The sequence below is a fragment of the Sminthopsis crassicaudata genome, chromosome 5 (assembly GCF_048593235.1).
Source record: "Sminthopsis crassicaudata isolate SCR6 chromosome 5, ASM4859323v1, whole genome shotgun sequence".
In the NCBI taxonomy this organism is placed as follows: Eukaryota; Metazoa; Chordata; class Mammalia; order Dasyuromorphia; family Dasyuridae; genus Sminthopsis; species Sminthopsis crassicaudata.
Window position 1 is genome coordinate 91,525,591 of NC_133621.1, and position 53,242 is coordinate 91,578,832.

Genomic DNA, 53,242 nt, shown 5'->3' on the forward strand with positions numbered 1-53,242 from the left:
AGGAAGAATGTCAGACACTTAATTTAGTAATTGGAATTGGTAAATATATTATCTCCCTGACATTCTTCTGGGAGGGGTAGGAGTAAAATTTGATTCCTCAGACAGCTCCACATTAAATAGACCCTTACAAACTGTAAATAAGTCTCTTACAGTCTGAGATTCTGTAATTTCATTGAGTGGACTTTGTGAGTCAATAAGAGTAACGGATCAATCCCAGCAACCCTTCAAATATTCCAATAATAGGAAATATCATTATGAATTAGTATTGCTAAAAAAGCCCCTTACCAAGGATTAAAGCTTCATCTGTAGTAAAGGACGTCTTCACTGGGTCATTCACATCACTGCTATAACCAGTCCAGCCATCATCATACACAGCAGAAACTCGGAATCTGTACACAGTCCCAGGAGTCAATCCATCAATGTCCCAACAGTTCATATTACATCCTGTTCTGTGTTCATACCATTTTCCTTGCCCCTCTTCATCCACAGCCTCAGTTTCCTTTTTGTATTCTATTTTATATTCCTTGATCTTGTCGTGCACTCCACAGAAATCTGGACACTGCCAGTCTAGGATTACATACTCTGGTATTATGAAAACAACTTTTGGCTTCCCAGGAGGGCAAGTGGGAGGACGTGTCCTCACAGTAATGCTCACATCACTTTCACTGAGCCCCAGCTCACAAACCTCAGCAAACTTGAACAGATAATCTGTGCTAGGCTCAAGGCCACTTACTTTGAAGACGTCTGGTTTTCCAGACACAGGGATGACAGTCCAGGCTTCTTCCCCTACAACCTGGTACTCTACCTGACAGCCAATGATCTTCTCCTCCCTAGCACTAGCTGGGGTCAGTATGATCTAAACACTGGCTTGTGCAATCTCAACTATCTGCAGAGGAGGAGGTTTAAGTGGCAATTCAAAATTGGAGCTGACCAGCAGTCCCTTTTCATAAAGATAAATGGAGACCCCCTGCTTCTCCTGCTCTGGGACAGATGCCACAATGAACTGAGTCTTCTCAGTGGAATGATTGGCCCTGGCAAATGCTGAAAAGGATTCTGCCAGTTGTATGGCTTTTCTCCTTGTCTCTGTGTCATTGATCCAAGAGGAATATGTCTTTTGCTCACAGCCAGAACTTAATGGTGCTGGATCCCGAAGCCACTGTTTCCAATCTGCTAAGTAGGATTCCTCCTGCAAGGAGGTGAATGCAAACACCAGGATAAATCTGTGGGGAGAGCCCAATATCACACTGTCCAACTCATTCTGGTCAGCTACGACCTGCAGCTCCTTCAGAAGGGCGAGGTAGGACTTTATCACCTTCATCTCAAAGAGCTTCTCAGCTAGAAATTCAGAGAGCCTCCTGGTGCTGAATGGGGACTGGCTTTCCCTAGATAAAACACTAGTTAGCTCATCTTCCTCTGCTCTGCCCTCCCAGATGAGGGGTAAGGTCTTGGCTATTTCCTTCTGTAAAAGCTGTCTGTGCTGCCTATTTAACTCCTGGAAAAGCCTGATCTTTTCCTTAGTTGCCAAAAAGACTGAGAGATCTGGTGCCTCCAGCATGTCATTGCACTTCTTATCACACTCACATAACTTCTCCAGAGTGTCCTGGGCTTCCCATACCAAGTTCATGCTGATCCCTCGAGCCAGCCTGGCAGCCTTGGAGCTCAGCTTCTCCAGAGGGTACAACCAGACTTGGAGGGGCACCCCACAGCCCTTAAGCAGCTTAGGAAGGGAGGCATAGACTTGTACTGCATCTTCATAAGTCACTGGATTGGTCTCAAGGACAAAATCCCCATAAAATTTACACCTGAATTCCTTAGTTGATGTTACTTGACTGTCCTCCATTTTTACCTCTCCCCAAACTTTTCCTGATACTTTGGGAATCTTTTCTACATTAGCCTTCAATATTCCTTCTATATCCTTGATGTTTTTATCCATGGAACCTTTCTAATCAAACACAAAGAAAGCCTGGGCCCCATAGAGCACTGCAGTGACCACGTGGGTGGCAGTTCCATTATCAAACACATCATGGTAAGAAATATTCTCATCCCCCAGGTGGCTCATGGTTGGGTGGCAATACTGGGTAGTCGTACTGTACTTGAGAGTGACCCGAGCTTGCTGTTGGGAGGTCTTGATGTCACATAAATATTTGGCAGAGCCTCCTACTTTAACCAGGTCCCCAAGGATACTTGCTTTCAGCTCTCCAGTGATGTTCATGGCATTGGTCTTTTCCTCCATGGAGTCAGAGGTGATGATGTCAAACTCAGTCTTATATTGATCTTCTATGGTCACATTTCTCTCTAGAGTCTCCTTGTTCCATAAAGTGACACCTAGAATGGGACAGAGACATTAGGGAGGAAATGGCAGATTGCAGGGGACCACAGCCTCCTCACTGAAAAGGCAATAAATTATATATAATTTATATATGTGCAGTCATAAAAACATATTCAATGTGTCATGTTGTATATTCCACACTGCAAGCCTCAGGCTTATCAAGGGAAAGTGATAAGACTGCCTACCCAAACACATTCCCCTTAATTCCTCATTCTGCACCATCATGTTTTCCTTTCTCCTTCAAGGCTACTCTTCAACTTTATATTAAGCAGACTGGTTAGCATGGAAAATGCCTTGGATGTGTGTGTGTGTGTGTGTGTGTGTGTGTGTGTGTGTGTGTGTGTGTGTGTGTGTGTGATAATTTGCACCATCATCTCCCACACAGTATGTCTAACTCACCTATGTCTCCGACCTTCTCTCTGAGTAAAAGGCTTTTTCCAAAGCTCAGTATTCTCCTTCTTGGAGCTTGCAAAATTGCTTCTCTTTTTGATCTTTCCCTTCTGAGGTTGAATCAGCCCCTCCTCTCCCTGCCCTCTTCAGATATCCCCAATCCTTCCTGGTTCGGATTTCCATTCCCCTGCATCTCCCTTCAGAACAACATGATCTCAGAGGGTTCTAACTCTGAGACATGATAATCACTTTGCTGGTCTCTGAATCTGACTTTCTGATTGATAATTTTTCACCAGAAGAACTCTTGCCCAATGCTGCCCTCTCCTGATATCTGGAACAAGGCTGTTCATTGAAGAGAGTAATTACCTGGGACGAGGGTATCCTGGCGACAATCATATAGGGACGACCAAGAGCTGGGATCTCCATTGGGCTCTTCCAGGTCAGGCTGGTGGAAGCTTGTTTCTGTGCCGTTTATCTAATGAAAGAAAATTGAGGTCTAGGGCAATCATCAGGGAAGTCACTCTCTTGCAGGATCCAAAGAGAAATGCCTCATTCTTCAGTGACCAAGCTCTCCCACTTCCTGTTAGATAGAAACCCAGCAGGGAGATAGTGACTGTTCTGAGAGAGAAAAACATCAGTCTTGTATGGAACTCACAAAGGAGCCAGACACGATAGGGTGAGTGCTCAGTTAAGAGAAAATTATAGAAACTGAAGTTCTGGCTTTACTTCATCTTCCATCCCACCTGGATAGGCAAATTGCTAAGTTGGATAGACAGTTGGCTGGGCAGAGTAGGGGTTGGGTTCAAGATTTCCACCCCCTGACACTTGCCACCTTATTCACGTCATGTGCTGACCTCATTCCCTTCTCTCATCTGCACCTGCTCAAGGGTCAGAAGTTTATTACAAAGAACCACTGCTGAACCTCTGGCCAGCCCTGAGTGCCCTGACTCTGGTTCTCCTCATCCCAAATCTAGAAGAAGGGGATGAGACTTTCAAACCCCCAGGACTTTGGCTCTTTGTTTACCTCTGTCAGAGAAAAAGAGTTCTAGATCTGTAATTATTGTTCATCCTTCCTTCTCAAAGAGGAACAATGATGTCACGAGATGAGGATGTCAGACATCTCTACACAGTCTTGAGATTGTCTGCCACTTCCCACCTTGCCCTTAAACATTTTTCCACAGGATATTCATGGTTTTCATAGGAGTAGGGAATTCCTGCTGAGGAAACTCCTACTAGTACAAGTCAACTCACATCCTGCAGTCCCCAGCTTTAGTAAATTTGCTGCAGCAATGAGAAGTTAAGGGATTTGTCCAGGTTACATAGCATATGTCAGAGATGGGTCTGGTGTCCTCCTGCCAGAATTCTTTGTTTCCTTGTTCCCCTGTTCCCTAGCTCTGAGGCCAGCTCTACCCACTGCCCCACAGTGCTTTTCATTTCCCTGCTTTGGATAAGGCTGATTATAAAATGACACCCATCATTTATACTTAGTGTGATGTTCAAAGACCAAAACACACAGATTTGTGACTGATGATTATGATCAACTTTTTTTAAATTGCAGGAAGTATGGGATTGGGGATCTATCTTCTCTTTAAATGTTATGGCCCAAGAGGAAGGTACCAGAATGTAATATGTAAAAATATTCTTTCTGTGTCAGTCTAGTACCTATGAGAGACTTTGTAAAAATTTTAATTAGGATTCAGATACTCTTTGAGGACTAAACCTATTCTGGAACATAATAATAAAACCCGGGTTTTTCCATCTGCAATTTCTATATTGTGTTTATTATGGAGGTGAAGCATTAGCCACAGTAGGAACTCAGAAATTTCTCCCATAAGATATCACAATCCTAAGAAGACTTTATGAAGTCAAAAGCATATTTGCAATGCCATGTTGAAATATCACTGACTTTTGTGTATATGTGCAAACAATCTGCAGCAAATGGCATCTGGAAATGAGCCTTGCTCATATATCCTGTCAACTTGTACCAAAAAAAAAAAATCAGAGCAGCTTTGTGATCAGTGAATAAAGTGAGGCATGTTATTTAGGGTCAAGAAATGACAACCAGGCTGACCTATTCTCCTAAAATATCTTCCTTCCTCTTCCAGAAATTCCCTTCTTGGTGGGTCCATATTGTGGGTTCAGTATTGCCTCCTCCCTCAACTACTTTTTAAGAAGACAAATAGATAATGCGTAGGATAATAAGACACTGTCACAGCAACACTTCTGTAGACCTTTCCTGAGAATATCTTAGATGACTTTAGTCTCTGACAGGAGAAATGGGGCAGCACTGAGACTTATGCCTCCCTGTTCCCTTCCTAAGGACCCAAGCTTTAACTGAGTAATGAGCCAGACCTGACTCTATAGGCAGGAGATGGGTTTGTTCCTTCCTTCAGATTTCCTGATTAAGGGCAATTTTCCCCTCTCACCCACCACCCCTCCAGAACAGCTCTCACTCCCAGAGCTGGCAAAGTGTGACAGGACAAACATCCACCTGAGAAGGACTTGTCCTCTAGGAGTCAAACCTGGTGCCTTGTGGGGAGTGAGGAGCAGTCATCACACATTTATTTCCCCCTTACTCAACCCCCAACTCAAGCCTTAAGCAAGCAGAGAAACAAAGCAGACTGCCTGAGAAAGGCATTTCTGGGGCTAGGACAGAAGAGGTAGCTTCCCACCAAAAAGTGCCAGCAACCCCTCACCTGATCAATCTGAACAGTAAGGCTGGACGAAAATGCACAGGCTTCTGCCCCACAGAGCTAACCTTTCCTTTCAGTGTTGGTGTAGAATGTGTGAGAGCTGCAAAAGGCAGACTAAGAAGAAAGAGAAATAGGTGAAAATGAAAGTTATTTGAACTAAAGATGCTTCATTTCCTGAAAAAGGAGAAAGAGCTTTGTACTATGTACACTACACTCTTCTGACTCACATATAAACAGTTCTTAATTATTTAATTTATGGAATAACTAGACCTTTGCTCCCTTACTGTCTCCATATCTCTCAGTACCTCCCTCCCTTTGCCCCATTTTCCTACTTGCTCTGCAGGCCATCATTTTCAAGCTGCCCGTTTCATATAGAGCATTTATGTGATGAAAAAGAAAGAAAAGAAACGGTTGTGTAAAAATGAAGATTTAACTTGAGGAACTTAAGATGTGGAACTATTCACAAATGTAACTTTGGATGCTCAAAAGGAATGTGAAGAGAATTAAAAAAAAAAAAAAAACCTATAGAATGTAGGTGTGTGGAGAAGCAGCTTTCATGTGGAATTTTGGCAGTTTCAAATAGAAAGTTGACTTTGTCTTTAACATAAATGATCCTATCATCCCAACGAGCTCGCTGATTGAGAGAGCATAGTTTGAGACTGTTGCAGAGTAATGGTTCATGGGAAGAAATCATGACAGAAGCATTGGCCACGGTTCACAAACATTTGCCATTTGTCATGGGAAATAGCTCAGGGGCACAACCAAATATGCCTAAGAGAGGCACAATCAGACATGAGAAGCAGTGTTCTTCAGGATTCAGGTGCATGTCCTGGTTAGCTTTCTGGAGGTCTCAGGACCAGCCTTGTTTTCAGCAGAATAAGCACCACAAAAATAGCCAGAGATAAAGTCCAAAAGTCTTTGTTGTCTCCTTCATAGTCTGTCTCCTTGCCTGGCACTTGCCTAGCTTTCTGGAGGCCTTCAGATGGAAGAAATACAGGAGGTTAGGCCAGCCACGAAGATGGTGTGAGATGGAATGGATGTCTCTCCTTGGCTCTGAGACCTTGAACTGCAGCCTCCAGTCCCCTGTCTTCTCTGAGTCTGTCTCTGAGTCCTCCCCAGGTCTGTCTCTGACCTCTTAAATACTCTATTACAATTAAATCCACTCATCATACTGAGTATAAGCCAATCATTATATCACTGGGGAATCATTATTTGTTGTAAGATTAATTCAATCATATTTAACTAGAGAACTATTAAGTACCATGCTAAATTAGATAACCATTGTTTCATCAATTCCACTGAGTTAACACCTTGTAAGAATCTTTGTTTCAAGTACAGATTTCTGGCCCATTACATTCAGGTATCTCTAGCCTCATGGTGGATGAAAAGCAGACAGGGTCTAAAGAATAAGGGAAGGAAGTAGGGAGAATTTGAGGAGAGACCAAGAAGGGATCAAGGAAGAGCCAGGTGGAGTCTGTCTGACTGGTCAAGCCCCAGACTTCTCTAAAGATTTGCTCATCAAGACAGTCTCAGAGCTTGAAGAAAGGATGGATGGATTAGGGTTACTAACAATGGAGGATAGATGAGTTGATGAGGAGTTCAGGCTTCATGTAAATCTCAAAGTATGAATGTCCAGGTCATACTGCTGTTTTTAAAAATATAGACAGGGGGCAGCTAGGTAGTGCAGTGGATAGAGCACCAGCCTTGAATTCAGGAGGACCAGAGTTCAAATCTGGTCTCAGACACTTAACACTTCCTAGCTGTGTGACCCTGGGCAAGTCACTTAACCCCAGCCTCAAAAACAAACAAAAAAGATAAAAAATAAAAGTATAGACAGTTCCCACTTTATATAAATTTGCTTCACTTTTATTTTGAAAATTCTGAAAATAATTTGCATTCCTATTTCAATTTTAAAATCATGCAAGATTTCATCACATGCACATGTCAGGAGAGGCTACTAGTACAGATACTTAAACAGCAAAGAAATTCTAGAATTCCTGCCAAAATTAATTAATGAAAGGCTCTACACACGGAACTGGCCTATTTTGTCAAAGAAAACCATCTCTATCCTATACCGGTGTCAAGAAAAAAACTGCGGAGGCATAGAGTGTTCACAAAGAGACTTTCTACTGCTATGAGGGAATGCACCCAAAATTGCAAATTAAAACCTGTTCTTGAAACCACTTGGGAAATCCCAGAGCATTGAAAGGAATCAGCAAGGCATTCCTGTGCATTCAGATTTTAAAGCCTACCAATTGTACATAATTCTGATTTAAATACAACCAATCTAAACCATAAAAGGATGAGTAAGGAACCTAATCCAATACTATAAAGTTTGCTCCTGGTTCTGTATTCAGTGTGTCCTTCTTGAGAGTAACTCAGTTCTAAATAAAATCAATTAAAGGATTCTTCTTTCACTCTGGGACTACACACTACTCCTGGACCAGCTTGCAACTGGTGAAGCCATGGGCAACATGAACTCCTCCCATGCTTACTCCCCCAATCCTGAACAGGATATTTTGATCCCAACAAGGAGAAATCAAAGCTATCAACATTCATATAAAAATATGCTAAATCACTAATAATTAGAGAACAGTAAAGCAAAGGACTATTGCTGGGCCATTGCATACCTTTCAGATTACTTAACATGACAAAAGAGAAAAATGACAAATGTTGGACAGGATGGTGGTGAAAAGTTGGGATACTAATGCTCTGGGGTTTGGGGTTTTTTTAATTAATTGTTTTATTTTTTCTGGTCATACATAGGTATTGATTTTTAATATATATTTCTTTATGAATAATTTTGGGAGAGAAAAATCAGAACAAAAGGGGAAAACCATAACAGAGAAAACAAAAAGAAAAAAAATGAACATAGCATGTGCTGATTTACATTCAATCTCCATAGTTCTCTTTCTGGATGCCGGTGGCATTTTCTGTCCCAAGTTTATTGGGCTTATCTGGAGTCACTGAACTACTGAGAAGAGACAAGTGTTTCATAGTTGATCATCACACAATATTGCTGTTACTATATACAATATGTTACTGGCTCTACTTGTTTCATTCAGCACCACTTGGTGTAAAAGATTTACAAAAGATTCTAAAATCAACTTGTTCATCATTTTTTATAGAATGTTACATTACTTTCATATACCATAATTTATTTAGCCATTCCCTAATTGTTGGGTATATACTCATTTTTCAATTCTTCACTAGCAAAAGAGAGAGAGAAGAGAGAGAGAGAGAGAGAGAGAGAGAGAGAGAGAGAGAGAGAGAGAGAGAGAAAGAGAAAGAGCTGCTACAAATATTTTTGCACATGTGGGTCCTTTTCCCTTCTTTATGATTTTCTTGGGTTACAGACCAACTACACTAATGTACTATTGATGAATTGTAAATTCGTCCTATCATTCTAGAGAATAATTAAGAAGGATATGAAAAGAGGAGGGAGATGGTTTCAGAAGAACTTGGGAAGACTTATCTGAATTGATGTATAATGAAGTGGACCTCATCATAAGAACACTGTCCACAATAATATCAAGACTGCAGTGCTGATCAATGGTGATAGACTCAGCTACTTTCACCAATCCAACGATCCATGACAATTCCAAAGACCTCCTCATGAAAAATGTTACCCTCTCTAGAAAAAGAACTAATGAACCCTGAGTGCAGATAGAAGTATATTTTTTCACTTTCATTCCATATCTTATCTAGATTCATATGTAGAATCCCAGAAATAAATTAGTACTTCTATAAATCTTGATTTCTTCTCAGAATTTAGGAATTAGAGGCTTACAATGATCATGGTTTGTTTTTTGTTTTTTCTGGGATTTACATATGAATGCCTTAGAATCTGGATGAGATAGTAAATAAACTCTTGTTTTCCACTTTATTGTATTTTTATTTGTTTTATTAAATTTTTCTTATTATATCATTTGTCTTTTTAAATTCATTTTTAAATTTTGAGTTCCAAATTTTTTCCTTATTCAAACTCTTAACTTACATTTTAGAAGATAAGCAATATGATGCCCAATGTACATTTGAAATAACATAAATAATGCATCCATACTATCCATGTTGCAACCAAAATCAAGAACAAGAACAATAACCAGAAAAAGGAAGAAATATTTTAGAAAGTGAAAAAACATATATTCTTCTGCACGCAGAGTTTGTCATTCCTTATTCATTGAACAGCACTGTAACTTTTTAAAAACTTTACAACCAACATGCTTCTAGAGTCAAAAAAGAATCCTTTATTTTAGAAGCATGTAGTCCCAAGGAGGACATAGAATGCAGAATCAGAAGCAAGCTTTACACTGTTAGGTTATGGTACAAATTATGTTCCTTACTCTTTCCCTCAAGGTCTGGCTTGGTTGGATTTCTGCTCAGTTATTTACTACTGGTAGGCTTTACAACCAAATGCACAGTCAGTGTTGCCTTTCTGATTCCTTTCAATGCTCTGGGATTTTCTGAGTAGCATACAAGAGCAGGTTTTAACTTGCTATTCTGGACACATACCCTTCAAGCAATAAAGTTATTCTCTTTGTGGAAGCTCCTTGCCCCACCAGTTTTTTCCCTCTGTACAGATGTGAGCTTCAGATTTGATCAAATAGGCCAGTTCCACAGGTAGGGATATTCATCAATTATTTTGGGTAGGAACATTGGGAATTTCTGCACTAGTGTCTGTACTAGCAGTTTCTCCAGATACTTACTTGCACATTATGGAATTCTGCAGAATGTTTAAAGTGGAATGGGAATACAGATTGTTTTCAGAATTTAAAAATAAAAGTAAGGCAAATTTGCATAAAGTGAGAATTGTCTATACTTTTAAAAGCAGCAGTATGAACTAGACATTCACAATTTCAGATTCATATGGAGCCTGAACTCCTTCTCAGTTCATCTATCTAGCTGTTTGTAATCTTAATCCATCCATCCTGGCTTTAACTTCTGATACTGTCTTGATGAACATATCTTCAGAGCAATGCTCTTTGATCCCTCCCTGGCCTCTCCCCAGCTTCTCCCTGGTTCCTTCCCTTATTCCCTAGACCTTGCCCTTGTTCCTCCACCACCTGGAAATTAGAAGTTCCTGAACCCTGAAGAGCCTTGTTGTCATCTCTGATTCTGCCTTGCTTAGGCATATTTGCTCAAGCTTGTGAGCTAGTTCCCGTATCAAATGGCAAATCTTTGTGACCTGTGGGAGATGTCCCTGTCACTACTGTTTCCCTCTTTCGGAAAAACCTAATTATAAAACGACACCCATCATGTATATTAAGTGTGGTGCTCATAGATTTAAACACGCAGATTTGTGAAAAGGAATTAATTATGATCAATTTTTTAATCATTGCAGGAAGTATGGGATCTTATTCATTGTATGGCCTAAGAGGAAGGTACCAAGATGCAATGTGTAAAAGTCCTTTTTCTCTGTCAGTTTGGTGTAAATTTATCTATAAGAAGCTTTTTAAGAATCCAAATTAGGGTTCAAATATTCTTTGAGGCCTAAGCCTATGCTGAAGCATAATAATAGTACCTAGGTTTTCCCCTCTATAATCTCTATATATAATAACTATGGATGTAAAGCATTAGCCATGATGGGAACTCATAGAGAAATTTCTCCCATAAGAGATCACAATCCTAGAAAGACTTTATGAATTTAAAAGCAGATTTGCAATGCCATGTTGAAACATCACTGACTTTTGGGTACGTGCACAACTACCCTGCTATGTTTACATTCAAAAGAAATCAAATTTCAGAAAGGCCTAGAGAGACTTACATGAACTGATGCTGAGTGAAATGAGCAGGACCAGGAAATCGTTGTATACTTCAACAATAATACTATATGATGATCAGTTCTGATGGATGTGGCTATTTCCAACAACGAGATGAACCAAATCAGTTCCAATAGAGAAGTAATGAACTGAACCAGCTACACCCAGAGAAAGAACTCTGGGAGATGACTATGAACCACTACATAGAATTCCCAATCCCTCTATTTTTGTCTGCCTACATTTTTTATTTCCTTCACAGGCTAATTGTACATTATTTCTTAGTCCAATTCTTTTTGTACAGCAAAATAACTGTTTGGACATGTATACATATATTGTATTTAATTTATACTTTAACATATTTAACATGTATTGGTCAATCTGCTATCTAGGGGAAGGGATGGGAGGAAGGAGGGGGAAAGTTGGAACAAAATGTTTTGCAATTGTCAATGCTGTAAAATTACCCATGCATAATATTTTTGTAAATAAATAAATATCAAAAACAAGAAAGAAAAGAAAGGATATCCTAACAATCAGAGCTGTGCTTCTCCCCTCCCCTGGTGGAATGGGCTGCAACAGTGTGAGCTCACCGTCACAGGAGGTGACCACACTTGTTAGAGATATTATAAGAGTGATTTATTCTGCAGTTGGGATGTTGGGCTCTAAAGTTGCATCCTGTGTTTCTCTAAAGGCCTCAACTTAAAATGGGACCAACCACAGTTATAGACTATTAGAAATTTTTGCTTTCCTGTCAGGAGGAAGCCTGACCACAAATGTTCGTGACAGGAAAGGAGAATTGAGAAGTTGTACTGCTTTTGCAAAGTGCTTTACAAATATCTCAGTGGATCCTCACAGCCATTCTAGAAGGTCAGTGTTAATTATTTTCTCAATTTTACAGATGAAGGAAAGAAGGCTGGCAGAGAGATTAAATAATTTGCCCAGGGTCATACAGATAATAAGGCTCTGAAACTAGATTTCAAGCTATATTTTCACCTCAGGGTTCAGCTCTCTACCCGTTGCTAAGCCCAGCTGCCTCCATGAAAGGCCTGTCAGGGTGTCTGAGCCCTGTGCATAGGACAGAGGAATATTTTGATAGGAGTATTTTTGTTGTCCCTAAAATACTATCCCTCCATGTGGAGAAGAGATAGATTTCTCAGCCTCCAAGAGAAGACATTGCCTTTTTTTCCTGAGGCAATTGGGGGGCAAGTGACTTGCCCAGAGTCACAGTTAGGAAATATTAAGTGTCTGAGAACAAATTTGAACTCAGATCCTTCCAACTTCAGGGCTGATGCTCTAGCCACTGCACCACCAAGCTCCCCCCACAAGAAGACATTACATGGAAGATGTATTAAGCAGTTAGGAGTCAGAAGAGTGCCATGCTATAATGCTCAGTTTCTTTTGTTAAAGAGCATCTAGAATTTCTCACATCAGGGAATTTTAGCAGACTATTTGTATTTACCTGGAATAAAAAACATTGCTCAGAAAAAATTGAGGAAGAGCTGCCAACTGGCAATGATTTTCAATAATAAGAATTTCAGGCACAAATTAAGTGCCTGAAATTCGGCAATTGGTAGTAGATAATTAGTAGATATCTACCTGACATTCTCCTGAGAGAGGTAGGAGTGAAATTTGTCTACTCAGAGATGCCTTGGAAGATCCCCTTCCACATGAAATGAAACCTGCAAAAGTCTCTCAGAGTGTAACCTTCAAATTACATTGAGTAGAAAAAGAAGTTCAATGAGAGTGTCCCGATCAACCCCTCAAATATTCCAGTAATAATGAACATCCTAATGTAATTTCTTTACTAAAAGCCCCTTACCAAAAATTAATCTTCCTCTGTGCTAAAGAGCCTTCACTGGGAAACTCTGGTCACTGGTGTCATTGTTCCAACCACCATCATACACAGCAGAAACTCTGAACCTGTACACAGTTCCAGATGTCAGCCCATCAATGACACAAGAATTCTCATTATTTCCTGTTCTCTGTTCATACCATTTCCCTCCTTATATTCTATTTTATATTCCTTGATCTTGTCACATGCTCCAAAAGCATCTGGACCTTCCCAGTGCAGGATTACATATTTTGGTCCCACAATGACAATCTTTGGCTTCTCAGGATGGCAGGTTGAAGGAAGTGTCTTCACAGCAATTCTCACATCACTGTTCTCACTGAGCCTCAGCTCACAAACCTCAGCAAACTTGAACAGATAATCTGTGCTAGGCTCAAGGCCACTCACTTTGAAGACGTTTAGCTTTCCAGACACAGGGATGACAGTCCAGTCTTCTTCCCCTACAACCTGGTACTCTATTTGATAGCCAGTGATCTCCTCGCTCTCATGTGCTGGGGTTAGTGTGAGCTCAACACTGTGTTCTGTGATCTTAGCTATCTGGGGAGGAGGAGGTTTGACTGGGAGCTCAAAGTCGGAGCTGACCAGCAGTCCCTTTTCATAAAGATAAATGGAGACCCCCTGCTTCTCCTGCTCTGGGACAGATGCCACAATGAACTGAGTCTTCTCAGTGGAATGATTGGCCCTGGCAAATGCTGAAAAGGATTCTGCCAATTGTGTGGCTTTTCTCCTTATCTCCATATCCTTGACCCAGGAGGAATATGTCTTTTGCTCACAGTCAGGATTAATGGTACTTAATTCCAAAGCCACTGTTTCCAATCTGCTAAGTAGGATTCCTGCTGCAAGGAGGTGAATGCAAACACCAGGACAAATCTGTGGGGAGAGCCCAATATCACACTGTCCAACTCATTCTGGTCAGCTACGACCTGCAGGTCCTTCAGAAGGGTGAGGTAGGACTTTATCACCTTCATCTCAAAGAGCTTCTCAGCTAGAAATTCAAAGAGCCTCCTGGTGCTGAATGGGGACTGGCTTTCCCTGGATAAAATATTGCTTAGCTCATCTTCCTCTGCTCTGCCCGCCCGGATCAGGGGTAAGGTCTTGGCTATTTCCTTCTGTAAAAGCTGTCTGTGCTGCCTATTTAACTCTTGGAATAGCCTGGTCTTTTCCTTGGTTGCAGAAAAGACTGAGAGATCTGGTGCCTCCAGCATGTCACTGCACCTCTTGTCACACTCACATAACTTGTCCTGGACTTCCCATACCAAGCTCATACTGATCCCTCGAATCAGCCTGGCAGCCTTGCAGCTCAGCTTCTCCAGAGGGTACAACCAGACTTGGAGGGGTACCCCATGGCCCCTAAGCAGCTTTGGAAGGGAGGCATAGACTTGTACTGCATCTTCATAAGTCACTGGATTGGTCTCAAGAACAAAATCCCCATAAAATTTACACCTGAATTCCTTAGATGATTTTATCTGTCTTCCATTTTTATCTCTCCCCCTATTTTTCCTGATACTTTGGGAATCTTGTTTGCTACAATCATCAACTTTCCTTGTACATGTTTACAACGTTTTTATGATATTTTCATTGGTGGAAACTTTGTGATCAAACACAAAGAAAGACTGGGCTCCATAGAGCACTGCAGTGACCACGTGGGTGGCTGATCCATCAGCAAAGACATAATAGTAAGAAATATTCTCATCTCCCGGGTGGTTCATAATGTGCAGAGTTTTGTAATTCATATGATTGTTATGGAATAATACTGTACTATAAGAAATGACTAGCAGAATATTTTCAGAGAAACTGGGAAAGACTTACAGGAACCAATGCAAACTGAAGTGAGTGGAATCAAGAGAACATTGTTCACAGTAACAGAAATATTGTACAATAATCGCCTGGGAATAATTGCACTATAGTTAACTATGCAATGATCTAAGACAATTTTGAAGGACTTTAAATGAAATAAACTATCCAACTCCAGAGAAAGAACTTATGGAATATATATTCAAAGAATTTTTTGTTTTTTGTTTTTTTAAATGTTAGTGGGTACATTTTAGTCTGATTCCTTTCACAAAATGATAATAAGGAATATGTTTTGCATGACTACACATATATAATCTCTGAATGATTTTTTGCCTTTTCAATGAAGAGGGCTAAGAAAGAGCAAGAGAATGTAAAACTCAATTTCTTTATAATATTGGCTTTTCTAAGGATTATGTCTTGTTGTAGAGCAGTTGGATTCACGGCTTACTTCATGATGTTTGCCAACAAGCCCCAACTCATTTCCTGGTGATACTGAAGAAACTTGCTACCCAAATTTCTGTAGCAGAAGAGAATGGTAAAAATCTGCTCAGGTATTTAATGATTGTTGGCAAGAAATGTGCAGCTGACCTAGAACCGAAGAGAGGATGCTGTGTGGTAATCAATAAAGGTGCAGATGAGGAGCAATCACATCCATCTGCATACCCTTTGAGGACATCAAATGAAATGGCCTACTTAATCAATTGTTGGAATAATTTATTTTATTTAGGGAGGAAGGCAGGTTCATAACATATATGTTGAGTATAATGATTTATGTGAAAAAAGAAATTGGGAAATCACTTCAAAATGTTCACAATAAAAGACAGTTACCTGCTTTAAAAAATAATAAATTTTAAATGAATGTTAAAAATTGTTTTAAATGAATATTTAACATATAATTAGAAAAGTAAAATTTTAAATATTAAATAAATCAATATTTTGCAAATACTTTGCAGATATAATCTCATTTGATTCTCAGAACAATCCTGGAATGCAGGAGCTATTATTAGCATCCCCATTTCATGGATGAAGGAGGAAACTAGGGCAGACAGGGTTAAATGGCTTGCTCAGGATTTCACAAGTAGGATGTGCTAAACCCTGAATTTGGAGTCAAGGTTTGCTCATTTTGGGTCCAGTCCATTAGGGTCCACTCATTGTATCACCCATATTATTAGCTGAATACACAAATGTGCTTCAAGAAGGCAGTAACTAGGATAAAATTAAGTGACTTTTACATAATTTTTGTTTAGTAGTTTCTGGCTCTTCCTGACACCATGGACCATATCAGTGAATATAATTTTCTTGGAAAACAAACAGGAGTGATGGCCATTTCCATTTCTAATGGATCCTTTTGTCCTTCAATCAGAGGTTAAGTGACTTTCCGAGGGACACACAGCTAGGAAGTGTTTGAGGCTACATTTTGAACTTGGAGCTCTCTGAATCCCAGTTTTGTGCTATATGCATTAAGGCATCAGCTGCCTCTCTTCTAGATGGTGTTAAAGTAAGTTGAGTTTCAAATTCTCTTACTTGTTCTCTCCTCATTGAAATGACAAAAAATGGATATAGGTTATATGTGTGCAGTCATGAACAACATATTTCCTCATTAAACAAACCACAAGCTTCATCCATATCCAAGGAAAGAAATGGGACTGCCTACCCATTCACATTCCCCTTAATCCCTCATTCTGCATCATCAGGTTTTCCTTTTTCCTTCAAGGCTGCTCTTCAACTTTATTTAACCAAACTGGTTAACTTGTAAAATGCCTTGTGTATGTGTGTATGTGTGTGTAACAATTTGTACCACCATCCTCCAACACAGTACCTCTGACTCACCTATGGCTCTAACCCTTTCTCTGAATAATTTTTTTTTCTGAAGCCTCGTCTTCTTTTTCTTAGGTTATCTAAAAGATTGCTTCTCTTTTTGATCTTTGACTTCTGAGGGTACATAAGTCCCTCCTCTCCTTGCTCTCTTCAAACAACGCTCATCGTTCCTGGCTTGGATTGGCCAACACATTGCATCTTCCATCAGAACAATGTGATCTAGAAAGATTCTAATGGGCAGAAATAAGATGAGACACTAATCACCATAACATTCTCTGAGTCTGACTTTCTGACACTGATCATTTTTCATTGGAAAGAACTTCTTTCCCAACCCTGCTCTCTCCTGATGTCTGGAGCAAGGCTTTGGATTCAAGAGAGTAATTACCAGGACAAGGGTATCCAAGCAATAGTCATAGTGTCCCTAGATGTAAGGGTCAGCCAAGGGTTAGGATCTCCATTATTCTCTTCAAGGTCAGGCTGGTGAGAGCTTCTTTCTCTGACTTCTCCCTGATAAAAGAAAATTGAGGTCTAGGGCAGTTACCTGGGAACTCACTTTCTAGCAGGCTCAAAATATTAACACCCATTTCTCAGTGACCAAGGTTTCCCTGTTAGCAGGAAATGCTGCAGAAAGACAGTGAATGTTCTGAGATGGAGAAACAGCAGGCTTGTATGGAACTCACAAAGGAGCCAGACACCATAGGGCAAGGTGCTCAGCTCAGAAAGAATCATAGGAAGTGAATCTCCTTCCCTTACATCTACAAAACTCAACCTGGATAGACAGATTGCTAAGGTGGATAGAGAGTTGGTTGAGAAGAAAGCTGAGGTTGGGTACAAGTGCTAACATTTGCCACTTGTTCTAGTCTCATTCCTTTCTCTCATCTGCACCTGTTCAACTTATCTACCAAGAGCAGCTGCTAAGTCTCTGTCCAGCCTTGAACTTTCTTCTTATTCAAAGGGCCAGGGTGTTTTGGGAAAACACTTAGATGACCATTTTCTCTAATTAAGAGAAGCTGGCTTCTCTTTTTTGGGGTCATGTCTTTGCCTATGGGTCCTTATTTCCTTCCTAGTGAACAAAACCACAACTCAGTAATGACCCGGACCTGACTCTACAGGTAGGAGATTGGTTTGTTCCTTCCTTCAGATTTTCTGATCAAGGACAGCTTTCCTCTCTGACCTATCACTCCTCCAGAACAGCCCTCACTCCCAAATTTGGCAAAGTGTGACAGGACAAGCATGTACCTGAGAAGGGCTTGTCAAATACCTAGTAAGTATCTCAAGCAAGATTTGACACCAAAGCCAGTACTCTATGCACTGTCTACCATGGACTTCTTTTTAGAAAGCAAACTCCAGGCTGAAAGGAGAGGATTCCCAATCTGTGGAAGGAACAAAGGGGCTCAAATTAAGAAAATTTTAGTGGGGTCCTAGATAGGAAAAAATGAGGATCCAGATTTAGGGTTCCGAATTAAAACAGACTTTGTAAAGGTTTTCCATATCAGTTATAGAGGGTTCAGTAGAGCAAGGGACCTTCAAAGACCTAGAGAAGTTTCTTCTAGGCTGGGAACAGTATTTTCTCTTCCTATGTGCTTTTTGCCCTGCTTATACTCCTTCCAGATGCTGCCTCCTAGGTCCATTTGTCCCTGCTAGAAAGGACACCCTAACAAGCTGTGGACCATCTATAATCTGCCATTTTCTCCCTAATGTTTCTGTCCCATTCTGGGCATCACTTTATAGGACAGGGACACCCTTGTGAAAAATGTGACAACAGAAGATCAATATAAAACTGACTTTGAAATTATCACTTCTGATTCTATTCATGAAAAAACCAAAACCATGAATTTAGGCCCTGTAAACCTGAAAGCAAATATTCTGGGGGGAGCCTGCCAAATATTTATCTGACACCAAGACCTCCCAACAGCAAGCTCGGGTCTCTCTCAAGTACAGTACGATTACCCAGTATTCCCATCTAACTATGAACCACCTGGGAGATGAGAATATTTCTTACCATGATGTGTTTAATAATGAAACAACCACTAACAAGGTCACTGCAGTGCTCTATGGGGCCCAGGCTTTCTTTGTGTTTGATCAGAAAGTTTCTAATAATGAAAATGTTAAAGATATAGTAGGAACATTGAAAGCTGTAATAATAAAAAAAAATTCCTAGTGTAGCAGGAAATGGAAGTGGAGAAAACTATATAATAAAATCAACTAAGGAATTCAGGTGTAAATTTTATGGGGATTTTGTTCTTGATACTAATCCAGTGACTTATGAAGATGCCTCCCTTCCTAAGCTGCTTAAGGGCCTTGGTATGCCCCTCCAAGTCTGGTTGTACCCTCTGGAGAAGCTGAGCTGCAAGGCTGCCAGGCTGATTCGAGGGATGAGTATGAGCTTGGTATGGGAAGCCCAGAACTTTCTGGAGAAGTTATGTGAGTGTGACAAGAGGTGCAATGACATGCTAGAGGCACCAGATCTCTCAGTCTTTTCTGCAACCAAGGAAAAAATCAGGAGTTAAATAGGCAGCACAGACAGCTTTTACAGAAGGAACCAGCCAAGGTACTACCCCTGATCCAGGCGGGCAGAGCAGAGGAAGATGAGCTAACCAGTGTTTTATCTAGGGAAAGCCAGTCCCCATTCAGCACCAGGAGGCTCTCAGAATTTCTAGCTGAGAAGCTCTTTGAGATGAAGGTGATAAAGTCCTACCTCACCGTTCTGAAGGAGCTGCAGGTCTTATCTGACTAGAATGAGTTGGACAATGTGGTATTGGGCTCTCCCCACAGATTTGTCCTGGTGTTTGCATTCACCTCCTTACAGCAGCAATCCTACTTAGCAGATTGGAAACAGTGGCTTTGGGATCCAGCACCATTGACTCCTGACTGTGAGCAAAAAATTTATTCCTCATGGATCAAGGACACAGAGATAAGGAGAAAAACCACACAATTGGCAAACTCCTTTTTAGCATTTGCCAGGATCAATCGTTCCACTGAGAAGACTCAGTTCATTGTGGCATCTGTCCCAGACCAGGAGAAGCATTTATCTTTATGAAAAGGGACTGCTGGTCCACTCCAACTTTGAGCTTCCAATCAAACCTCCTCCTCCTCCCCAGATAGCAGAGATCACAGAAGACAGTGTTGAGCTCACACTAACCCCAGCATGTGAGAGCAAGAAGATCACTGGCTATCAGGTAAAGTACCAGGTTGTAGGGGAAGAGGATTAGACTATCATCCCTGTATTTGGAAAGCCAGAGATCTTCAAAGTGAATGGCCTTGAGCCTTGCACAGATTATGTGTTTAAGATTTGCAAAGATTTGTGAGCAGGGGCTCAGTGAGAGCAGTGATATGAGCACTACTATGAAAACACTTCCCTCAACCTGTCTTCCTGGGAACCCAAAAGTTGATGTGATGGGACCTCAGTTTGTTACCTTTCACTGGCAGCATCCAAGTGTTGGAACAGGAATCAAGATCAAAAATATAGAATAGAGTACAGAGAGGAGACCAAATCTGTGGGTGTGGATGGGAAAACAGAATGGCAAGAACATAGAACAAAAAATAAGACGAACTATGACATTTTGATGGACTGAAATCTCAGACTGCATATAGGTTCTGAATTTCTGCTGTGTATGATGGTGGCTGGACTAGTGACAGCAGTGGCAAGAGTGACCCAGTGACCCTCTGTCTCACAGAGATTTTGTTGTCCTCAGTTAATAAGTTGACTAAAAGCATATTCCCCAAAATCTTTTAAGATTTTCAGACAACAAAAATCCTGTCATAGCTAGTTGCCATTTTGGGTTGCATTAATAAAGACATGCAGTTCTTGAAAGATGAAGGGAAGCTTTTCACAAACATTTATTCTTAACCAGTACTTTTCTAATCATATCCCAAATCTCCATCATATTAGGATTACTCCATCATACACCCAACTCCAATCAAGTAGTTTGTTGGAAGGAAAGAAATAAGACATGAGAATTTAAAATTTCCTAGAAGGAGCAGAGGAGATGAAAGATTACCTATGTTGATGGTAGAGGGGAAGGGAAGAGGAAGAAAGGCAAGGGGGGAGTTTTAATAGAAATTTTGAAAAGTTTCAAATATAAGCCACTCCTTATTTGTAAAACTTCCTTTATATGTCTAGAGTCTGTTACTTTGGGAACATAAAAAATGCATTGTGTTTATATCAGTTTATGCCCTGAACAATTATATTTGATATACTTGTAAAAGTGAAAGCCTAAAAGCAAAGTAGAAAAATTTAGGAAACTAAAAACCTTGCTTGTCCCCATGAGGAAAAATGAAGGGAAACCTTTACCTCTCTTTTCTCCTGCCTTTTTCTTTTCTATACCTCTTTAGGAAAGTTTTAACATTGCTCTCTCCTAACCTTCTTTTATAAAATAAAAGGGATTATCTCCTTCATAGAAGGTATTTATAATGTTATTTTGTCACACACATTCTCCCTGGCTCCAGTCAATAAAGATCAGTGGTTCCTTATTGCACCCAGGATCCAGTATAATCTCCTCTGTTTAGCTGTTAAAGCTTTTGCTAACATAGCTCCTTCCTGTCCTCCACCAGAGTACTCTCCATGTCTTCAATAATCCAATGACCCTGACCTTCTTCCTGTTCCTAGTTATTTCATTGGATTTCCTTCATGGCTGGAATTCTCTCCTTGAGTATTTCAGCCTCCAGACTTTCCTGGCTTCTTCCCAATTCCTTCCAAGATGTTAAAATGGCCCCTTTTGTAAGAAGCCTTTCCCTCTCACCCTTAATTATGGTGCCTTCCCTCGGTGATTATCTCCACTTTATCCTGAGTAAATCCTGTTGCTTCCCACATTAGATTATAAACTCCTCAGGAGCAGGGATTATCGTTTGCCTTCTTTTATGTCCCCTGTGGTTAGCACAGTGCTTGGCACAAAGCAGGGTCCTAATAAATGTTTCATGATTTGACTATTTTGTCCTGTGGTTTCATTTTCACATGACTGCTCCAATCCAGTTATAACTGATTAAATAATAGGACGTTTCACGTAATCGCCTCCTGATTAATAGCTGCTGACAGGAAGCAAATCCTGGTCACTAGAGGGGTTGGAGATTGGGAGTGGGGGAATGGAGTAAGAATCATAATTATTTCATTACCTCAACCATTAACCACAATATTATCTATAGGTAAAAAGGCCCCAACTACTCTGAAAGGGAAATCAAATTTAACAAACTCTGGATTAGAGGTCCTGCAGTTTTGTCTAAAAGGACTTTCTGTCCATGGGACTGTAGTACAAAAGTGTAGTACAATACCCTTTCAAAAATTGTAAAAATATAGAGATCAAATCTCCTTGTCTCCAGTCCTTGAATCAGAAATGTCTCCTCATTCAGATAAGCCTTGCTAGCTGAAATATTCCCCAATAATCTTTCTTTGTTCTTTTGAATGATTGGTCTTTTCTCTGTTTCCCCCTGCCCCTTCCCTGTGGGAATTTTAAGAAGCTGTCAAAGAAAGAAAAAAAAATCCTAGAGAGAGAAGGGAGCCAGGTGGGCTTCCTGGTCACTTCCCCTACAACTTTTCCGCACCTCCCACATCAGCAGTTGCCCTACTCAAGCCTGTCCCTTGTCTTTGAAACTCTGGAGAAGTGAAATAGGAAGTGGAAAAAGGAACGTTCTAAGAATGGCTCTTTTGAGTTGTGTTGTTTGTGATCAGTGTTTGCTCAAAGGTCTGTACCACACACTATACTTCTATACTACACCCCAATGGCAGAACTATTGCAAACTGGGGCTTCTTAATCTACTTCATCTAATTGTTTTGATTTGTATTTCTCTGGAACATTTTTCCCATTTGGTTATGACTTCTTTACAATTCTTCTCTGTCACATTTTTTGACCATTTATATATTGTAATATAATATTGTATTATATATGTGTGTATGTATACACATACAACAACATACTTCCATTTATATGTTCATCATTTACATATCATGATTACAAAAATCTTAACAGAGAAAATTAATTCAAACGTTTTTTTTTTCCCATTTAACCCATCTATCCTATATGAGAAGCCTTCCAGTATCAAATCTTCAAAGTTATCTGTTTTAACTTTTATAGTTTATGAAATTAAAGAACCAAATTAGCTCAGAGGATGCTAGTGTGAGCAGAGAGTAATCAAAAAAACTAGTTTACATGTTTCAGTATCATCCAAATTACTGGAAGTAGATTCTTTGATATGTATATCTACCAGACTCATGTGTTATTTCTGAATTTACATTTTCTTTTCACCTGTTGATAAATATTCTTATTTAAATCTAAGATGGAATAAGACAAGGGAGATGAGAGAGAGGTCAAATTTGCAAAATATGAAAGAAAAGGTAATGAAAGATAAAGACTGAACTTTCTCTAACCCAAGAAATAGAGTAAGCTCAGGAACCAAGAAGTTCAGAAAGTCTGATGTTTTCTTTGACTTGGACTTTGGAGATCAGCAAAACTTTAGCATTTGAAAATACAACAAAGTTCTGTGACCAGAGGTAAAGTCTCCAGGTTGACCTCAAATATAAAATTACTTGGCTTTTAAGCCTTTTATAACCTGGCAATTAAATGTTTCAGTCTCTTACACCTGATTTTCTTTTATGTACAACTCAGTAAATAATAACAGTAGCAATTATACACTCCATTAAGGTTTACAAAGCATTTTTTGCTAAATCTATTTTATCCTCAAGACCAATACAATACATGACAATTCCAAAGGACTGATGATGAAAAATTCTTTCCAGTCACAGAAAGAGAAAGGAAGAGCTCTGAGTAAAGATTGAAACATATTTCTTCACTTTTTTTCCTTGCTTTTTTTTGCAATATGACTAATATCAAAATACATTTTACATGATGTCACATAGATAATGGACATCCTGCTGCTTGCCTCTCAATAGGTGAGGTAAGAAATGGAGGAAAGGACAGAATTTGGAACTCAAAAAAAATTTAATTAATGTTAAACATTTTTAAATATCTAAAAAATGGGGGGGACTATCCTAGAACATTCTTTGAGAAGGCAACTTGTCCCTAGTCAGCTGGTACCAGAAGTAAGAATTGAATCCAAACCTTTCTAGCTTTGAGTTTTGATCTCTATTATACCACACTGCCTTTCTATTCTACGTCCCATTTAAGTATTTATATACATACTATAGCTTCATGTAGAATGCGAGCTCTTTGAGGTCAGGGCATGGTTTTGCTTTTCTTCATGTCCCCAATATCTGTCACATAATAAGCACTTGTAAATTTGGCCAATAGGACAGAGTTCTGAATAACAGCAGCACAAAGTCATACTTCCCAGAGAACAAACACATCCCTCCCTTTAGCAGGGCCAAAGGGTATAGATTAGACAAAATCACTATAATCAATAGGTTTCATTTCACTGTTTTCTTTGCTCCAAAGGAGTACTTCGTGGTGGGAGATGGGATAATCCAGAATGTGATGTAAAAAACAACAACAACCACAAAAGATGATTTGTGCCCAGATTTATTGAACATTCATAATATTCATTGCACTAAGAATCACTGATCTCTACCACATACAAGAGAGCCAAGGAGGCGCAGAAATGATCAAAGTTCTGTCTGAGCACACCCTTCCAACTCTCTCTGCTCCTGACCTCTGCTTGAAACTGCTGGAGAGGAGAAGGGAGAACTGAATCTGCCAGGAGAGGAGAGTCAAGATTTTCCCCTTAAGGCCAGATGTGGGGCCACTGGGAAACTGCTATCAACCAGCTGCTGTTCCCCCCACTCATCTCTCCTCTACTCCAGGGCTGCAGTATGAATCCTCAGGTCCAGCTCCTAAGCTATTTCCCTTCTCAGCCCATACCAAAAATTTGGGGAGTGAGCAGGAGCCAGAAGAGCAAGCAGAGGTTGGGAAACTACCATCAAACACCTTGGTTTGTTCACCAATCCTAGATCATGAAACAAAAGGGGAACTGAATGCAGTTGGGACAAACACAGACCCAGAGAATCTGAGAACAGACAGATGTTCCTGGTTTGTAGATGTATATGGGGGTGAGAGAGGAGAAGGAGGAGGTAGGAGAAGCTGGTCAACCAGAACCAGAAAATGTGAACAAGAATAGTTCTTTTTACATATCTCATAAGTGTCTTATAAGTGGCAAATAATTAATGTCAAATAAATTAATTAGCAAACAAATAAGAGAACCACACTTCTTTAAGAATCAGTTTGGTTAGGAGAAAAAAATCAGCCTGGAGAGCTGGGTGCTCGGGGTCCTAGCAGCAGAACTGCCATATACTGGATTTTAGTCTTTGGACAATCCTAACCTCTTATTTTCAAATGAGGAAGTGGGCCTAGAGAATGGCTAAGGGCCATCTCAATTCTATTATCCTTACAATACAAAGCTCTAACATTAATTATCCCTTTGGGAAGCTTGATGCTGCCCTAGCTAACGATTGCTCAGAACATAAGACACTATGACCATCCACAGTAAGCAGAAATTACTTGGGCAGAGAAAAAGAACTTCTTGCCTAGAGGGGTGTATGTGCTTTCTCAGAGATATGATCCAAGAGTTCCAACAAGATTCTCAGGTAAGAGGGAGAGAAAGGAGCACCTAGGTTACTCAGTGTCAGCTCCAGGCATTCCATTACATCTGTATATCCCATTATTATTCCATTAGCACTGAATCAAAGATTCAGAAATGGGAAAGCGTCTTAGAGCTCCATTGCCCTCATGTTAGAAAGGAAGATACTACAGTTTAGAAAGCTGAGGTGACTTGCCCATGGTTCCATAAAGGGTCACCTGCACAGCCAAAATTTGGCTTCAAAGGCAGCCAGATCTCTGATTCTAAATTCAGTGCTCTCTCTTATTGCTGTTATTGTTCAGTCATGTCTGACCCTTCATGACTGAATTTGGGCTTTACTTGTCAAAAATAACGGAGTAGTTTTCCATTTCCTTCTCCAACTCATTTTACAGGTGAGAAACATAAGCAAATGGAGTTAAGTGCCTTCCCCAGAGTCACACAGCTAGTAAGTGTCCTAAGTTAGATTTGAACTCAGGAAGATGAGTCTTCCTAACTCCAGGCCTGGCACTTTTTCTGCTTCACCCCCTAGCTACCTCTTTCTATTGTACCATGGGATTAATTATTTACAAGTTGTCATGGGAACATTCTCAAGTCTTTCCCTTCTTCCATCTTGTATTTCCAACTAGTCTACTACTGGGGAATAGCAGAAAACCTGAGATCACATCTTCCACAGATTCCCTAATGCCAATTTTAGTGTTTGGCACCCCCCTCAAAGGAATTGTGGTAACAGACTAAGGGGGTATCTAGCATCTATGTGATCTAGTTGAAAGGGAGTTGAATATATTCCAGAACTCAATGACTAAGAACTTAAAATTTTTTGAGGGAATTTCATTTGTTTTGTTATTGATGTTATTTTTTTTCTCTTCAATTGTTAAAAATGGTTTTCTTCCAATTCTGTTTTCCTGTTTTATTCTAGGCTTTCATTCTTTATATAAAATGAGCATATTCAATGGATGAACAGATCAAGTCACACACAATAAATATATTTGTTCTTTAGCTCTGAAAAGAACATTTAACAATTATTTCATATACTTTTATTTTTTACTCCAATTCTATGTTTTTCCAAAAAAGAAAAGATAGATTCCTCTCCCCTCTACCATGGCTCACAATATCCACAAATTTTATATCAAATTATATTGCAGAATCATAAAGGGAAAATCAAATGTTAAGAGCTAGAAAGAACCTCAGTACAACTCCCTTACAAGGCCAGGAGAGGTTATGACTTGTCCAGGAATATTGCAGGTCTCAAGATTCGTGATCCAAAGTATCTAAGCCAAAGCTTCTTAAACTATGGATCATGACTGCATACGAAGTCTTAAAACTGAACGTGATGGCCATGAAATTATGATTTATTATCAGTAAATGTTTGATTTGTATACCTGTTTTACATACCTATATACCAGAGGTTGCATAAACATTTCTCAGGCTAAAGAGGGTTGTTAGCGGGAAAAGTTTAAGAAGCCCTGCTCTATATTATATATACTCAATCCCAGACCCTAGGAATATCGGATACACTCAACAGAGACCTATCCTCATCTTCCTGTGTTTAAATCTGACTTCAGAGTGTGGGAAGATCTCTGCACTTAATCACGTTTGTAGAAAGAAAAATCACATATTTGGCAGGGGATTAAGTGGGCCTGAAGAAAAAGAGGGAAGGGGTACTAAAAACTGAGAATCTTTTCACTCTGGTCTGATTACCAGTCTCTCTCCCTTGGGCCCCATCTCCCAGGGAAGAGGCTATTTCTTAGAACTGGGCTGGGTTCCTGCTCAAATCCAATGGTAAGGTCTGGGTCTAAGAGGGACTAAATTGAAGAGACGATAGAATACCAAGAACACAGGAATGAAGAAGTGAGAGGACCATCAGGGTTGACCGGGCCTGAAATCAGTAGAAGAGCAAGAGGGCTGGAGAAGCTGAAAAGACAAAGACAAAATGGATATACAGACATGTGTTAATTGGGTTTCCTGTGGCAGCAAACACAATTGAAGTCTTTCTCTATGACCACTTCCCCCTCCCTAGTGCCTCACTTTCCCATGTTGTAAATACTGTGTCTCTTCCTATCCCATGACAATACCCCAGAGAGAGAAAATTAAAATAAAATAAATAAAAAACCCTAGAGGATAGTGCCTTGGATCAGAGCCTTTTCCAGTATGCCTTCTTGTTCCTCTGACCCAGCAAGGGATTAAAATCCTTCTCTTTCTTTAATTCAAATCGAAAAACATTATTAAGCAACTATCATATGCTAAGGGTACAAAGGCAAACATCAAAGAGTTCACGCTAATAAATGAGTACAAAATTTATACAAATTAACATGAAGTAATTTCGCTAATAATTGGGGAGAGGAGGAGTTGGAAGAGGAAAGGTTTCAAGTAGGAGATGGTGCCAGACCTGTGCTAAGGAAGAAGCTGAGGATTCTGCAGAGGGGAGGGAGGAAGTATATCCCACATATGGAACATTTGTGGGAAGACATGAAGGTGAAAGATGGAAAGTCATGTATAGGAAACAGGTAGCAGGCCAATTTGACCAGAAAAGAGAGTGTGTTGAGGGGAAGTAATATGCAAAAATCATGGGAAGGTTAATTTAAATGTCAGGCTGGAAATTTTGTATATTTATCCTCGAGGCAATATGTTGGAGGTGAGGTGATCATATCTGTGTTTTAAATTTTTCTACTTGACCAATATATGAAAGATGAATTGGAAAAGAAAAAATCGTGGCAGAAAACCCAATCAGAAAGCTAAACCTTTTTTCAGGAGAATTTGTGATGGACTGAAATAGGATGGCAACATGATAGGGAGAAAGGGATGCAAAAGATTTCCCAGTGTGGGGACCACCTGCTTTATTGAGCTTTCCCTAATACCCCTCCTCTCATCAATTGTTCCAGAATGCATTGTTGTCTAGACCTCTCCTTTGCCTCCATCACAGGCCATCCTACATTGATGTCAATTCTATTTACTCCTTTCTGATAGATCAGTAATCAGTCCAAAAACATTTTTGCTCTCAGAACAACACGGAGATCTCCAAATCTATGTACATGTTATACCTTCATTAGACTATGAGCTACTTGAAAAGCTCAGAGTTATTCTTTCTCTTCCCTCCTTGTGCCCATTTTTGTCGAACTGAGTTACCTAGAACAGTCTCTGAAAATCTCAGAGAGCAGGGGCTCATTCAGGGGTGGGCTCACCCAGCTCACACCAACTTTTAAGAACAAGTATAAATGAAAGCATTTATACTTCAGAAATCAGTGAGCGATACAAACTAGAGCTTGATTTGTTTTATTGATTAAGCTGAAGAACATGATGAAGAAAATGTTAATATTGTGAAAGACTAAACTCAAAAGTGGGTTCTACTTATCAGAAAAGCCAGTATATACCAGGTTGCCTCATGCCTACTCTAGACAATATAGACAGTAAACTCTGCCAAGGCTTGGATGCTGGGAGGCCCCTCTGGAGTGGGCCATTAGAAATGACCTGAGCTAACTCTGCTGATGTGGGAAAGACTCTCTGTGCTATTCCTCACCACATATACCACTTTCTGTCTCCTATATCTCCCAAACCTATACTTTTAGCTTGCCAGAGGCATCTATTACTAAGCTCGCCTAGGGCTAAAATTTTGATCTGGACCTTGCAATTAAATGACCCAAACCAAAATGTTTCTGCAGTGACTGAGGGAGAGAATATTATATCTCCCATCGAGCTATAGAGTTATTGTGAGGGGTCTATCAATCCCAATGCACATCAAGCATTACCATTTTGAATTTTCTTTAACTTGAACAAAATACGAATGCAATTACTATCATGTGAAGGATAACTGAGAAATTTTTGAGGTTAAAAAAAAAAGGTTCTCATATTCAAAAGACATTGGGAATCTATGCCCTGGAGTGCCTCCTTAAAAAAGGCCTTCCTTCCTCACCCATAAAATGTCAGTGATTTAAGAGTGCAGAAAAAAAAGAAAAGGTCCCTTTTTGCCTGTGGTGGAAAGGGTGGGAGGGCCTTAGGGTCTCCATTGCCCACACTGGTACCTGGGACAGATGATGGCAGTCGGTCACTCCCACAGGAATCGGACATACCAGATGGTCTCATTCTTCATCTGAGGCCCAAACAGAGGATTCAGTTGGGCCAAGATGGCAATCAGCCAGCTACCAGAGGCAAAGACAAGAGGATGAGTTTGAAAGGAGGAACTTCACCCTGAACTCAGACAAATGAGTTTATCTAATGGGATAATTTTTCCATTTAAAGAACTGCTGCTCTCCTGTCAATCATTAGGGCTTGTGGTTTGAATTGCTTTTTTCTAATAATGATTCTGGATTACATGGCACCAAGTACTGCCTTATGACTAAGCACATGAGTTTATGTGATAGTTAGTCCAGGGTTATGTCCATAAATCACTGTTTTCCTTACATGGAGAACTAGCCCATATAGGGTAAATCCATGACTTAACATTAACCAAATAACCCTAGTAGTCCAAAATGACTTAAAATTTCTTGAGAATCTTCTGGGATCTGAACACAAGACTGAACTTTCTGATTAGAGCCTTGGAAACTGAATTTACTGACTCAGGCCCAAGGCTCAGTTCTGCCACTAATTGATCATGTGTCATAAGACAATCAGTCATTCATTAGTACTTATTAAGTGCTCTCTATTTAACAGGAACCATGCTGGTTTCTGGAGATACAAAAACAAACATGAAAGAAGCTTATGTTAAATCACTTCCTTTCCCAGAGCCTCAGTTTCTTCAACTATAAAAAGAGGATATTGGACTAGAGGCTCTTTAAAACTCTATATTATCAGTCTTCAGCTGGGGCACAAATAGAAGTTTGGCTGAGCCAGAGTGGTCATGGGCCAGTTACTGGTGATGAAGGAAAAACAGCTTTCCTGTTTTGTAGACTTGTAGATTTCTGGAGAAAGAAAGTTGGTGCTGGCGATTTCCAGGATCAGGACTCAGACATCACCTGTGCTTGAGTTTTTCACTCCATCCTATTCTGTTTAATCAGGTTAGCCTTCCTAGAGGAAGAGCTATTATTATGGCTCTTTGCAATTTATAACTTTACAACTCTGGGAACTAGGTAGCATGTATATTATTAGCTCTATTTTACAGATGAGGAAAATTGAGGCTCACTGTGATGATGATGATGATAGTAATAGCTAGCATTTATATAGTGCTCTAAGATTTGCAAAATACTTTACAAATATTCTTTATTTTTATTGTCAACCAACCCTGGGAAATGTTGGCTGTTTTACAGATGGAGTAATTGAAGAATTCAGAGGTTAAAATGACACACACAGGTCTCCTGCTTTGGAGTCCAGGGTTTTTTCTACTACATCAAAACAACTACTTAATAGGGGACAGGCTGGAATTCTTCCTGCCAGAGCAGTGATAAAAACCAAAGCAATGAGTCGGAGGGATGAAGCTGGCTTGACCATTTAAAACCCCAGAGAGAAGAGCTTCTATTTCAGGTTCAATCAACTCTCAGCCGCCAAAGGCAATGGCGCCCATCTTTTTCATTAGTCAAGATAGCAATGGCCATCACTGTCTCCATTAACTTCACTTCACCTTCACTCCTTTTCACAGCCATATCTGCTTTATGGAACTCTTATGTTCTGGATAAACTTCTATATTAAGTGACTATGTGTAAATCAGATCATTTTCCCACTTGCTTACATTTTAATGTCAAGACCTTTTTTTCCTTACTGAAAGCAAGACAAATACCTATTCAGTATTCCATCTCCTTGCTTCAACATTTAAGGAGTACTTTCTTCACACTAACTACGACAATATCTGGCATGGAGATCACATTCCCCCTGGGAGAGAGGATGACTTTACTATTATTCCCTAATACCACATCATGTGCAGGTAGGTGGCAGAGTGGGTAATATGCTGGACTTCAAATAAAAAAGACCAGACATCAAATCATTCTTCAAATACTTATGACACAGATCCCTGTGAAAATTACTCAGTTCCTTCATTTGGAAAATGTGGATAATAATAATTAATATCATTATAAGGACCAAATGATATAATATATAATCACTTTGCAAATTTTAAAGTGCTTTTATTATAAAGCCTTATTGTTATCAGTTATTATTGTTGTTGTTGTCACATCACATTATTATTATTATTACCACATAATTATTATTGTCACACCACATCAAGTTCCTGTGTCCTATGAATGTGGGGACCATTGACCAAGAGAGATTTCAGCTACTGGGTAGAGACTCTAGCTTTATACATTTCCTATTTTAAATCATTTGGATCAATAATTCATATTGTCCCCTACTTTAAATTTCAAATCTGGGTAGAATCAGTTGCAGGAGAACAGGCATAGGAGGAATAATCTAGCTTTGCAGGTTGAACACCAGCAAAAATACTGTAGCCTTTCAGGAAGCTGTATTGTGGATATATATCAGAGAGAAACTAAAGCAACTGGTTACTAAGCTAATGATTCAAAGAGAGTAACACCAGAAAGACAACTAATATCCAACTGCCTTGTTGAATAAGTAATATAGTATCACACTGCCTTTCAGTAGCCTGAAGGAAGGCAGCCAATTTAGCTTGCTGCTAATACTGTAATCTCTCCTGTGTTTTATGCTATACTTACAAAGTATCACTTGCAGACCACAAAGGAATCACAAAACAAATGAAAAAATACTTTTGTAATGCAAATTTATCTGGTTTTTAAAGTTAAATTGTCATGTATTGGATTTTCTTAAAGCAGGAGGCGCTTGTAAAATTCCACCTCCCCTTAGAGAACCATGGAACTAATATTAGTGTCAGAGGGACCTAGTGGCCATCTAGTCTCCTCTCTTACCAGCAAACTGTCATCCAAACCTCATATACTTTAGATAGATCAGTGCAACTTTCTTGATGTTTTAAATGCTCAATAGAAGCAAGAAGGAAGTTTGGCAGAATTAAGGGAGTGTGGGAAAGGGCAGATCAGCAAAATAAGTGGTTTGAGGATTTGGACTACCTGGAGAGTTACTTACAACAGGTAACAGCAGACAGCAGTGGTGACCAACATGGTGATGATTACCCTGCAATGAAAGAGGAGAAGTAAAGATGAACAATGACAGACAGGTCTAGAATTCACTTGGAGGGGGCAGTAGAGCCTTGGTGCTAGCCTTTTCCCTATTGCAGCCCACCAATCAGAGGGGTTCCTGAAAACTCATGGAGCAGAGATGACCAAAGGAAGACATAAAGCTCATTGAATTTGTAAAATGTAAGAGTCAGAGCTAGCTGCAGAGCTCAAAATTTAAAGAGAAAAGGGCCACAGAAATAAGAGGCCAAATAGGAGACCAAAAGATGTGTAAAGATATGGGAAAAGCAGGAAAGAAATATGAAATACAGTGAATTTTTTTATTAATATCTCAACTAGTTATTTTTCATTTCCACATGGAACAGAACTTAGAGAGGTCTTTAAAACACATCAAAAGGGATTTTAATCATATCAAAGAAGGAAAAAAAAAACACCTCAGTTCTGTCAGTCAATAAACATTTCTCAAGTGCCTACTGGTTTTCAGGCACTACTGAGATATTCCAAAGAGTAGAGATAATTTGGCCCTGAAATTAGTTGCAATGAACTGAGGAATTATCTACTTCATAGGAAATTAGCTCACAAAAGTTTTTTTTTTTCAATAACCCTGGAAAACTGGGAGAGTAGGTGTTAAAGCTGAAAAACATGCAGCCCAGAGAGTGTTAGCTTCTTCAAGACAGGCACAATGTAAATTTTTTTCATTTTTCTATCTCAAATGATTCACAAGGTACTTTGCACATAGTTACTTAATTGGTGTTTGTCAAACTGAAATGACTCATCCAAGATGACATGGCTAATAAATAAATGGCAAAGTCTGGTCTTCTCCATTATACTAGGCTGCCCAAGAGTGAAGTCTCAATAGAGCTCTGTTTGTCTGGCCAAAGGTTAGAGGTGGATCTACCAGGTAGCCAGGAGTCATTCTCTTTACCCAGCTCCTCGCCTGTGGAGTAAACAGTCATTTTACAGAAGCATGGCTCATTCTGACTTCTTGCTCTCTTAATTCTTGTGACAACCCTCCCCACCCCAGGAGCTAGTAACTGATATACTGGCTGCGTGATCCTGAACAAGTCACTTCAACTTGTCTGCCTCAGGTTCCTCATCTATAAAATGAGCAGGAAAAGGAAATGGCAAACCACTTTAATATTTTTGCCGAGAAAACTCTAAATGGGGTCGTGAAGAAACCGACTCGAGAGAAGCAATACAACACCAATTTTCACTATTGATCTGGCATCATCCTTTGGGGCAGGTAATCCTGTCTTTCAATTCAACAAGCAATTATTTTTTATTATAGCTTTTTATTGACAGAACATATGCATAGGTAATTTTTCAACGTTGTCCCTTGCAATCACTTCTGTTCCAACTTTTCCCCTCCTTTCCCTCCACCCCCTCCCCTAGATGGTAGGCAGTCTCATACATGTTAAACATGTTAAAGTATATCTTAAATACAGCATATGTGTATGTATTTGTACGGTTCTCTTTCGACACGCAATTATTAATCGTTTACTGGATGCAGAGCACAATATTAGGCGCAAAGGAGTTAACTACAAACGTTAACTAAGGTTTGATATGGTGCCTGCCTTCAAGAAGCTTACAGAAAAGAGCTTTTTCTTTGATATCCATCTCTACAGTTTATGGGCCGGGATGGAGACACTACACGAATTCAATAAATCTTACTGAATTAATTAAATCAGTGACTGAGGTGAAGAAATAATGCAATGATGGAAGATGAAGTGGAAAGAGCTGTGGGTGGGAATGGGTTTTAAAGTAAGGGAGGGGCCAGGGGCAAATGAAAAGGTGACCTGGTGATTGACAGGTAGGAGCAGGAATAACTCAGGCAATAACAGGGCAGGAGATAATAACCGGGAGTAGGGATCTGGGACTCACGAGCGCTTGGGGAGACAGAGGGGTTTCCTCTTACCCGCGATTGGGCCCCTTGGGCACGAACCAAGGCCCGGCAATCCCGATAAGGCCCCAGAAGGTGGTGAAGATAATCACCGGGACAGCGAAGGAATGAGCCGTCATGGCCGGAGCGGGCTGGAACCAGAAGGAATATTCAGGGACTCGTTAGGACGGAGCGGGCCCGGGATGGGATGCACAGGGCCGGAGTAAAAGGCTCGGAAGCAGAACCCCAACGGCAGCGTCGGATTTCTCTGCCTTTGATTAAGCACACAGATTTAAGAAATCAGCGAGCGCAGCCCTGAAGCATGCGCAGTAGCTGTCCTCAGCCTCAGGCTGAGAGAAAGCCAGGAGGTTTTAGGACCCTGGTGGAATTCGCGAGATTGGTCCCTTCTTCAGCCTATGCACCAGTTTTCCCAGGCAAGCCTGGCAAGGGCCGAGCAAAGGAGAGCCCTGGGCTGCGACTCCTTGAAATGTGGGGTGGGGTCGTGGGAAACAAGATGGGAAGGAGGAAGGAAGAATAAAATCTGCTGGGATTCCGATTCTTCTTCTCCAGATAGGATTAAATTATCCCACTTTTTCCTTCTCCTTTTCACAGAAATCACGGGATGTTGTATACCTGGAAGCGACCTCACACGGGCATCTTCATTTTACGGAAGAGGAAACCGAGGTCCAGAGGGATACAATGACTTGCCTACCATTGCACAATGCATGACTAAAAAGAGTGCCAGATCTGGCGGCAGAAGATCTAGGTTCGACTTCCAGTTGTGCTACATTTTGTGACCTCGGGCAAGATATTTTCAGTCTTATGATTCTCCATTTCCTCATCCGTAGAATGAATGGTTTGGACTAGATCCCGTGATCCTCTGATAAATGACAGACTTGGCAATTGAAATCTGCTTGTTATCCAGTCTCTATTCTGGTGCCTTTTCAAAATGAATCATCGAATAAACAATGTACATTGTGCCTATCACGTGCGAGACTCCGGCAGAGATATACAATTTAAACCAAACATGATCCTAGACTTGGCTTTCAGATCTAGGAAAGAAATAAGTAAGCACTCATAGCTATAATTCACAATATTACTGGATTACAAAATAAAGTTTCTCGAGGACTCGGAGGAGGAAGGTTTTGGGGTTTGTTTTGGGAGGCTTGGGGGAGGGGCGTATGTTTGCTTTTTACCAATGGGGAAGTAGGGGGAGAATCAGCTGGAAGCTTTGCGGGAGAGATGAAGTTTGAATTGAGCTTTAAAAGCACGAGAGGTGTTGCAAAGGGGAAAATGAGAGGGATAACATGAGGATCAGCCTTGACCTCCTACCCTCTTCTTTCCATTTGGCACAACGTGCCTAGAGAGCCCCAGCTGCAGGAGCGCACCGAAGTCAATCGCATTCTCTTCTGGCAGTCCTTGCCCTGCCCGCCATCGGTCCCTTGTTTATGACTTATTTTGAGGCTCTCCGAGACACCACTTTTAGTGCATCACATCTCTTCCTCTTACCTAAGCTAACGTTAGAGGAGGCTGAGAAAAAGCTTTTTACTTTCTCCCTCTTTTAGGCATTCTACGCCGGCCCCGCTTCCTGGCCCCGGCGTCCAGAATGCAAGAAGAGTGTGGCCAGGGGTGTGGGCGCCTCTGGGAGTGGCTGCCAAGTACTACAAGTCCCACAAGCCACCAGGGACGAACGGAGGGAGTGGGAATAGGCAAGAGCCGCCCAGGTCTTTCAAAAGACACAGCCTATTGGTCCACTCCAGAGCAGAGGAATAATGAAGATGAATCTCACCTTTTGCAAGAAGGATGCTCTTAAATCCTGTCTCCTCCAGCATCTCCTAGTCTGGTCTCAGATTTGATCTCCACCCTTATCCCGTCTCTCATACTGGGCCCAATCCTGCTGTCATTCTCCGCTAAACCCTTCCCACCTGCTAGTTGCTTTCCTTCGTCCTCTACCTCCTCCTGTTTTCTTTGTCCTTCAATGTCTATATCACTATTCTATCCCGCCCTGAGTGCCTGAGGTGCGTGGAAGCTTCCCAGCCAGCCCCGCTTGGTCCAGGACCCACCACAGGCCAGCAGGAACAGAGGGCCCGGAACAAGCCAGGGTCCGGGCCGCAAGCCAGCCGCCTGTCTCCGGTGACTCACAGAGCTTCCAATGCCTCAGCTGCAGCGCATGCAGAAGAGCCCCGGCCAGAATGCAACCTGGGTGTCCGAAGGGCTCTCTCTGCAGGTAGGACTTCCTGCCCAATCTTCCGGGCAGTCCCGGGCCCAAGACAAGGCCCAGCTTGGAAAGAGAGGCAACCAACCTTGGAAAGAGAGGAATAAAGCCAACTGGGCCCTTCATCCCTCTGCCTGACCCTGTTCTCTTCCAGGGGGGAGGGATCTGTCCTAGGACTGAGTTTGAGGCTTCTTAATTATTCGGGTGACAGGGAGCCTGCAGGGTTAGAGAAGTGAATACAGCACAAGCTTTCCTCTTCGATAATTTGCACCAAACTTTCGAGACTGGACTATGTTGGAAAGGATGAATAGAAGGAATAAAGGGAAACTTGTTCTGGAGCCTAAAGAGAATTGCATTCCTTCTAGTTTTTAGGATTTGTAAACCGCAAACAGATAAGATCATCTAGGCGGCCCTGAATATGGTTGTATTTCTGTACTGTTCCCCTTGCAATTACGAATTAAAATTGAAAATTAGAGTTGGAACTGGGTTCTCCATCTAGCTCTGCCATTAACTGGCCCCAGGACCTTGCCCTCAATGGGCCTATTCCTACAACTATAGAGAGAGTTAGATTAGTTGAATCACTAATCTCTTCCAGCTCCAAATTCTAAGAATCACAGAGGAGATTGTTAAAATGGGTAATTGTACCTTCCTTTCCTATAAAAGAAAATACCAGGACCCTGGAGATTATTTTAAAAGCATGATGCTGACCTGCCTGCTACATTCTCAGGGTTTAAGATCAGCATAATTTGCCTATTCCGAATTAGATCTACCTCCAAATATCAGTGGGGAAATCTGAGTGTCCATATAGTAAGAAAACATCATAACACATAGTATATGCACTAGCTGCTGTTTTCCATCAATAGGTTTAGATTGAAATAAGACATCCTCATTCTATCTGGCTCTTATGAGTTTTACTGATGTCTTTCACTTCTGCTTTACATTCATTTTCCATTATTTCCTTTCCCTAACCATCAAGCCTTCCTTTGTAACAAAGACTAAAAACAAAAATAAACAATTCAGCAGAACCAACCAATATAAGCCTTGCTCTCCTGCTTTACCTCTGCTCTATGGAAGCCCTGATGCCTGTCACTTTCTCATTCCTTCAGTTGTCAGTGATCCACCCCATACCACTCAATTATTTTGTGTTTTATTTTGTTTTTACTTATCTGTAGATAGATAAATATAGACTTATAGTCTAAAAATATGTCTATCTTCTGGAAGAAGAGACAGAAAAACAAGCAGAGAAGAGAATAGGAGAGATAAATCTCTTTCATGCCCTCACATAAGCTTCTTAAGAACAGGATCTTACATTTTTTTCTCTTTGTTATCCCAGTGTTTGTCACTTAATGCTATTGAACTGAATTGAAAGTATATGAAACATTCCTCTTCACAGTACCCCAAATCTTCCACAAAAAAGATATGGTTTTCTCATCTCTTTTCCTGAGTAAAGCTTAGTTTTTATGATTATATAAAATTCTGTTTCATTTTATTGTTCTTTCCATTTATATTACTGTAGTTACTACATATTTTTCTGATTCTACTTACTCTACATTATGTCATTTCATTCCAGGATTTCACTGAAATCCTTATTCCTCGTTTCCTAATCCACAAAAACATTCCATCATGTTATGTACCACAATTTGCAGTCCACATTCTCTTATAAGAGCCCCATCATTCACTTAACAAATATTTACTGAGTGTCCTTTATGGGAAAAGCTCTATGAAATATACAAAGTCATAGTATCCAAACTTGTAATGGAGATCAGACAGGGATATGATAATAATGGCGCATATTTCTAGGTTTTACAATGTGCTTTCCTTGAAATAAACAGCTTTCTGAGGCAAGTAATACAAATATTATTATCCTATTTACATATAAGGAAACTCTAGCTCAGGGGAGATAAGAGAATTTATATAGCTAGTTAGTCCTGAACCTGGAACTCCTGTTCAAGTTCAAGGTTCTTTCAACTAATTCTGCCTCTATAAAGTATGAGCTATATTATCACAGAAAAACAAATAATAAAGAAAAGTAATATGGCATAAAAAGAACCTAGAATGTTTGAAGCTCAACATTACTATCACTGCCACCAGTAACCACTGACAAGCCATTTATACTTTCTTGACCTTTTTATAAAAAGAGGCCAAAATTGCATATTCTGCCTCACAAGGTTATTGAGATTTTCTGAGTCTATTTCCCCATCTATAAAATGGGGTTAATAATGTTTGTACTACTAACTTCATAGTATTATTGAGATTCTCTGTCCTCATTTGTAAAATGGAGATCATAATACTTTTGCTACCAACTTTATAAGGTTATTTTAGATTGCTGTGAATAAGGATAGTATAAACTTTAAAATGTGTTGTGGAAATTTGTGCCATTATTTTTGTTAGCAATTCAGGGAAAAGAATGTTTGCCATGTACTGGTATGATCTGGAAAGGCTTCATGGCCATGAAATTCTAGCCCTTGAGGATTATATCCAATAGTCTCCATGGGATGGATGGCCTGGGTTAGGGAATAATGCAAAGCCAGTTTGCTTACTCCTTTGAGATCATGAGCATGTTTCTATGCCCCAGTTTTTTCCCACCTATAAATTGAGGAGATTAGGTGAGATAATCCCTAAAGTTCTTTACTGGCTAAATCTAGGATCTTATTATTGAGGCAAGAATCCATGGGATAAATTTCTGAGTCTAATTTCAAGAAAAACTTTGTTCCTATACATAAACTTGAGTGCTCTGTAGTATTAGAAGATGAAAGCTATAAGTTAGTGTATTTTCCATTTTGCCTTAACTTCAAATTTAGAGGCATTAAATATACCACAATTCGCTCATCATAGATGCCTGGTTACATGTGGCTCCTTTGTTCTCTTTAGATATTCTCTATTCTGTTTTTAGATATAATTTTCCAAATTTTGCATTGTGTTTATTATCTCATTCTTTTGGAAGAAGATGGATATAAATCCTAAAATAATGAATGGAGGAATAAAGTTGTTGCTAGAATCAGCTAGCCCAATCCCTATTTCCCAGGACCCAGGAGCACAATCTTCTTCTTAAGTGATTTCATGATAGGAGCATCTTCTCATAGTATTTCAATTTACATTGTTTTGAACTCAGGCCACTAATGGTCTAAATGAATAGGAATGTTAGAAAAGGAAATGGGTTGGTCAAATGATGAAATTACTTGTCTTCTAGGAAATCTGTTCATTATTATTCCATCATAGTTCCTGAGCAGAGGCTGGGATTTGAGGAATGGGCTCTGGGAAGAGCCTGGGGAAAATAGCTGATGGATGGTTAGAAAAGAACCCTATCTTACAGAAGCTATTGGAATAATTTCAGTGTGAGGGATCTATTGTTATTTGATACCTTCAGATGGGCAGTTACTACTAATAGAATTGCCCCTATTACCCTTAATGATGAATGTTTCTGAATGGTTGATTGATAGAAGTTATCATGACAGCCCTCAATCAATGTGACCTGATATAATCATTTGTATCTGTATTCATTAATATCCTAAAAATTATGAAAGCAGAAAGCCTTCAAAATAAGACAGTTAAAAGGAAAGAAAAGGTTTACATAACTGAGTTCTGCAGAGAGACATGTTAAAATTTAACTGAATTTTCCTGATTCTTCCCAAGATATAGGAGCCCCAGAGTCACTGCAGGGGGTTGGAAAGTATGCTTCAGACCCATGGAGGTCCCTGGATATCCTCTCTAGGGACTGTCTAGGATGACAGCAGTGCAGAGTGGTTGCTGTCATTGCAGATGCCAGTGACATTCGAGGATGTGGCCGTCTACTTCTCCCAGGAGGAGTGGGCAGTGCTGGACCAACAACAGAAGGAGCTTTACCAGGACGTGATGAGGGGAACCTATGAGTTGGTGACTTCGATGGGTGAGGGTGTTGATTACTTGCTTGGTAGCTGTCCAGTCAGGAATCCCCAGGTGCGTGGGCTCAGGGAGCTTAGAGTCACAAATTTCCTCAGAATCCCTGAAGGCTCAAACAGTTCAAAAAGGGTTCAGAACCTGGTCTTGCCCTCCCCTTGGTTGGGCTTTTTTATTCTAGGGTCAGTAGTAGAGTTCGATTTGCAGCTATAGTGAAAAGAGCAATGGATTTCTATTAAGAAGACCTGAATTCAAATCTGAGCTCTCTTATTTTTTGTGACTATGGACAAATCATATGACATCTTTGGATTTCAGTGTCACCTATAAAATGGGAGAGGGTAGAGGATCCCTAAGGTCTCTTACAGCTCTAAAGCATACCATGCCAATGTAAAACCTTGCCTTTTATGCAGCCCCACAAATGCATGTTGATGCCCTAGAACAGCAGCCTTTCAAGCCACAGCATGTTTCTCATGGTGAGCCCAATTCACTACAAATGTGCATTTTAAGTCATTTTTCAACTAAGAACTATATTTCTACTTATGTGATTACAAGATACACTCTCAACCAGCTTTCTTTATGCAGGCTATACTGCTGCCAAACCAGAGATTATTTGTAAAATTGAACAGAAGGAAGAACCATGGATGAAGGAATCTCAGAATGATAGAAACAGCTGGGGTGAGTCTCATGTCAGTGTTAATCACTGCACAGATCTCTGGTTTTCTAACTATCTATCTAACTTTTTTCTAACTTTATCTAACCAGTTTGCATTCTCCTTATCTGTATTTGTTTGTTATCATTTTTTTTTTCTCACAAGTTAATCCAGACTTCCTAATTTGGACTGGGAGTTCCACCTTTAGCAGTTAGAGCAACAAACATTTATTAAACTACTGCTGTGTGCAGAATACAATGTTAGACTTGAGGAAAATGCATTCAGTCATATACTTTGTTTAAAAAAAAAACTTGAAGGCTGTGAGCTTTGACTTTTAACAAGGTAGCACCAATATCTTCCACTATACTTAACCAGAAGTTTGGGTTTATTTATTTAATCTTCATTGTTTATTTAATTGTTTTTTTTTTTTGTTTGTTTGTTTGTTTTAGTTTATTTAGTCTTCATTTGCATCGTTGCAGTACAGATTCTTGTTTTCTTCTCCTACTTCTACTCCTATGAGTTTTTCCAATGTTTAATGCAATATAATATTCCCTTATGCATTTGGCATATAGTTTGTTTCCAGTTTGTGCTGTTATAAATAGCATCAAACTATTGATAACTACTAAGAAAATCTTCGTATAAATAGGCCTTTTTTTCTTTTTCTTTTTCTTTTTCTTTTTTTTTTCCATTTACTGTCAGTAACCTCCTTAGGGAGTAAAATTACTGAACATTTCTGTAACTGTAATTGTAACAAGGATATTCTCACCTTGTATCAGCACTCTTAATGTACTGGCATCCATTGTTTCAGCTTCCTGGACTTGATGGTACAAATTTAACACTAATACTAGGACTATAAACCCAAGGAGAAAAAAAAGGATCCTATATGTACACAAAAATAAATATATGAGTTCTTTTTGTGGCAAAGAACTGGAAATTGAGGAGATGTCCATTAATTAGAGAATAGCCAAACAAGTTGTGACATATGATTATGAAGGAGTACTATTGTGTTATAGAGATGACAAGCAGGCAGATATCAGAAAAACCTGGAAAGACCTAAATGAACTGATCACAAAGTGAAATGAGAAAACCCAGGAGAACACTGTACACAGTAATAATAATACTGTAATGATGATCAACTGAAACACTTAGCTATTTTGATCCATACAATGATCCCAAGAAAATTCTAAAGGACTTATTGATGAAAAATGCTATCTGCCTGCAGAGAAAGAACCAAATTGAAAGTATGCTTTTTTCACTTTATTTTTTCTTGTGTTTTTTGCTCAATATGGCTCATTTGGAAATGTTTTGTATGACATATATAATCTATATCAAACTATTTGTCTTCTCAGTGGGGAGGAAAGGAATAGGGAAGAGGGAGAGAATGTAAACTCAAAATTAAAAAATAAAGATAAGTAAATAATAAATTTTAAATAACAAAAAAAATATTTTAAAAAAGCCTAGGACACAGGCTTTTTCAGATATACAAACCATTAGTAAGGAGAGTAAGCATGAAGGTCCCACATGTGAGGAATGTATGTGAAGGGGGACCTCTCACCTCTGATGACTACAATTGTGTTTCTGAAAATCTCATCATGCTGGTCTCGTTGATCCTACCTCCTGGAACTGGATGGGTGTGCTCTTGTAGTCCTTGTCTTAGCTGAGTAGTAATATATGGTCTGTACAACAAGAACCAGATTAAAATGTCATTGGGAAATAATTAGCAAAATATGGCATAATGCAATAATGTCAGTATGTGGTTTTCAAAGTCAACATGTGACTGCATTTTTATTTGACACTGCTGGTCTACACTGAGCATTGCATGTTTTAGGTTCCTCTTTTGGATGAGGGGGAGGGAGGTTGAATGGGGAGGAGAGGTTACTGGAGCCATCTCAACTCTAGGAGATAGTGATTCTAGCATATAAAGACAGGCTGACAGCTCTTTGGTCATAAGCTAAAATAAAACAAAATTTGCAACCCAGGGAGAGTTTCCCCAAACTTAGGTCTTTCCTCCAAGATCCCTTTGTGCACAGTGGACATCACAGCCTTCCTCTACAGATAGTATCTAATCTAATTTAGATCATTTTTTGATACTTCCAAGAATTTCTCTGGCTTAACTGCAAATTTATTTGATCCAGATCTAGCCCAAATAGATAAAGTCACATAGACATATATCTATGTCTTTATTACGTGTCTTTGTCTGCAGCAAAGATTAATAACTTTGGTTCAGTTTTTGAGGCACTGAAACCTGTTTCTTTCCATATCAATTCCCTGTTGCTAAAAGGTGAGGTTGGGAGATGTTTGATCCTATTTATTGCTTTTCATTAAAGTCTAACTGTAGCTATTATCTATCCCCAGCTCTGACTTAGGGCTGCAGCCTTACTGTTATTCCACAATTAATGGCCCTATCTAGATGTGGAGCAAGAAGTCTAGAATAGGATACTCTTTGTGAGGACTACTCCAGGGCAGATAGATAATATCCAATGACAGGAGTACAGCCCTCTCCATAAGCTAATATATGGGTTCTTTTTCTCCTCTTCAGGTTCTAGGAATGGGATCAGAAATGAGAGGATTATATATGTTGGAGACAATTTGGAAGACTCAGAGATGTTTACATTGTTGATGAAGTCAGAGGGTGTTGACCAGCTCTTCCTAAAGACTAAAAATAGTAGCAGAGAAAAGTCCTGGAAAAAACAGACCCATACAGGAAGGCCTAGTGTGCCCCAAAGACTATTGGGAAAAAAGAAGCCCCCAACCTGTGCTGAGTGTGACAAGAGCTTCAAAAGCAACACAGCCTTGACCATCCATGAGCGCAGCCACACGGGGGAAAGGCCTTTTAAGTGCCTTGAGTGTGGGAAAGGTTTCCCTTCCAAGGGGGATCTCAAGAGGCATGGAAAGATCCATGTGGGGAAGTACAATAAAATGGGAGTGATGCTCAAAGATGCCCTTCCAGAGCATGGCCTCCCCAAGCACAGAAGACCTGCCCCCAGGAAGCCTCATGTCTGCCTTCAGTGTGGGAAAGACTTCAGAAAGGCTGGAACCCTCACGAAACACATCAATGGTCACCTGGCAGAGAGGCCCTTTGTCTGTGGGGAGTGTGGCCAGCGCTTCCGTCTCAAGCAGATCTTGGTGTCCCATAGGCGGACACACATTGGGGAGAGGCCCTATTGCTGCCCTCAGTGTGGGAAGTCTTTCAGCCAAAAGCACCATCTCAGGAGTCACCACCGAGTGCACACGGGTGAGAGGCCCTTTACTTGTTCTCTGTGCTCTCTATGCTTCAGCCAGAAGCACCATCTTGTTAGCCACCAACGCATCCACACAGGTGAGCGTCCCTTCACCTGTGCCAGCTGTGGCAAGAGTTTTAAGGACAAGAAGACACTGACCATCCACTGCAGGGTACACACTGGGGAACGACCATACACATGTTCTGAATGTGGGAAGGCCTGTAGCCAGAAGCAGCATTTGAAAAGCCACTTGCGGGTACACTGGGCAGGAGGCCAACGAATGCTCTCATCATTCCCAGAAGAAAAGCCCTATCAGTGCAAGGTATGTGGAAAGGCTTTCCGGGACAAGAGGATTATGCTGACCCACCAAAAGACCCATGATGAAGAGCCAAGACACTTTCCAGTGCTGGGGAGTGTGACATTTCAAAAGAAGGGACCACTTCTCTGAGGCAACAGCATGACTATTCTTGGATTGCCATAGTCAGCCACTAAAAAGAGGATAGAATGGGATTTCTTCAAAGAGCCAGCTAGGAAGATTATCATGGGGCCAGACAACTTGGGAATTTCCAGGGGAATCGAGTCACAGTAGCTCTTTTCCTTCTCTCATAGGATGAGAATGGTTAGTTTATTCCACAAAGCCAACAGATAGAGGCCTAGAGAGGAAGAAATTCACCTTATAAGTAATATGTTGAAGGCTTTTACCTGGGGTCAAAGATTAGCAGTCATTAGTGGGATTCTCCTCATAGAACAGAAATGTAAGTTCCTCATTGAGAAGTTGTCACTTGAAGATCCTTTAGAAAGGAAGTTAAAGAGATCTCCCCATTCTTTTCTCCACATGTGAAAAATCTGCACAAGGTCCAAATAGCCCTCAGCTTGCCATGTTATCTGAGGTCTGGCTGAAAGAACTGGGATTTTTTCTTCTATAAAAAATCCAAATCCTCCATCTTTCTTTTTCTGAAGCACAACAGTAGGTTCAAAAATCACTGTTAAAAATCTGGAGCCAGAAATCCTAAATTCTACTCCTAGTGGAGCAAGTCATTTAATCAATCTGGATCTCAGTTTCCTCATTTGTAAAATGAGGAAGTTGGACTAAATAACCTATTAGGCTCCTTCCAGTTCTAAATCTATGATCCTGTGATCTTAGATTTTGTGTGGTTGATTCCAGTCCTATGTCATGAACATTTAAACAGAACCACAGCACTGAATAAGTGCTGGAATTATTCTTCCATAATAAAGTTTTACCATCCCTATATTTCTAGCTGTCTTTGCTGTTCTCTGTGGGCTCATTGCAAGTTCCCTAATATATATGATCTTTTGATTTCCTATGTTGTATCCAGGTTAGGGAGGAAACTTTCAGCACAATGAATACTATCTGGTTCAGGGGAAAAGTTGTTGGATTCAGAGGTAAGACACTAAAAATGTAGTCCAAGTTCTTCCACAAAGTAGCTATACAATTTTGGGCAACTCTTTTTTTTTTTTTTTTTTTTTTTTTTTTTTTTTTTTTGATAAATGGTTCCTCCCTCTGAGATCTCTTTACTGCTCTTCTTTGATCACTTTTGTGAAAGTCGGGAAAACTACATTAACTTCATGCTGTTATCAAATGGGTCTGAATTTGAGTTGGTTAAGAAGAAACTGATTAAGGCAAACTAAGCAAAAGGGTGATAAACTGATTTTGACTGCTGAATCTTTAGCCCAGGAAATTCAAGAGAATTATTACATAATAGAATTTCATGCCTCTTTTCTTTCCTTCTTTTGCTTCTTCCTTCCATCTTTTTTACTTCTCTCTCCATTCCTACTATATTTCCTTTTTACTCCATCTCTTTCACTCCTTTCCCTATCCCTATAACTTTCAGGACCAAAATGCCCCTCCCAAGCCACCACTCCCTCTTTATGTTGTCTCTCCGGTTAAAAAGTAACCATTTAAAAAGATCTTTATCTCTGGAATTTATATCCACAGCACTTAGTCCAAGGCTTAGTGGATGGGCTTTTCCATTCATTCCTCCTATCCCTCTTTTTTCTCTCAATCCTTCCCTTCCATCTTCCATTCCTCTATTTTTCCTTTGATCATCTATCCATCTTTTCTCCCTTCTGCTTTTTTTCATTCCCTCTATCTCTTCTCTCTTCTCCCACCATCCTCCTTCCCATCCTTTTTTTTCTTCTCCTCTCATTTCAATCCCAACCTTCACAATTATAAGGCAGAGCCAAATAATGGGTCCTAGAGGAGAAGTCACTACTTGCTGGAATCTTTGTGAAATAGAGATCCTTGCTCCAGCCCTCTACCTCAAGGCTCTCTTCCTGCCCCCATTTTCTCTTTTTTGCTTTTTATTCCTCCCAGTGCTCTCATGGTTGCTTTCTCTTTAGTGATCAATTCAAATCTCATACAGTGGGGGAAGTACTGGATTGAGAATCAGAAGATTTAGTTTTCAGTTCAAAATTGCTCTTAATTAGCTGGTGGATGTTAGACAAGTTTCAGCCTTAACAAGCAAGTTTCTTTATCAGAAGAATGCAAATAACAGCTACCCTTCATTCTCCTGGAGACATGGGGTGAGCAGCAAATGATATAACATGTATGAAAATGAAAGTACATTGTAAGTGGCAAACAGCAGGTCAGGGGTTATTATTCATTCTAAGGGATTAGGAACTAACTTAATTTCTCTCCCAGGAGCATTTACATTTTAGAGAGGAGCCTAAAGAATAAATTACTTTTAGTAGAATACAGGGTATTATTGAGTTAGATGGGGAAGGAAATATTTAGAGCTTGGGAAAACCTCAGAATCCTTCAAATCCCAGCATATCCTTCACCTTAAGATATTCAGCTTCATTCCTATATTATTCTTCATTTCTATCCTGTTTCGATCATTGAAGAGCAGTGCAGAAATGTCATATTTAAAGACCTAACATTCAGGTATACCCCATGTTAATTGCTTTTGAGAAAATCCATTATGCAATCCAGTGTTAGAGAATACATTTCCAAAGGAACAGTGTTCTAAATGTGCCATCTGCTGAAAGGGATTATGGACACTTTATGATTTGTACAGCGACACTTGATTATTTTAACAATGTTGCTGCAAAATTGTATTGGTCAGATCAAACTTCTATGGATTTCCCTTTTATTTTTATTTAGTTTCTCAATAAATTCATTGTTATGAATATTGTAGGGAAGGGAAATATCTCTTTATATAACATTGTGCACCAAGAACTGCACACACACATTATAAAAATCTTATTTCTCACAACAACCTCACAAAGTGCTGTAGTTATCCCCATTTTACTATTGAGAAAACTGAAGGAGGCAGAGGTTGAGATTTGCCCAGAATCACACAGTACAGATCTGAGATCAGATTTGAATTCAGGTCTTTCTCACTTCAGGCCCATCAGTGAGCCCCTAGGCCACTGAACAACCTAGCTGCCTCTATCCTCAGGTTCTATTCATTATCATTCCATAGATTTGTGTCTCCGTTTCCTTATCATTCAAAGAGGGTGATAAAGATTGTTGCAGGGAACAAATCAACTAATTCATGTGTGTTTCATAAACTTTAAAATATTAAATAAGTATAAGATTTTATTTTTATCTAACCACAAGGATAGGGTTCATTGAACTATCCATACTCTCTTCCTCCAATTTCTCGTCTCTATTGGCAGGATCAGGAATATAAAGACAGGAAATGCAAGAGAAACTCTGGTAGATGTATAAGAGCTAAGCCCAGTTAACAATATGATTCTAAAGATGGACTCCTGACAGCCATGATCTAGAACTGTCAAGGAAAATAGGACTGAAGTGTCCTCTTTGTCCCCACTGAGAACAAAAGGAGAGGTCACAGGCTAAGCCCACAAAAAGGAAATGGAATCATTTGTGTGAGACTTCTAGTAACTAAAGGTTACTTGACCCTGCCAGGGCTGCAAAGGGTGAATTAAGTAATATTTTTATTACTAAGAGTAGTAAGAGGCAGGTTGGCCAAAGTGACCTTCCAGGGTCATCCCTACCCTGGTTTGCCTTGAGGTGGGCTCCTTGGAAACCATCATCTCCCAATTGTATGGGAGAGCCAGAGGACCTAGTTTAAAGATAGGAGAGTGGAACCTAAGTTAAACAGTACCACTATCCACATGGTAGATGTGCAATGGAAGCTCATGCTTCTAATCTGAAAACTGAGATGATTGGACCAGATTACTTCAAAGCATTATATCTGTAAATTGATTTAATTATGGGGCTTTAAGCTTCCCAATGCATTTTTCTGAAATATTTCCATTTTACAGATGAGAAAAGTAGGGAGATAATGTCTGAAAAAAGTTAAGAGGACTTGAGTAGGTTGAACTCTCACCTTTGATCTCAAGTTTTCTCAAAAGCTAAATGAGGTGATAAGATTAAATGGCCTTCAAGGCTCCTGACAGCTCTAATTCTGTAAGGATCAAAGAGGATAAATGATTTGCAAACAGATATACAATCAAAAATTATTGAAGGCAAGGCTTCAACCCAGGTCTCCAGTAGACTAATTAGCACTGGATGAGGGGCAGAAGCTTTACCTGGACATGTTGGGGGAACACTAATCTGGTAGACTCTATAGGAGAGGAGCCTGACCCTGGTGAGGGAGGAAAAGGGCCCATTGACATTCCAGTCTATTGTTTGTACCAATCCCAGCTCTTATGCTACTCATCCCTCCAGAATATGCCCTCTCCATACACAAGATCCAAATTCTCATTGGCTTATCTGGATAAACATAGCAGTGTTTGAAGTATAGCTATAGAGCAAGAACTGTCTGGGCCCTGAGGGACATGGATGCTATATGGCATCATCAAACTATATAGCTAATATAGGCTAACACTCTTAACTTTGTTCCCTCATAGCACTCCCTTCCAGACTTTGTAGCACTCCCTATACCCTTACCCTGCTCCCATACTTAAGACCCCATTGTCTATATGTCCTTTGCCCTTAGTTGTCCATTCTCCCTTAGTTGACCATTCTCCCAATCTATCTCCTCCCCCTACCCCTAGCCAGAAGCTTTCCTTAGGGGAAGGTGCAAAAGGATGACTAGAACCAACTAGATGCATAACTTTCTTATATAGCAGAATCCCAGAGTCCGGATAGAGTGATCTCTACAGAGGCCAGAATTCCAGGTAAACACCATTTTCTTCCACCTCTTTCTTCCCATAAGTTCCTGCAGGAAACTTGAACTGTTGGCCTGGTTAAAACAAGGGAAGGAGCTAGAGAACTGGGCTCCAAGAAAAGGCAAAGTCATTCTTGCATAATTTTTAATATGTATACATTTATCATATCCTTTTGGGGGCAAGATTTTGTTCTACTCAATCATATACCTTTTAGAAAATAGTCAACAGACATTGTACTGATTATCAATCTAATTTAGGAAACTACAGTCACTACAGAAAAAGAGCTCACTTAACTATCCACTTAGCAAAAACCAAGAGGATAAAGAATTTCTGTGTGGACAACATATAGAACTGATCCACCATCACATATAATGTAGGGGTCCAGTGAACTGGGTTTAGAATTGAAGAGAGTGGGCTAAATTGCATTTGGGAAAATATTTTATGTTTTTTGTAACCCTAAACTTCTCTATTTCACAAAAGTTTTAAAATATATTTTTAATTAAATTTTTTTCAGGTTGAAAAAAAGGTTTTGAATTATGCACTATCACATCTCCCAAAGGACAATGAATAAGTATTTGGTGGAACTGAATAGGCTGTAATATATTATTTTTAAAAAAGGCTGGTTTATCAGATAGAAGAATGACTGGAAAGAGGTGTATTCACTAAGTAGCAAGATGCAAGAACAATTGATAAACAGTCTGCTTGCAATTTTGAGAAGCCCAAAGGAAGACCCACTTATATCAGCTTGAGTCCCCTTCAAATATCTGCAGGAGGATCTGGACAAGAATCACACAGGATTAAATGTCATGGGAGAGTTTCAATCTGCAGTAGTAGAAAAAGTATCCATACTGATGAAAACATATCTATCGAAGTATCTAAGTATATACTTGTATATATGTATACATATATATATAAATATACATACACATGTGTATATGTATGTATATATATGTAATAAGACACTTATAAAAGTGCTTATCAAGTGCCTACATTAGGTTTTTTAATAAATGATTACTCCTTTTCCACTCATATATCCACAGCAGTCTGGGGGACTGTCCTATGTACTATATGAGTATGACTGCATATCATATTTTCAAAAAGGCTAAAAATACATGGATTAGCTCCAGAAATTTCAGCTCAGGGCCATCTCACAAAAGAGTAATAACATTTTCTTCGAAGTAGCTACAATTGAGTTACAGCAGATGGCAGCAGCAGCTTGCAAGCAAAGGATTAGTAATGTCAGTAACTACTGAGACAATGAATCATTGCTTTAAGGCATACTGGAAAAGCAATGAAGTATATCTGGTTGTTTAGGAGACACTCAGTAATGATCCATTCTCCTAGCATCATGAGTTGTCTGAGAAACTTTCCCTCTCCAGCTGGCATGGGATCATGTGGAAGATTACATCCCTCCATGTATGGGGGACCGAGGCAGAGAATGATTTCACTATTTAATTTCCCTCATTCTCTAATTTGCTCTTTGTTCTACTAATTTGTTCTAGTTATTTTGCTATTTGATTTATTGTTCTTGCTATCAATCAGTAAAGAAGGCAATAGAAAGTAACCTGAGTAGCATTTGTATGATTACCTAATGTAATACACCCCACAATGAACCTAGAATAGGCAAGGGGGTTCCAGAGCTATCCAGAAGCCATGCTATACATGTAAGCAAACTGAGGTTGTTGAGAAGTGACTTATCCAAAATCATACAACTACTGAGAAAGCTAAAGTAGAATCCAAGTCCAACATTTTTTTTCTAGACCAAAACACTGTAATTCTTCCACATCTGCCACAATGACTACTATATATGCTATCTTTCCCAAGAAAGAGGTGCAGTTCAAAAAATGTCCAATACTTTAGGTCTTGACTTTAATGGTAATATTTCAGGCACTGAGGCAAGCTAATGACTCTTTTCCTTTTTTACAATATTTGAAAAGGTATCATCCCCCAAATCACATCACATAAGAGACTATTAATTCTAACGAATGGTGAGGTTAAATTTGTTTGCTTAACTATGTATATACTTGTTACGAGAGTTTCTTTTTTTCTTTTAATCTGGGAACAGGGAAGAAAATAAAAAGACTCATTCATTGTAAAAATAAGATTTCAAAAAACAGGTAGAAATTGGAATCTCCTCCTCAATTCTTTCCCATACCCCTTTGGATCTACACATAGACAAACACATACTCAACACATACTTTTGAACTCAGTCAAGCAGTTTAAGATCTAGCTTCTTTCATATCCTTGTTCCTACTAGGAAACACAAATGAAACAGTTCTTTCTATAAGAAAGGGGTTTCAGCCTATTGTTGACAGACTCAAACCACATTAATATGGTTCCCTTAAGGAGTTCTCATTTTTTACTCTGGGTGAGTAATTTTCCTGCTTCAGGGGGTAAATGCCAGGCTGGATTCACCTATAATGGGGCACCAGAGGCCTTAGACTTTCTAATAACATAAACCACAAGTGGAAGGCCAGTCACTCCTGACCCCTTGTAGGGAGAACCCTACTCAAACCTCTGCTCTTTGGTCAAGTTCTTCATTCAAAGGCCTTCCTCACAATGGACCTCTCCTGTTGCTGCTGAAAACTGTCTTTTCCTTTTCATAAGGGAGGCATCTGCTAAAAACCGGGGTCATGGAGGTGGCAAGGGAGGAGATAATTCAATGAACTCACTTCCCCTATTTCAACTCCACGCATACCTAAGAGCACACTTTAGACCATTTTTCAACAGGTCATTTTTTACCTCATCTCTGATGTCAGAATCATTCAAGGTTTGAATTACCTCTAAGAATTCTATCCCTAAAAAAAAAAAAAAAAAAAAAAAAAAAAGAAAAGAAAAGAAAAAGAATTCTGTCCCTTCTGGCCTAGACACTGATGTAACATTCTTCCTCCTCTTGCTTTCATGAAATAGCAGAGGAGTGACAGAATTATCTCATTCATCTCCATCTTTTCCTTTTTTGTGGATGGAAAGTCAATTTTGCCACTCTCCCTTGGTTCTCACCAATTGGTACCTTGAGAAAACCACCCTGTTTCTAGTTAGGAGTGGGCCTAACTCGTACGTTAATAGGAGCCAGTTATGATTCCTCATTGCCACCCAAGGAAGCCTCTCCTGACTTACTTTCTGTCCTCAGTTGCCTTGATGTCATTCTATCTCCTGCCCACCCCATTATCATTGACTGGTAAGGAAAGGAACAGAAAAAGGATCATCAGAACTAGCCAGGTCTGCCCTCTTGGTGAAGGAGCTGGGCTACTTTATGATGCACCCTAGTACCACTGTAATTTCCATTTGGGGGGACTCTGAAGAAGAAATATTTTTATTAACTTAATTATATTTATAGTCTTTCTGCTTTCTTGTTAAAAGTTCAATGTGGGGCAAAAAGAGGGGGCTGACCAGAGAAGATTTGTATTTTTCTATCCTGTCACATTTCACCCTGAGAAAACAGGTACTTGCAAGGTCATACCCATGCAAGCCATTAAATTATTTATATGATTATATTTATTATTACATAAATCATTTAGTCCATGAATATCAAATCCCACACTGCATCCTGACAAATCAATTTCTCTCCCAATCCTCTAAAGCATAGTTCAAAAATGAAAATGGCTGAAACAAGTTTTTTTTTGTCTGCATATAAGCAAAGAAGTTAGCTTCAAGCAATACTGTCTGCTCTCTACCAGAGAGATCTCCCCTCTTGGGATCCTTGCTCTTGCCTCCAGAGAAAATCCTGCCTCTTAGAAAAGGGGAGCTGTCGAGGTTGGTTCTCTCCCTCTGTAAGAGTAGCAAGCCAGAGAACTCTTTTTCTTGAATAGACTGGACTCTGGGCTTTCAAAACCTGACCTACCTGTCATCCTTCATCAATGGTAGAGATGGAGTTTTTAATGGGAAGCTAAACTATTTCCCTGAATAACCACTGGCATTTTCATAACTAAAACAGATACCCGTCTTTGTCTTCTCATCATAATAATGCATGCTACCATAGAGCTCTACCATTTACAAAGTGTTTCTCTTACAACCCCAGTGTGTCGAGAGCATGAGAAGATAACATCATTATTGCCACTTTTCAATGAGGAAACTGAGCTTCAGATGGGTGGTGTGGCTACCATATGGCAGAGCTCAGCT

At 39.8% G+C, this 53,242-nt stretch overlaps 3 protein-coding genes across 5 annotated transcripts in view; 1 reads left to right on the forward strand and 2 right to left on the reverse strand.

The window, feature by feature from the left end:
- LOC141542879 (stonustoxin subunit alpha-like) overlaps positions 1–3,716 on the reverse strand; it is a 5,510-nt gene extending 1,794 nt beyond the window's left edge. Inside the window, exons 1-2 of the mRNA XM_074267559.1 lie at positions 3,086–3,716; positions 286–2,325 (exon numbers count right to left, since the gene is read on the reverse strand). Coding sequence (XP_074123660.1) covers positions 857–1,933 — 1,077 coding nt within the window. The 5' untranslated portion in view covers positions 1,934–2,325; positions 3,086–3,716 and the 3' untranslated portion in view covers positions 286–856. The remainder of the gene's footprint in view (positions 1–285; positions 2,326–3,085) is intronic.
- A 20,366-nt stretch (positions 3,717–24,082) lies between these two features.
- ATP6V0E2 (ATPase H+ transporting V0 subunit e2) lies at positions 24,083–34,380 on the reverse strand. The gene is made up of 4 exons (XM_074267564.1): positions 34,096–34,380; positions 32,131–32,178; positions 29,169–29,285; positions 24,083–27,063 (listed from the first exon to the last, which is right to left on the reverse strand). The coding sequence occupies exons 1-3, from the start codon at positions 34,197–34,199 to the stop codon at positions 29,192–29,194; spliced, it is 246 nt and encodes an 81-aa protein (XP_074123665.1). The 5' UTR covers positions 34,200–34,380; the 3' UTR covers positions 24,083–27,063; positions 29,169–29,191.
- Positions 34,381–34,524: 144 nt separating this feature from the next.
- Positions 34,525–45,485, forward strand: LOC141542881 (zinc finger protein 426-like). Of its 3 annotated transcripts, XM_074267561.1 has the most exons (6): positions 34,525–35,126; positions 35,625–36,286; positions 40,034–40,160; positions 40,561–40,623; positions 40,733–40,825; positions 43,339–45,485. In XM_074267561.1, exons 2-6 carry the CDS (start codon positions 36,212–36,214, stop codon positions 44,466–44,468), a joined length of 1,488 nt encoding a protein of 495 aa, XP_074123662.1. In that variant the 5' UTR covers positions 34,525–35,126; positions 35,625–36,211; the 3' UTR covers positions 44,469–45,485. The 3 variants fall into 3 exon arrangements, with proteins under 3 accessions (XP_074123662.1, XP_074123663.1, XP_074123664.1); XM_074267563.1 differs by lacking the exon at positions 34,525–35,126 and having other exon boundaries at positions 36,206–36,286; positions 39,908–40,160; XM_074267562.1 differs by lacking the exon at positions 40,561–40,623 and having other exon boundaries at positions 34,927–36,286.
- The last annotated feature ends 7,757 nt before the right edge of the window (positions 45,486–53,242 follow it).

Excerpts from the sequence above, each read along its gene's own strand:
- ATP6V0E2 (XM_074267564.1), bottom strand. The coding sequence starts at position 34,199 with ATGACGGCTCATTCCTTCGCTGTCCCGGTGATTATCTTCACCACCTTC. Across the intron at positions 32,179-34,095 it reads CCCAAGGGGCCCAATCGCGG|GGTAATCATCACCATGTTGG; the intron begins GTAAGAGGAAAC and ends CTTTCATTGCAG. Across the intron at positions 29,286-32,130 it reads GCTGTCTGCTGTTACCTGTT|CTGGCTGATTGCCATCTTGG; the intron begins GTAAGTAACTCT and ends TGCCTCTGGTAG.
- LOC141542881 (XM_074267561.1), top strand. The coding sequence starts at position 36,212 with ATGCCTCAGCTGCAGCGCATGCAGAAGAGCCCCGGCCAGAATGCAACC. Across the intron at positions 36,287-40,033 it reads CCGAAGGGCTCTCTCTGCAG|ATGCCAGTGACATTCGAGGA; the intron begins GTAGGACTTCCT and ends CTGTCATTGCAG. Across the intron at positions 40,624-40,732 it reads GCCACAGCATGTTTCTCATG|GCTATACTGCTGCCAAACCA; the intron begins GTGAGCCCAATT and ends TTCTTTATGCAG.